Source organism: Pseudorasbora parva, chromosome 8 (assembly GCF_024679245.1).
Source record: "Pseudorasbora parva isolate DD20220531a chromosome 8, ASM2467924v1, whole genome shotgun sequence".
In the NCBI taxonomy this organism is placed as follows: Eukaryota; Metazoa; Chordata; class Actinopteri; order Cypriniformes; family Gobionidae; genus Pseudorasbora; species Pseudorasbora parva.
In genome coordinates this window covers 26,297,276-26,369,364 of record NC_090179.1, presented here as the reverse complement: position 1 = coordinate 26,369,364, position 72,089 = coordinate 26,297,276, and the positions used below count along the sequence as shown (strand labels likewise).

Genomic DNA, 72,089 nt, shown 5'->3' with positions numbered 1-72,089 from the left:
AAAAAAAAAAGTGCTCAAACAAGTATATGGTATATTAAACAACTATATCAAAGAAAACAAAAAAAACTGGCAGTTATTTGGTATGACTGTTTTAAGTCAAACCAGGTACAATACATACAGAACACTTAATTTGTGTACATGTAATTAATATGGACGGTGCGTAAATTAAACAAATAAATAAAATAGAAAGTTTATATTATTTTAAAAAATACACATTTAACACTAATTAGAGGCACAATTTTAAGATTTTTGGATTAAAATATCCAACAACCACTAGAACGATGTTATACATTGTTGACTTCTGTACTTACATTCTCCCAAATGTTTCCAAGAATGTTCAAATCCAGAGAAATTAGCAATTTTAAACGGAACATGTCAGTGTCGCCTGTCAATGACATCATACTAAGGCCGTAACCATGTCTTGAATATTGGGGGACCATTTTATTTATTTTTTATAAATCATAAAGAAACATGAACAGTGATTGAAATTCTAGATCTAATTCTGGTTGGGAAATAATCCATTTGGGACTATTTGCAAACAATAATTGAGTCAAATATATAATTAGTCCCGAGATTCTTCGAATTAATTAATAAATGCGTAGATCTGCTGTTGATATGTTCATCAAGGATTGTATATGAGGAGCAGGGACACATTTGTGGGCATTTTGTTTAGTGAGTTCAACCGGAAAGAATAGAGTCTCTCTCCGCAGCGGCATTGAGCGATAGATTGACATGCTCGTCTGTGTGTGAAAACTGTGCAGGAGCCGAAAGAGAAGGTAAACCCCGCCTACTTTGATTTGATTGGCCGTCTCAATTATTTTGCCATTGACAAGCACCGTTACACCCGAGGCAGAACAGACTAAAAATGTTACTTTTAAACCTTTTTGTCATCCTAACATACAGTGCACTGCATAATGAAGTACAGTAGAGCGCTGCAAAAATGTCAAATATTGAGGGGGGGATTTGGCCATTTATAATTATTGGGGGAGACTTTGTCCCCCTCAATGTCTATGGTGGTTACGACCCTGCATCATACCTTCAATTTCCGGTAAAAAGCATGCAAACACCAAAGGCGCTTTAATATATTACGCATTTTATTAGAAAGGTGAGTAACTACACATTCATCGACAGAAAACGAATCATTGTTATACAGCTCAACACAGTTAATCTTATTGTTTAAATATTGGTTAACATGAGTAGCAGGTTAGCCTAATATCAATCTAGCTTACAGCAATGTCTCATAGTTGCTGGCGAACGAACACACAGAGTAGCATTATAACATAACACACTTAAATAATGTATCTAATATGATAAAACAGCGCTGATAAAAACAGCTTTGCAAAGTCAAGTGGTCATCAAGTTACATCTTTGTTTTGAATAAGCGCCCTCCAGCGGCAAAAAATTACATATTGTGGCTTTAATATAATTTATGTAAAATTGATAAAATAATAATATAATTAATACTATTAAAGTAATACATAACTAGTATAATAAATACTAATGATACATTTTCTATATGAAAATTAATTTAAAAAAAATATTTCTGGAATACTGTATAGGTCTATAGGAATATATTCATTCCAGTGGGCATTTGGGGTTATGGCACTAGAATATATTTTTAAACTGTTAATATATTGTGGAATTGTATAGTATTTTAATACTATCTTTGACAAGAGCAGAATTGTCCTATCGTCTGAGAGGTCAGACTACTGTTTGACAATTCACGACCCTGCTTCTAGAAATGTCCACTGGCAGCTAAAAGCTCAGAGACTTCATCAACGTGTACCGAAACGCTGAGGCTGTCGATTATGTTTGTCTGAGCAGGGGGGGTGGGGGGGGGGGGGGACCACGAGGATGAACCACGGCATCTGCTCAATATCAGCAAGTTCCACCACTGTTGCTAAAAGACATGCCAATGTGTGTGGATGTATGTAAGCTGGTGTGAAATACAATATGTGCCATGCTCACAGGCTACACATGTTATGGCAAGAGCAGCCATGAAATAGAGTCGCTCAGAGGGGATCTGCTACAAAGTGGCATATGCAAAAAAACATCACACAAGCCACAACACAAACTGGATAAATGGATTACAGAGTGTGTTCATGGACTTGTTGAGGAGCAGGAAACTTGTAACATGATCAGAAATGCAAAGAGCTCTTGGAGGCAGATACGATACGTGGCACCAGAGCGAACATGAAACATTCTGAAACCAGACTAACTAACATCTTTCTTTCCAACCAGAAGGAGTTTACCTGAGTAGGGGAAAAAAGACACTAAATGATGATACGCCTCTAAGGGGGGTAGTATCATCTGAAAAGATCCAGTCATTGTACTTGCTCATCCCCTCTGCGCTGAAAATGAAATTGTCTGATGTGCAAGATTTACCTTTGCCGCATTTGGCCCCGCTCAGGCGAGAGGGTCGCGGCTCCACGTGTCATCTGGTGGCACCATCGCGGTGGCTCCAATTTACACACAGAGCCGTTCTGCATTTCAAAGAAGCCCAGCGCGAGCCCTCCTGTTAGCGATCGCTATCAGAGCCCCGCGGACGCGAGATTAGGCCAGCTGGAGAAACCGCTCGCTGCTTCCCCCGCATTTACATTTTCATTTTCATATTAGATTTTTCCTACTTCCCCCTCCTGGGCTTTAACTAGCCTGTCCACACACCTACCCTTCCCAAATCTCCCCAGAGCAGGGCCATGCAGGCTAAAGCCCGCCAACTCCATCACTCTCTAGCCCCTTTACATGGCTATGATTAATGGAATAACTAATGAAACTTTTGATGTAAAAACAAATAATGGAGCTCGTCTGCGGAGCGGCTTTCAAGTATTTCATCTAGAGAGAAAAAAAGGCGACTGTTTTAGACTGACTGAAATAGATCAAAGAGTTACTAATAAATCCATGCGAGAAATACGAGAAGCATTCAAACAATATCGTAGGAAAAATTAAACGACTGCTAGATAAAAGGAGGTTCGCGCTCGCTCCTCGAGTGTTCTTGTTCTTCTGTGGTTTTGGGCTGTGAATCAGAGATACCGTTCAGAGCAGGCTAGACACGATTAGATGTTCTCACCCTTGAAAATCAAACTCAGAAACGCTGACGCTCTAAAAAGAACAAGAAAGTATTGAAGCAGAAACCATGTTTCTCATGAAAAGCACCAACGTGTGAGTTAGGAGAACCCCGGCGAGGCAGACCAACAGAGAACATCTGAGGTGACCCCACTTTAAAATTGACTGGGATTTAATGCAGAAGGGATAGTTGTATTATTCCATCGCAGCTTTAAAAGCTTCTGTCTCTCAGGCAGCTCTTGTTTATTGTGCGAGTGCAGGGGCCTCATTCAAAGTGGCACTCAATGGACTTAAAGGGCCGCAGTGGTACAGTGATGCATTGCGCACATAAACACCAATGACTCGGCCTGCATATTAAAGGCAGGGAGCTGCACACCTATGCATTCTCATCACTTTCCTCGGCCTTCGACAAGCAGACAGAAAAACTAAACCAATCTACCAACAGAAAGGAGTCACCGCCGTGCCACAGGCTGACAGCGGCCAAACAGGTCAGCCGTCAGTGTAACTAACGCACATGATGAACTAGCTGTTGAGAGACTAATAAAAGTGCATTGATAAAAAGCTAAAGTTTTACCCATATTTTAGAATAAGTGTACAATTTTCATCAAGGAATAGGTCACTCAAAAATGAACACATAATTTACTCATCATTCATAACATACTTTCTTCAATGGCGCAAAAAAAACAATAAAGACTAATGTGGTATATTTAAAATCATTGATGATCTTTATTGTTGGACAGCTATTTATTTGAAATAACATATTTACTACCAATACTACTAATATTAATAATAATATTTTCATTCAAATAATTGTTTGTGAATGCTTTTTAGCATCATGACTGGACTTTTTTTGTTCCATTTCTTACACAAAGCTATTATATAGCTTTCTTGTTGTTACATGAACAAGCTACATTCTTTAAAATGTGTTATTTGGCATTTTTAAATGCAAAAGGTGCCTCTAAACAATAATGTAACAATTGTTTTGCATAACATATCCAGTAGCGTACAATTACTTGAACTATTCCTCAGTAAAACCCACATTTTTGTGGCTTATACAAAAATAATCTGAATGGCATGGCTTTTCCATCATTAAGAGAAGCAGATGTATTCTAATCAATGGTGACTTATGGCTGTACAGTTTTATTTGTACGAGTGAGGACAACAGGAGGAAGAGGAGAAGAGAGAAAGACTCATTTTAAATTTTCTGCATGCTCCTGGTGGCAGACAGCTGACCTTCACTGCAGACATGCTTGGGCGGGTAACGGCGTTCAAATTACGTCCATTCCAAAGGACTACATGAAACGGCCACGGCGCTTTAAAGTCCTTCAATTAGATTATCCTTTTCATTTCTTCCTTCTTGTGCGCATTCAAGGCGCAGACGTACAGCGACAAAAATGTACACACAGCCTTAATACACACGTGAAGGAACGCACAAACATTTGCAACAGAGTTGGAAAGGGAAGAGATGGGGTGAAAGAGTAAAAGAGTGTGAGAAAGAAATAAGAATGACAAGTAAGCACAGCGAACGTGATCTGCAGCCTTGATTCTGTGACTTAATTCAATGCTGGAATGAGAGACTTGCTTCACACAGTTAACTTTTTTCCCTTTCCTACCACGTGTTGTCTTATTTACATGATACATACTCTAAAACAAATGTTTGTCTTCATTTTTCTTAAAATATATATATATATATATATATATATATATATATATATATATATATATATATATATATATATATATATATATATATATATATATATATGCTGTCACTGGGGCGGTACCCTAAGGTACAAAACTGCAAAGGTACTAATATGTACCTTAAAGGTACTACTATGTACCTTTAAGGTACTAATACGCACTCTTAGATTACTGATATGTACCTTTTAAGGTACTAATATGTACCATTTAGGGCTACGTAAGGTACAAAGATGTACCTTTTTACTTTTGTACCTTAGGGTACCGCCCCAGTGACAGCACCTTTTTTTCTGAGAGTGAATATATTACATAACATCAGGTTCTGTTCTTTTTCTCAATAAATGTCTCACATAGAAATATTTCATTGCGGAAGCTAGTTGCAAACACTTCATCATAGTGCCTCTTAAAAAAAAAAAAGGTTATGTGGTATTACCTTGTTTGGACATAGTACTAATATAATACCACGTTTTGTCTTTGGACCATAATATGGATACCTTGAAGTACCCTGGTACAACCCAGTACATTTTGGATAGATGGGGAGAAGTCCCTACTCTGCCAAGCTTGCTCTTTGATTCCCCCCACCCACACAGCCCATCTCTCCTAGCTCTCCCACTTTTTCTCTCTCTCCTCTGCACTTATTTTCTGCCCCTGCTGTGGTTTTGAATCCCTCCAGCTTGTCAAGAGGACTGGCTGTGCGGACAGCACCGCATCAAGCATTACAATTCTGTGCAGCTTTGTGTGTATGTGTGTATGTGTGTGTGTGTGTGTGTGTGTGTGTCTGTGTGTGTGTGTGTGTGTGTGTGTGTGTGTGTGTGTGTGTGTGTGTGTGTGTGTGTGTAAGAGAGAGAGAGAGAGAGAGAGAGAGAGAGAGAGAGAAAGAGGAGGTGTTGCGAGGGGGGTTGTATTTTCAGGGGAGTTACCATAATTATATGACAAAATGCTGCAAATCTCACAGGGTGCCGAACACAGGAGCAGGGGTCAGGGGACAGAGCACTTTCGGCGGGGTAATTTGTAAATGTCATTCAGGTGGGCTCCTCTGTCAAAGCCTGGTATCCGCAGCAGGCTTTCTCATGCAGATTTTTTAGAACCAGTGCTGCCAATGCTGGTTAATTCTGCTGACCTCCTTGGCAGTATTATCTAGTGTTGCCTGTATAATCAGCAAAAATGCGTTTAAAAAAACACTCATTGCGTAATGAAAAATATTCTGCTAACCTTGTTACAATTTTTGATAGTATTTTTTGTCTCAAAATTGTCCATATCTCATTATTTGATATAGGGGAAAAGATTTATTGTGCTTGAAAAAAATAAATATATAAAAATAAATATAAATATAAATATATATACTATTAGAACCCTTAAATATGTCATGACATGGATTTATTTTATTATTTTAATATGTTCCTTGACATTCATTTATAACGTTAATAAAGTTTTTGGCAAAAAAATAAATAATATATACTGTGTATATACATATATATATAAATTATATATACTGTGTATATACAGTCTTGTTTAAAATAATAGCAGTACAATGTGACTAACCAGAATAATCAAGGTTTTTAGTATATTTTTTATTGCTACGTGGCAAACAAGTTACCAGTAGGTTCAGTAGATTGTCAGAAAACAAACAAGACCCAGCATTCATGATATGCACGCTCTTAAGGCTGTGCAATTGATATTCATTTTCCTAAGGGGCGGTGAACAGCCTTACAAAAGTGTAAGCTTTCAAAAGCTAGCCTAGTATACAATATATCAACATATGATGTTTAGCAGGCGAGCACAGGCAAACAGCTTTACCCTTTGTTTACATCATAGCAACAAAATAAAATGTATAATTGGAACTGTTAATAGAAAATGTAACTACAAATAATAAACATACTTACAGGTTGTGTTCCACAAACAACAGCTCGTTCCGACAAAGTGGGAACTGCTCCATTTTTGGGAGAAGCTTTTGTGCGTAGGCTTCTCTCATAGTTTCTAAAAGCTTTTCTATGTAAAATGGGGTGCACACATATAAACGTTGGGATTATAATGCTTATAATGATGATATAATGATTAAAAAAATGAACCACTCAAAGTTCATCAGCCTAAGGAAGGTCAAACAAATTCTGGAAACAGGGTAGAAAAAACTGTCCTTGACATGGCAACAACACTGTCTTCTCTAATGCAGCTCAACCAGGCCACTCCATCTTTATTGCTTATTCCGTAGGCGGGATTATTTAAATGAGTAACATTGTGACTTCATAAATCCCAGAAAATGACCATATGACATTGTAAATTTGATTTCTCATGACCCCTTAACACATTTGCATGTGAAATTATTTTCAGGACAATCATTTTACCCTCGATTGGTAAATCCAGCATTGCTGTAATACAAAGTCTCATATTGTAACATAAAAGCAAGATTAATATAAAAATGTTAAACTATTTTCTATAAACTATAAGTCAGAGGAACATGTTAAAAGAATTTTAAAGAATTTAAATAAAAAAAGAATGTAGAATTTTCATAAAGTTATTTATTCATCGATATTTAAACCAAATGGAACTGTTGTTTGGAGAACAAAATAGTGCCCATTGCATGGACAGAGACAAAAAAAATGCATTGCTATGGTAAAACATTCAGTGCTGTGCAATCGTTCTTTGAGTGTTTGGCCTCGGTACCCAGTTGATAGAAACGACATGAGGTCAGACACTGGCTATATGATTAGGTGCCTCTGAGATGACCAGAGACCAGCTGCAGAATGTGTTACTCCAATCTGAATAATCACAAGAGAGCATTCCAGACCCAATCGATGCACTATCACTATTATCCTTTAAAAGAGCCGCCTCATTTTCCCTCAAGTGGGCTATCAATGTTGCCTCTACCCATTCAAGGCCTGGCCGAAGTTTCCATCTCATCCCTCCGCTGTCTGAATTAATTTCAAGGCCATAGCTTGTTGTAGCCTTGCTTGCGAGAGCTTGTAGGTATCTCCGGCACACTACGTAGCTGAGAAAGACACTTACCACCTAGATACAGAGGTTTTGAGGATAGAGTCAAAGCCTCAAGGACTGAGACATTGCACAGAGTGGACGGTTACACAAGGGATGAGAAAGTGCAAGGATTTCAGAAGCGCTTCCCAAAAGGTTTTACTGAGGAAAAGGCCATGAAGTGCTGTTTGGTGACGTGCTTCATTAGGATCCTTGAGAAACAGACCCTATAAACTCCTATGATTCATGGCCTCCACAACAGAATAGGAAGTACCGGTACAGTTGTATCAGCTAATCTGAATCACTGTTTACTGAACATATATTAAACTCAAGCATATTCAATGTGACTCATTAATGTGAGTCAATATATGAAATCAAAATCCAGTCCAGGTAGAAGCAAATCTGCATTCAAGAAAACAAACAGTACACTTGGGATCAGGGGAAAACCCAGATCTTAGAAGCTTGTCTAGATTTTATATGAAAAACAATGTGTTGCTGAAAATCAAGAAAAATTTTATAGACTGAATGTTAAAGCTGCACTATGTCATTTTTTCGTCCACTACATGGCGCCTATTCAAAACAAAGGCGTAGTTTGATGATGCCAAGTTTGAGCTCAGAATCTTGGGACGTGGTTTTCACCTCACAGCCGGTGGAAAAGAATCGGGATAGGACTCGGGCAGAAATCATGTTCATGGATGTGATTATTAACGTTACTGTAGTATGAAGGAGAGTAGGAGCGAGTGTTGAGGAGCTGAGCAAGGCCGCTTCAGCGACTGTTGAGCAACACACGGCTTGCAAGCAGCGGGGCTTTAATTATGATGGGGCACAGTTGCCAGCGCCATTTCCGCTTTTCCGGTCAAGAGTATGAGGTAACGGAGCTCTTTTTATCATATTAGATACATTTAAGTGTGTTGAAAATGATGTTCTGACGTTACTCTGTGTGTTCGCTCAGCGGCTGCTGTGACACTTGTTCACACTGCTAAGAGTAAAGCGTTTCTGCAGAATAAATCCGCAAACCGAGGGTAACGCAGATATAACGCAATTGACAGGCGACTCCCTCAGACGTCCCGGCTCCCTGGTTAAAATAGCAATTTTCTCACAATTTACAAATAGTTGGAAACATTTGGGATATTGTAAGAACTCAACTGAACAAAATATAACACTGGCCTGGTGGTTTTTGGATAATTTACTGCAGAAATCCTACATACAAATCCTTGTGAGTGCAAAAATCCAAAAGTGCAACACCCGCTTCCACTCAAAATCCAATGGGTAAAACTAAGTCCCCATCCTACATGTTTTCTTTTTAAATAAACCATTACACTTGGATGTACGTTACAATACGAAACCAAATATTTGTCACTTGCATTTTATCTCGACTTTAAAGTTGCATTCACACTACCAGGGAATTTGTTGCTGCATGTCGCCAGTGGCTGGCGGTGAGGTCGCTATAGTGGGTGTTCCCACCACGCGCCATTTTGTTGCTGCCTGTCGCTGGTAGCGCGAATGCACCTTAATAAAGACTCGCTTGCTGTCGCAATGACCAGTTATACAAAAATGGAATGTTAGAAATGCATTTAATTCATGCAATGAGACTGTAATAAAGTTCGTAGAAATGGGAAGGAAGGAGACGGGAACCGGCGAACGTTCAACAAATTTAATTAAATAAATAAACAAAACGAAAGTAAACCGTGAGGGGCTTTGTTACACACATAACAAAACACAAACAAAGCTCAACATAAAGTCCAGGCGTCCTTGACTGGTGTCGCTCATCCTTAAATGCCTCCGAGCTCCCTCATGAGAGGACTCCAGACCGGTGTGGCTCGCAGGTGACGCTCCTTCGCAAGCACGCCCCCGGGCTCACTCGCTTCTCCAATGTCTCTCGCTCGTTCACCTCGCCACAGAGACAACATGTCTCAAACAGCAAACACTTTGGTCAAAGCATGTTAAAATATATACTTACAATTGAGTTTGAAGTACTTAAAGGGTTTTGTTCACCCAAAAATGAAAATTCTGTCAGTAATTACACAGTAACCTCATTTCTTTCCAAAACCGTAACATCTTCGGAACACAAATAAAGATATTTTTAATGAAATCCAAAAATTTTATGAACCATCCATGGACAGCAACGCCATTGCAACTTTCAAGCCTCAGAAAGGTAGTAAAGACATTGTTAAAATTGTCCATGTGACACCAGTGGTACAACCTTAAATGTTATGGAGCGACAAGAATACTTTGTGCGTCAATACAAAAATAACGACTTTATTTAACAATTTCTTCTCATCTGTGTCATATGTCATAGTAAATAGAGTGCAGAGCTTCCGGGTTCTACAACAGAACGCCGTAGAGGTTGAACCATTGTAGCCACATGGACTAATTTAACAATGTTTCATCAAAAATATCTTAATTTGTGTTCCGAAGATGAACAAAGGTCTTACAGGTTTGGAATGACATGAGAGTGAGCAATTAATGACAGAATTTGCATTTTTGGGTGAACTAACCCAAAATAATATAAAGCACTCTCATATTCAGGACAAATCCCATAGGTTCGTGCACTTTTCCCTCAGCAGCTCACATTAATTCCATCTATTTTTCAGAAGCATTTTGTCCATAGAAATGCGATATTCAAAATTGTAAAGCGCTCTTACTGTGTCAATTGTTTTCTTTAACGATTAGTTGTTGCAGCCCGACATGAGACATTCCTTTTCATGGTTTTGGCATTCATTGGTGACTTTAAAGTGGGCAAGACAGCCATCATTACACTGTTTTCTTCAGCACAGTTGCTACAATAGGGCCGCGGGTTTTATACTTATTCAGAGTACAGCGCACTGCATCTTCCCATCCAAGCACCAATCATTATATCTAAAGCAGCTGTGATATTCATTATAAGGAGGCACCTCGCCTTGACCATTCTACTCGCAGCCAATGGCACAAAAGACTCCCCTCAATGCCTCGCCAACACTCTCATCTTGTGACAGCAATGCAACAAGTATGTATGCTAACCTGTTTAATTCCATTTTACTCGACTGTTAATATCTCCTTTCACTCTCCAACCGCTCCACCTCCTGATCCCTTCCAATAATTATGGCGCACTAAAGGGAGGACAGAGATGTCAAAACCTCATTCTGAAAGTGAAAACCTTAATCTAATGAATTGCAAATGTTTTTAAATAAAACTTGATGAATTAAACTTAATGAGATTATTTTACAAAACACATCCGCATACAAGTGCCGCCAAGAAGCGCTATTCACGTGGAATTGAAATGAACCGAAAGGCCTTTCTTGAGCTATGTAGGCTGAGAGGTCTGGGGTGAGAGGGTTTTCTCTTTTTTTCCACTGCAGGTCTGTCTATGGCCCAATACTGTAAGAACTTAATGCCATCAGGGACCCTGCTATTTGAATGCAGGGGCTTTTTTATCAGGAGCACAAGTGGTGCAGAAAAAATTGCTTGGGATTAATTTGGGTGGCGGCGAACACACAGCTGGGATCAGCGCGTGCAGCTTTCTCCGCCCGTGCTTGCGATATGCTGGGGTTGCATGGTCTGTTTATTAACGGTGACTCGACTCTCATTGAGGGGCTGAGACTGGGGGGCTGGAGTCAGTGGTGCAACTTTAAAAGGCATTTAGCCAATAATAACATACATGTACAATACGATAAGAAAATTAAACCTTTTTGGCCCCTCTCATCTTTGCAGCCACACCTAAGAACAGCCAGTTTTCCTCTCCTCTTTATCCATATCCAATGCAGAGCTCGGCTGTATCATCTCAAAACATGCAGGATCATGTCTTCATGTGTGTAAATAAGCAGAAAGCATATTACCGCTGTGTGTGAAGAATCAAAGCATGCGGCCTATGATACAACCCTATTGGAGATGTGAATGTAAATGCATGCTATGTTGTGACTGTTTTATTTCTCGATCATACCAAACTGTTTCTGTGGGGTGCAGATGGGTACTGTAGTTAATGGAGCAGCACTCTGAGGCATGGCTGCATTTCATTCGGCCAGACCATAGCGCTTTTCCAGCAGGAGTGGACGGTAGGCTTTGAGCAATGTTTGCAGTTGGGCATTCGTCCATTTAACACAGTATCTCTGAGCTGATGATAGTGGACCCACTGTGGAGGAAACGGCTTCAAGGGTACAGCTGCAGCTTCTCATAATGTGCTGTCCCTTTAGCACAACCATAATGTAAGTGAAGACGATGACTATGGCTGGTGATAAATAAAATAGAATTATAAAAACATACTGTTTGGCAAAAAATACAAATGATACATTTATTGTTTGTTTGTTTGTTTTGCACAGTATCTCAGAGATAAAAATATCTATTATTTTCAATTCCCCACAGCGTTCTGTATACATAATGCCGCATTCGACCACTCCAGACACGTCGGCGTGCCCGCCATCTCGCAACGGTCAGCGTGTCTTACTCATAACACTGTGCAGCTTCGTGTTGTGAAACTGCCAAGATTTAAATTCCACAAGAAATGGGATAACCTTTCAACGGTAAGAATGTGGTTTTTCATGTATTATCTGCAGTAGCGTACCGTGGGGTTTCAGTCAGGGCCTTCACTAACGATCAACACGCCCTACGCCATAAAAACACACACACACACACACACGATCAACAAGCCCCACGCCGTCGACATAACACACACACACACACACACGTTTGTTTTTGTGACATATGGGGACATTACATAGGCGCAATGGTTTTTATACCGTACAAACCGTATTTTCTATCCCCCTACACTGCCACTGCCCCTAAACCTACCCATCACAGGAAACATTCTGCATTTTTACTTTCTAAAAAAAACTCATCCTGTATGATTTATAAGCATTTTGAAAAGTGGGGACATGGCCAATGTCCTTATATTTTACCCTCTCCTTGTAATACCTGTGTCATAATACACATTTGTGTCCACACACACACACACACACACACACACACACACAACTGTAACTGCCGTTCTATCACTACACATCAAATTTTGATTGGCTAATGACCCACGTCAGTCAAAGCGATGGTCCAATGGAAAATAGCAGCTTCAATGGAAGGCAAGCTATCCTACTAGTGCTGGTCCTCGGGGCTGTGATGCGTTTAGATGATGACATGGAAAATACACCAAAAATAAATACATTCTATCTGGAAATATAATCAGTGGTGGGCTGTCATATATATATAGTTACGATTATATGTTTTTTTTACTATGGTAGTCTACATTTAATGTTCTTCCTTTTACTGTGGCAATTTTCGTTGTATTAGCTGACGCCTTCTTGTATTGTGTTAGTTTAGTAAAATCATCTGCTAAAGTATTATTTTATATATAGATATTAATATATGCGCCTAACTATGCTTGCAGACACAACTTGCGCTCCAATGTTAAACGACCAGCTTTGACTACTCCAATATGGCGGATAAATTACATATAGCAGCCCATTGAAACGGTCGCTAATGAAGCATCTATTTGCGTGTGTGTATGTGTATGTGTATGTATATATATATATATATATATATATATATATATATATATATATATATATATATATATATATATATATATATATATGGGGTACAGCATTCACGGTTCAATAAGGGCTGGTGAATTTCGTTTTTTTTTTCTTCGGTTTTGCATTTAATTAATTATTTCCATTCCTCTCCGTTTTAAATATTTCTCTCAGTTTATTATGGCTCTTTTTAAGTGTGCCTGTGAGTCTACGTGCTGATTTGAGCAAATATACAATCATATGCACTAAAGTTTAAGGGTGTTTACCTGCGTTTTAAAGCCTTGCCGGTTAAACATTTCATTCGCATGCTTATGCACTGTTTTGCATTGAGCGCGCACTAAATGTCTGTCAAACGCACGTGATTACTTTGCTAATACTGTCAGATACAAACACAGTCGGTTATGTCTAAAGTGAAAGTAAAATCGCATGCATCTGTATTTGAGACCAGGTCTTCAATTGACAGCAGCGCAGCCTAGAGTGAACTGCTTGTCCTTAAAAGGACAGTTCACCTCTAAAATGTTAATAAAAAAAAACTAAAGAACTTTAATACAATAGCTTTTAATCAATGTTGTATATTGAAGACTATGCAGTTTTAATTTTAGCCTACATTTATTCATTCAATTTTATTCATCTCTGAGCTGCCACTGTAAATCTTTAGGCCTATATATATTTATTTTATATTATACAATACACTGGGAATGTGTACAAGGTTTTAAGTACAAGTTTAAGTTTAAGTAAGGGTTTTCAAATATTTTAAGTAAAAGAATGAAAGAGTATTGCAATAAAAACATTTTCTCCTTAACCTTTTTCTGTTCCTGTCGCCTAAGAATAGAATAGCAAAAATATGAACCGAACTAAAAACATGTGGTTAAAAACCGAGGTGTGTGTATATATATATATATATATATATATATATATATATATATATATATATATATATATATATATATATATATATATATATATATATATATATATATATATATATATATATATATATATATATATATATATATTAGGCATGTGCCGATATCAGTTTTTCATGTTGCGATTCATTGCTGAAGCTTTTATCACGGTATTGAAATTAGTTGTAAAAAAAAGTGTTGTCATAGCATAACAGCTTTAAGAACTATTTTTGTAATAACAAAAATACCTGAATGTTTAAATACAATAATACAATGCACCAAAAATATATACAGCTCTGGAAAAAATTAAGAGACCACTTAACATCAAAAAATCCCAACAATTTTCAAACAGGTTAAAGTGCAAAAGAATTAGCCTATAAAAGAACAGCAGGTAACAAATTACAATAAGGTCTTATTATTTAATGCATTAACTAAGATTGAGCAACAGCTTCATTTGTTACAGAAAGTATAATGTTTTTGGTAATGTTAGTTAAGAAATACTGATCATTGTTAGTTTTATCTTTGGTCCATTAAAAAAGTTATTTTGATTTTAATGTTATTAAACTGTAACTAAGAAATTAAAATTAGAATAATTCATTCTTTATAAGTATTTTTCATTGTCAGTTTGGTAATAATGAATTAACATGTTAACTAATGAAGTTTTAGTGAACACTAACAAATAATGATGTTGTAGTCCAGATTAAAACATAAAAATGTTTAAGTTTGAAAATAAATAGCCTATTAAGTCTTTAAGTATTAAGTATTTGGTGCTGTGATGAACAACATTGAGATTACAAAACGAATGGCTGTTTTAAAAACTTCACTAGCGTGGTTGCTTTTGTTTGCGGGTTTCCAGGGTAATAACTGCATTCTGCAGTTCATCAGCGCCCTCTGCCGTCACTGAGCGGCACTTCATTAGCGCGTCTCCTTCACTCGTTCATGTGCTTCTCATTTACATCGGAGCGCGGTGTTGAGCATTTATAAGGTTGATGGGCAAAGTATTCTTGAGTGCATTATAAAAAATTTAATAATTGTTAATAAATTATTATTTACGATATTTAGAAGTGCCCACAATAACAATATTGTGCAAATTGATTATCGTGATATATCGCATTACCGAAAATCAGCACATGTCTAATATATATATATAAATATTCTCTCTATATGAATATGAATATACACACACCGGTCAGCCATAATATTATCCTGTTGAGGCATGGACTCCACTAGACCACTGAAGCTGTGCTGACCAAGATGTTAGCAGCAGATCATTTAAGTCCTGTAAGTTGCGAGGTGGGTCCCTAACAGGTCAGACTTGTTTGTTCAGCACTTTCAACAGATGCTCGATTGGGTTGAGATCTGGGGAATTTGGAGGCCAAGTCAAAAGTTCAAACTCGTTGTTGTGCTCCATAAACCATTCCTGAACCATTTTTGCTTTGTGGCAGGGCGCATCATCCTGCTGAAAGAGCCACAGCCACCGGGGAATACTGTTTCCATGAAAGGGTGTACAGGGTCTGCAACGATGCTTAAGTAGGTGGGATGGCAGGTCCCAGCAGAACATTGCCTAAAGTATCACACTGCCTCCACCGGCTTGCCTTCTTCCCATAGTGCATCCTGGTGCCATGTGTTCCTTAGGTAAGCAATCCAGACACACTCGGCCATCCACATGATGTAAAATAAAATATGATTCATCATATCAGGCCACCTTCTTCCATTGCTCTGTGGTCCAGTTCTGATGCTTACGCCACTGGTGGCGCTTTCGGCGGTGCTATTCACTTCACCTGCCATAATGTTATGCCTGATTGGTGCATATAGCCTATATATACTTGAATATCGAATATATATCAGGAAAGTCTCATCAGGAGAGACTTCAGTGAACATTTAAGATTCATGTGTGAAGGAATTGCTGAACTGAAGAGTTTTGAATCATTTAATCAACATAAAAAGAATTAATTCATATAAATGAACTAAAATATAAATCTGGTACACTATTAAAACATCTATCTTAATTTTATGATCAAAAAAAGTAAACTAACAACACAAAATATAGTCAATTAATATATTCAACTAATCATATAATGTGTATTTTCAATATATCAGCCAGCTATAATGATATACAAGAACAGAACTCCTACAAGTAAATGAAATTTGTGACTTAGGGAGAGAAAGAAAGGAAAAAAAGCAATTTTCCCAATAAATGCTAATCTAGCACCATTTTCAACCTGACTTCCATGTATGCTGTAATAAGACACTTAAGCACTCAACGACTAGTTCTCCCTTAGGGAACCATGGTGTCACTGCAACCGTCACTACAATAACGTGAAAGCACACTGCATTACACCCATTTGTAGAGGTCACGTTCAAATGAGCTTTTCATCAGGCATGCAGCCACACACATATATGCACATATCCTGTAGATGAGAACTTAGCAAATAAGCAGCGTCTGGCCAAAGGCAGTGTTATTTCACAGCATAACTATCTGAATTATTGCTCTAGCAAGAAAAGGATGGACAGAGAGAGATAAAAAAAAAGACACCACATGTCATTTCTGGTTGTAAAACCTAGTCCAAATCACACATATATATACACATATACAGTGAGGAAAATAAGTGTTTGTACACCCTGCTATTTTGCAAGTTCTCCCACTTAGAAATCATGGAGGGGTCTGAAATTGTCATCGTAGGTGCATGTCCACTATGAGAGACGTAATCTTTAAAAAAAAATCCAGAAATCACAATGTGATTTTAACTATTTATTTGTATGATACAGCTGCAAACAAGTATTTGAACACCTGAGAAAATCAATATTAATATTTTTTACATTAGCCTTTGTTTGCAATTACAGAGGTCAAACGTTTTCTGTAGTTTTTCAGCAGGTTTGCACTCACTGCAGGAGGGATTTTGGCCAACTCCTCCACAGAGATCTTCTCTAGATCGGTCAGGTTTCTGGCCTGTAGCTGAGAAACACAGAGTCTGAGCTTCCTCCAAAGATTCTCTATTCTCTATTCTCTATTAGGGTTGGGTCTGTAGACTGGCTAGGCCACGCCAGTACCTTGATATGCTTCTTATAGAGTCACTCCTTGATTATCCTGGCTGTGTGCTTCGGCTCATTGTCATGTTTGAAGACCCAGCCTCGACCCATCTTCAATGCTCTAACTGAGGAAAGGAGGTTGTTCCCCAAAATCTTGCAATATTTGACCCCGGTCATCCTCTCCTTAACACAGTGGAGTCGCTCTGTCCCATGTGCAGAAAAACACCCCCAAAGCATGATGCTACCACCCCCATGCTTCACAGTAGGGATGGTGTTCTTGGGATGGTACTCATCATTCTTCTTCCTCCAAACACGTTTAAAGGGGGGGTGAAACAATCAGTTTCAGTCAATCTCATGTCAATCTTGAGTACCTATAGAGTAGTATTGCATCCTTCACATCTCTGAAAAGTCTTTAGTTTTATTATATTTAAAAAAGAAATACAGGCTGTACAGAGTCTTTCCGGAAAAAAACGAGCGCCTGGAGGCGTATCGTGTGAGCGGAGCTAAAGAATGACAAGCGCGCAAAGCGATGACGTCCTCAAGCGTGGAGAAACCCTTGCTATCGATCTCAGCTAATACAGATATGATCCAGAGTCAGATCCGGAGGCTGAAATAAATTGAACAGGAGAAAAGCAGGACGTCCGTCTCTGTGGTATGGACTGTATTTAGTGGCCTGTCAACATTTTTGTGTCTTTACTCGCAGTTTATGAGGACATGATTTGGTTTATGGACTATTGTATGCGATTGTAGCAAAACGGTTTTGCACGTCAGACTAGTGTAACGTTATATATAGAACAACAATAGAGTCCGTTAGCGCATTTGAATGACGAAGCACGCGATCGTGTCGTTTACTTATGTTTACTCACGTGACGATAAGCAACAGCACAGACATTTGAAGCAGTTTTACTCACCGGCTGCTTCCAAAGCAGGACTGAACCTTTATCACTGGGACTGCTCTGTCAAAAACACACTTCTTGGAGTGTGGAGATCCACTTTGCGATGCGACTGAAGCAATGTTGTGAAGCTTCCCGTCATTTCTGCGTTGAAATCGGTTCAAATGCAGCGCTGCCTTCCCGGAATGCTGTGCTGAAGCATTGAAGTCGCTTGATGTCAAAGTGGAGGAATGAAGTGGAGCGCGGCACGGACTATAACCGACATAAGTGTTCACGGACGACTGGATCTGCACCTGAGAGAGTGTTTTTGGACGTACATTTCCTCTCTGACTCGAATCACGTGCGCGCGCACCCTACCGGGAGAAGAGCCCGTACGGCCCATACAAGGACCTTCCGCTCTTATTAACGTCAAGTCGAGCCATACTCGAAAAAAAATCTCCGAAACTTGTGAGAAACCGGAAGGAGTATTTTTGACACAGAAATACTCTATCAAACGTCCAACATTCGTTTTAGAAACTTTGTCTATGTTTAGGATGGGAAGTCTTTAACAGTGTAAAAAGCTCAGTATGCATGAAACAGCATTTCCCCCCCCCCCCCCCCCCCCTTTAATGGAATTATGACCAAAAGTTCTATTTTGGTCTCATCTGACCACATGACTTTCAACCCATGACTCCTCTGGATCATCCAAATGGTCATTGGCAAACTTAAGACGGGCCTGAACATGTGCTGGTTTAACCAGGGGAACCTTCCGTGCCATGCATGATTTCAAACCATGACTTCTTAGTGTATTACCAATAGGAACCTTGAAAATGGTGGTCTCAGCTCTCACAAAGTGTCTCTTACAGTGGACATGCACCTACGATGACAATTTCAGACCCCTCCATTATTTTCAAGTGGGAGAACTTGCAAAATAGAAGGGTGTTCAAATACTTAATTTCCTCACTGTATATATTATACATATACACATAGTCTGACAAATTAAACATAATTTGTAAATTGTGTTACAGTCGAGCTACAAAGTGTTTGCATTGTCAAGCTACAATCTCCATTTATCCATCCAAGTATACATGACAATAAATAATCAAATATTTGATTATCTGTCGGAACAACTAAACAACACCAAGGTCAATTATAGTGTAGAGTTTACATGTAGTAAGAGTTAACATAACATTAAAAAGGCAAAGTAAAGAAATAAACAAATATTAAAATGATTAAAATGACTAAAATATTAAAGTGAAATCTAAATAATTTTATGATAATTTAGTATACAATATTTTTTAATAATTATTTAAATGGTCTTACCATTTTGGTGGCAACTGAACATTTAAAATAAATGTAAACGTACTTGGTGCATCTCTATCCAGTTTTATTGAACAACCATTTCTAGAAGCTGGCATGACTTCTTCTTTCCAGAATAAAATAAAAAAATAAATCTCTCACTTCACACTTAGACATTAATGCATAAATACACTGTCAGTTAACAGAATGTAAAGCAAAGTGAAATCTTAATGACCCAGAAACCGACAACGTGTATGGTTTAAATCGCAGGAAACTTCCTCATATAAATAAATCAGAACGACAGATCTGGAAAGGAAAAACGTGCAAACCGGAGAAGAGAGAAGCAAATGGTAAAAGAGGCGGGGTGAAAGTTAAACAATCCAAGCAGTTTGTGAGCACGGCAGTGCATGAAGAAACAGGAAACATTGTGTGTGTTGGATTTAGTAAATGTGTCTGAAAGCAATCAAACAATGTCCGGACCAATACCAGCCTCATCATGATAAGAGGCAGCCGTGAGGCTGAGTGGCTAGCAGGCAGCTCTCTAATCAGAGGCCGGACCGCCGTAATTGCCTGCTACAATCTATCTCTGCCACTGCCGGCTCCATACTTTCCGTAGTATTAGAAGGCTGCCCAGTTCATTTCAATACGCAGCGCGCCGTCAAGTGAAATTGGCAGGGTAAATAGGAAACCGCTGTTTATTTCCTGCTTCCTTCTGTCGTACTGGGGCCAAACACAGAGTAAAAGAAAGTGCTATTAGCCTGGGCAGAATCCACACAAACCGCAGAAATTACTGTCAGCGGGCAACCCTCCTCAAGCCACAAACAATAGACGGCATCCAAATTAAAGCACAATAAATCACAATGCGTTTAGCTGCGCCGAGCCCACCGGAGTCTCATCGTTCTATGTGCGCGCATGTGTGCGTTTTGCGTATCAAGGAGCCGAGGGCCTCAAGCTCAGCAGAAAAACAGGTCTGGTGAAATCTTAGGTCATTATCAGGAGGTACATTCGACAATTCACCTCACACTGCTTTTAAACGCTGTCTTGAAAATAAAGCAGCCAAACAAGTGTAATGGCTTACAGAGAAAATAAGATAATAATAGTGAATGGTTCTGGGGAAACAATGAGGTTTTGTTACTTGTATTGTTGTCGAGGCAAATTCAACTCATTGTGTGCGCCGCCAAGCCAAAGAATGGATTTTTCCGTCTGGATATTCGTTTTCCTCCTTGTCAAGTAATATAAAAACATGCTGAAACGTTAACTAAGAAACATACCTTAAAAATACACATTCCGCATCTCAAATCTGATGGAAGTGCTGGGTTTAGATAACTCCTCCCTAAACCGATCTATAAGGACAACGAAACGAATGATACAGTTCATACTGCAGAGAGGCGAAAGGTCAATGCAATCACTTTATTATTGTGTGCACCATCACAACATTTACTCACCGCATACATCCCAGTCACTGATCTTCAAAAGATCTGTAATTAAACAGAGTAATTACATAGCTATACTTGCATGCAGACACCTTCAGAGGTCTGACATAATTAGTTATCATGACCACCACATAGTAAGCAGGAAAGAACGAATCAATATCCCATTCTAACCGACACGTTACAAACGGACAATAACAGGATCCCTGGAAGCATCCACATAGCCCTGTAAGAACTCAAGGCAGACCGGATATGTAAAGGAAAACTGCCATTACCTAAATAAATCACATGCTTGTGCCAATAAAATCTTTTGCCTTTTCTGTACATTAAGTCTTTGTGTTGAAAGTCGAATGGCAAACATGTTGCGATATTTTTGACAAGACAGACAGGGGAGTATTTTATATCATTTTTTTCTAGGGTACTTCAGTGCTTTTATGAGGGCGCTTGTGCTTTTTCAATCAGCAATAACAACAGTATTTGGCACCAACTATTCAGCAAGAGCCACAAAAAATAATGTTCGAACTATGGGTTCAAAAGGCCTGGATAAAAACATCATTCAGCCTCACTTTTTCACTTCTGGATGAATTCAACAATCGAGACTGAATGGTTGCTTCTTCAAAATAGGCTGCGGAGCTATTCCTTAAAATGACCTCTAATTACATTAAATATATTTTGAGTCTTTTCAAATTATGTGTTCGCCATTGGCCTGCACTTTTTTAAAGAAAATGGGTGAACAATTTCTGTTCTCTTTAGTTTTCCTGAAATGGCTTTTCCAAGTTGCTCTAGAGGGTCTGCAATTGGGAGGTACCAGGCATTGCCCCGTTAATTCTAATGTCCGCCGTTTGGGATTAACATGCTGAGAACACTGTTATATCTTTCCGAGATAGGTTACCATCTTTATTTTCATTTTCAACCAAATTTGACCTGATGTGGTGAAAATGTGGCACTATACCCCCTTCTAAATAATGTCACAGTCGTTTCATGTTCACACTGCGATATTAAGATGCAAGGCTGTAGATCTTCTCCGATTAATTACCACCAAAGTCTAAGAAGAGGCTCCGGCACCTAAAGCCTAAGGAACATTACGGACAAGAGCCTTGACTAAATCAGATTCTAACTGCTAAATCAATGCCAATTATTGTGAGACAATTGACAGCAATGCATCTGAAATGAGCCTCTACATTATTTCTGCCACTCTTTAACAAGGACTAGAGGAAAGTATAAGACTGTGAAATGTTGGTTTGGGTGAATTGTATTGGCAACCATGACAGGATTATACTGATTTACAGGAACAGGCTGCTTTTTGTGTATCAATGTGTTCATACTTATTTTCACTGGAGTGTACACAGAACACCATTCGCCAATCAAACACAACACGTATGTAAACGCAATCAATCACTTCAACGCCACTGAGGTCATCCAGTGATATTAATGCCGCATTATAAAAACAACAAGAGTATGCGGTCAAGAAATCAAATATATGAGATTTTGACCACTACTATGGTATAGTATCTATCAAAATGTATGAACAATTTGAGTTTAAACACCTTTGGGGGCTGCGCCAACTAATTAAAAACTCGGAAGTTTACAAATAATTTAAATTCATTTCTTTTTTTAAATTGGGGGGGGGGGTACTTTTGCATTGGGGTCTCCAATGCATTGCAGCGAGTCTCGGTTTGGACACACCACAAATCACAGTCATACATTAATACTACAAGAGTAATCGATTAATTCTGAATGTTGGGTCTTTCACAGTACGCTCTATTATTTCTAATTACCCAATGGGTCACGGAAGTATGCCTCTGCAATTGCACAGCGCCTACCAGGTATATAAAAAAGAAGGAGAGCCATTCTGGCCCTCCTGTCCACTCTTTCTCAAACATGCGTCTCAGCAGCCCTCTACCAAAAGATCACAGCTCCACCTAGTGCAATGCACAAGAAACGATTGTTAGTGAATGGAACTGACACAATGATCTTAGCAACACGCTTTACGTCATATTTGATTTTTTTTTTTTTTATTCAAGCTTCAAAAGTGTATAAAGATTGATTATAATTTTCAAAAAGGCACTTTTCAAATAGCTAAATGAGCAATTTAGATGAAATGATCCTTTCTATGCACAACTTTTCCTTTAGGACATAAATAATAAAACCAACCAAACATCCACTGCAAGAAAGTGAAAACACACAATGATAAATTATACGGCCTCAACAGAGTTATTGAGACCTAGTTTCCTAATAATATATAGTTCTCTGTCTATGAAATGGACACTAAAAAAAAAAATGACACCAATGCACTAATCTAATGTAAATCAGTCTATTATGTGAAATAACATTCAAAACCTTCTCATTTGATATACAAAATTTAAGGGGAAAAAGCATTATATATATACATATATACATATATATATATACACATAAATATATATATATATATATATATATATATATATATATATATATATATATATATATATATATATATATATATATATATATATATATATATATATATATATATATATATATATATATATATATATATATATATATATATATATTAGACACACACACACATACACACACACAGAAACAACCTTAACATGAGTGTAAAGTGCTTCGGGTGTACAGTAGTATATATGAAAGTGCTATATAAATGGCTCGTTCATACACGATATAGCATACAAATGTATTTAACATGATAATGTCTTATTTTATTATGTGCTTCATATTAATTTAGGTTTTCAGTGCAGCGGCTTAATTTAGGCAACGGGTTTGTTTTCTTGCTATCTTTTTATTTTTCACATATACAGCGACGCTATGCCCAGTAGTTAATTTAATTTAACTTTAATGAAAAAGTATGTGAACAGTATTTATGCATTTATGAACAGAAAACGAACATCTATTTTTGTACTGTCACATCTTGCCAATCCAGAGAGCAGACCAGGCTGGAAAATAGGCTCACCACACACACACACACATACACACACACACACTTTGTCTCTTCACACACACACACCCTCTTCACCCGCTGAGTTCCACAGTCTGGGCCTGCTGCACCGAGAGGGAATTTACATTTTAATAGGCAGAGCTGCTCGCGCCGACTTCGAATGAGGGTATATGCTCAGCTGAACAGCGGGAAATGCACCCCACAGCAGAAGTTTAGAATGAACCTCAAGACAATTCCTGGTGCACAAAGACAGAAAATGATATATTTTAGCCCATCTCTGTCGCGTATAGTGAAATATGCATACATATAGAAATCATTTTCTACCAGACCTCGTCCGAACGTCTCCAGGTTTATGCAACATTTCGGCATTTAAGCAGCAGCTTTCAATGCATCTTGTTGCGAACGGGACTGGGATCTAATGCACTGTGCGGAAAAAGAAAAGAAACCTGCATGGACTTCCAGTACCAGAGTGACAATATCTTGATTAGCTACATAGCAACCTCAAACTGGACTCTATGGAATCATTTTTTGGCAATATAGGTTCAGAAAGGATTTTGTTTTATTATTATTAAGTTCTATGCAAATGTTTTCATTATGCCAAATTCATTAACTTAATCATTTTTACTATAATAATAATAATAATTATTATTATTATTATTATTATTATTATTATTATTATTATTATTACTACTACTACTACTACAAATAATCACCTTTAGGGTGTTTTCCATCTGTCACTGACCTAATTACTAATGTGACCACAAATGCTCCTGTATAAAATATCAGAGCTCAAATTTATGTTCATCCGTTTCTACATTCTTATCAAAAAACATTCTGTGTTCTCATCTTTCTCTCTTTTTTGCGGTCCCTCATTTCACCGCCATGTCATGACTGAGTGTGAAACAGCACAAGATGTCACTGCTCCGGGCATGCAATCAAGTGGCAGGCCCCTCCCAGCTCTAATTAATAACTATTGAACATGCTAACAACAATCAACACTAATTAAATACGAGCTTGTTGACAAGAGTGCAAACCTTATCAAAAACACCCCCCTTTAAAAAAAAAAAAAAAAAAAAGGGAGAAGGGAGAAGGGGGGATGAGGGAGGGCACTCCTGTTTTCCGTAATTAGTTAACGAAGAGCCCCGAGCCGCTCTTTCGATTGAGGGCCCCGCAAGCTAGTTAGGAGTTTGGTCTGACACCCTGAACAGAAGAAGCAGTCAGCCTAAACAGCAGGTCACATGACCATGCAGAATCTCCGCTCCGGTTATAGGGCAAACAGAGCACAGAATGAACTGCTTTCAGCTTTTGAGGTGTTTCGCTGCTTATACAAGAGAGAATGGGATTTTATGTTGTAATATATGCAGGAGTGCGAATGAACACTCACCAAAAGCAAAATGAGATGAAAAATGGCTTTATCATGTAAATAAAACCAGTTGGCTGAAAAATTGCAATACAATGAAAGCTATATGAGAGGGTCTACAAACCAGATAGTGAAGAAAACAACAACTTTACCTCTATGGAATATGTACTATCCCAAGTTTATCAAGGAATTTTCCTTCAGAACTACATATAGTGACACAAACATCCCTAAAAGTCTTTATGTTTTTGACAAGGTTCACTGAGAGACACAGTTCATTTTGCATATGGTGAGTGACAAATGCCTGTGCTGCTTGTAATTTGTATTTTACATTCTATTTTAGAAATACATATTTAACTTTTCTATAAAAAATGTTATCTTACTACAATAAAAAAAAGTCATAAATATGCGTAATCTGGTTGCCTTAAAATGTTGAGTTTATTGAAATTAAAATTTCGAGTTTATACAATGAAGGAAATTGGTTAAATAAATAGAAACAAAAAATATTATTGTATCTGAACCACATGAAAAATGTGATAAATCATGAAAACAGCACAATTTGGCATGTTTCACTGTTATCACAAATATTTTAAAACACACACACACACACACACAATTACCCGATATGCTTACAAAATCTTTCAATAATATTTGACTAAAGGTTGTTGATTCTCAAATGTTCATTGTATTTTAATTTTTAATTTCAATGAACTCAAAATGTTAAGGCAACTAGGTAACTTTTTACAGTGTAGTAATTATAAGGATTGCCTATTACTTTGAAACCATTTAAAATAATAATAGAATAAATATTTATGGTAGGTAATGTCTCAGTTTACCCACAATTATATAATTATTATAATTAAAGTGTTGAACATAATTGCACGAACGTCCGTCAACCAATCAGAGTCAAGCATTCAACAGCACCGTAGTATAAGTAATAATTTTGTTGTTGCTTAAATAAACAAATGACAATACAACATAAAAATCACATTCAAGGAAAGACAACAAACTGACAAGAAAGTAAAAAAATCAACATCAGCGTACTCTAGAAAGCTAAATTGCTGGTCACTGTGGGCAATCTATGAATGACATTATCTGTCAATAGTGGTAGCCAACGTGAACACACTCAGCAAATGTCACAAAAGGGCAGGTTTGTGGTTTTAGGGAGCTGTTCATGGCAATACAGATTTAATTTCGACTATGAACAGGACAGCAGTATAGTGTAGAGGATTTGAGAGTTTGCTGGCAACAAACAGAACACAGTGGGCAGTCAGGGGCAAGACATTGCCCTCCAGTGCCCCAGTAACCTAACTGACATTTGTATGTGCGCAAACAACCCCTCACGCTCTCCCAAACCGGGAGTAATGCTGAGTGACAGCTACCACGGGGTACAGCCTTTGCATCGACAGCAGCCGTTTGTTTCCATGATCGCTCCCTGATAGGCAATTGAATTTGTCAGTGACCCTAAACAATTGCTCCGATGAGATCCAGCAGGCCCTTCCTTCCCCTGGCCCCACTGCCCATCCTGATCAATACAGCCAATCAATGGCCAGCGGCCGATATTGATGACTCTGTCCCGTCTGTTGCCTGCTGCACAGAAGCTTGCCAAGAGGGCAGCGGGCCTCGGTTTCCCTACACTTGTTGATCACTGTCGTCCATTGTTGGAACTGATGTCTAAATAATGCTGTGCTCCAATCTAAATCAGAGGTGGGAATAGTTAAGCTGAAATTTTCAACTGCCAACCTCAAAGTATTTCAGTCAATCATACATAATAGTAGTCAAATGCCAATGTCATAATGCCAATAATTACATATATAAAATCTGTGATGACAGAATGCTTGCTTTTGCTATTGGCAGCAAAAATAATTATGTATGATTTAAAAATGTTAATACATTTTAAAAATAGACGTAACGACTACCTTGGCAAATCATGTTGATAAAAGTTTGCAATTAGGTTCAATTTCGTAACCATATAGTAATAAATATTTTTACATTTTTAAACATATTTATAATACTTTAAATTACTTGAATAAATTTATATAAATTATCAAAATAAAAATTATATATATATATACACACATACATATATATTACATATATATATATATATATATATATATATATGTATATATATATATATATATATATATATATATATATATATATATATATATACACACACATAAATACATATATATATATATATATATATATATATATATATATACACACACATAAATACACATATATATATATATATATATATATATATATATATATATATATACATAAATATATATATATATATATATATATATATATATATATATATATATACATACTAATTATAATACTAAAATAATAATAATATAACAATACAGTAAATATAATACAGTTCAGTTTGTAAAAATTAGTAAACATTAATATTTTATGCAACTTTTAAATGTAAAAGTAATTAAAATAAATGCACAACTTGAATGTGCAAATTAACATTAACTTAATAAATGTTAAAAAATAAATACAACTATTTTTTCTAAAAAGTTTCTATGGGCTGGGCATGTTAGTCTCCACCATCTTGAACATGACATCAAACGGCCCATTTCACAGAAACTCAGGGTTTATTTCTCTGCTCACTTTTTAAGTAGGAAGTTTTCAGAGTTCCAAGTCATCTGGACGCTGCATTAGTATCCGTGTTTACATTGCTGCTCTTGCGATCAATCGCTCCTCTTACCATAAAGACTGCAAAAGTGCATGTGCATCAACCAGTGGAGATCAATGAGACCTCATGAATCCAATCAACATACCCCACCTGATCGCCATTGAGCTTTGAAAAGTAAAATGACAAGACTGCAGTTGTCTGCACAAGAGCACCTCTCTGGTTCAATGGCATCAGGTAGGGCTTTGGAGACCGAGAGAGTCCCAACTGTGAGGCCTGTGTGTCTGAAGAGTCTGGGGAAGTAGGGAACCATAATTAAAACCCTACCTGAGCTGCACTCTTGATTCAGAACAGGGATCACAAGCTCCCCATGCGGCACAGCTACGCCGCCCCCTCTACGCCACATGCCCCAAACTCTCGGCCTCATGTGGTTAAGGATTTTCCACCTTATTAGATAAATTGCTAGTGATCAAAAGTAGTGCTCCGGTTCAATATTTCAACCCATAAATAAAAAGCCCTCGTGGCTATATGTGGGCCTGCCAAGACACACTGACCCTGAGACTGAGACCACAGCTGAGGCAGCAATTAGACATCAATAACAGAACATTTAAAATAAGACGTAGAGAAGTATGCGTGACGCAACTTTGCAAGATGATGTGGATTTTGTTTTCCATCCCATTGCCTTGCACATCTGTTTGTGTTTGTTGCCTTGGCATGTTTCCGCCATTTCCAGAGCCAAGAGGACTTAGTTCCCCATGCTCATTAATTAACAGATTTAGTCCCCCTGAGTAAATGGCTCAAAGGCACCGCTGTCAAAGCACCAGTCCCCTTGTGAACGAGCCGTCAAAATATTCGGCCATTTAGATCTTGCGTGCTAGCAGAGCATTCAGACAAGGGATAAGTACGTACGAAAAAGACGTGTCATAGGCTGACCTTATTTACCGTTTTCTATTTTAACAGATTTTAAATGGTAGTTTATTCTTGTAATGGCAAAGAATTTCATGAATATTTGCAATGAACTTTCAAGCATTACTCCAGCCTTCAGTCGCTAAAGCATAGTCTAGTTTCAGTTTTATGGACTTTTAGTTTGTTTCTCATTAGCATGGTTTTCATTACAGATTTGTGAAAACCTTGCTCAATATTTTCTAAATGACTATTGTGAAATGACGACATTTCCATTAACCGTTGTTATGAAACTAAAACGTAATTTGTGTCTCTCGCAATAAGCCATTCCTAAAAATCACGGCGACTGATGTTGGTAGGTTTACGAATAATCACATGCACCACCCTAGCCATTATTTTATTGAAGGAGATTTGGCGTGTTATCCAGGCATCAATAGAGACAAGAGACATCACTTTGTAGGTCAAAATGCCGATTAGCATTTTAGCACATCCGGTTCCATCGTCCCGATGTAAGTTGTAGTTAAAGGTGCACTATGTAGGATTTTTGCAGCGATTTTTGAGCAAATGCACAGTCATTTTCAGAACATCATTTTAAACACACTTAAATGTATCGAATAGGATAAACAGAGCTACGTTACCTCATACTCATGACCAGCATAGCAGAAATGGCGCCGACAACTGTGTCCCATCATAATAAAAGTCCCACTGCTCGGAAGCCGTGTGTTTGCATAACAATCACTCCGGCGGCCTTGCTCAGCTCCTCAACACTCGGTCCTACTCTCCTTCATACTACAGTAACGTTAATAATCGTATTCATGAACATGATTTCTGCCCGAGTCCTATCCCGATTCTTTTCCACCGGCTGTGAGGTGAAAACCACATGTCCCAAGATTCTGAGCTCAAATCAGCTGGCATCATCAAACTACACTTTTGTTTTGAATAGGCGCTCTCTAGCAGAAGGAAAATTTACATAGTGCATCTTTAAATGGCCTAAATAAGGTCTGTTATTTTTTTTTCTACGACATAAAACACATAAAAAAAAAGGTCTTGAAAAAAGCTGCTAACAAATGGCTCAGAAAGGTATGCTCAGTCCGCTTGACACTGACATTATCAAGATCTTCCTTTACATCCTGGTCATCGTAGGTCACACCAGGGACTCTTTTTTAAAAAAATCACTTCCCCTTCCCTCATTTCTTAATTTTTTCATTATGCTCATAAATTGTGCTCTTATAAACTATTCTATCTCAAACATCCTGGGAAAATGTTTTTAGATAAAAACAGAGTTGTCAGAAGCGCTAAATGCCGTCACTGAATTAATGGGGCCGTGCCACGTACAAGGTGTTTCTGGAAAGGGTATAGTATGCGATTTCACAGAGAAACTGTGGATTCAGAATTTCTGGGTGAGCAGATAAACCTTTTTTGAGTTGTGCAATGCAAAATAAATAAAGAACAAAGAATTTTGTCTCATCTTTTGTCCAAACATACCACGTGAAATAAGCCATTTAACCACAACCCCATTCAAGAAACCCACTGACTTTGGGACAATGGAACTGCTAAAATGCTAACTCACTTCCACATTTTAGCCTGCAAAGTGATGTCATACCTCTCTATGTCTATACTAATGCTTGCATAACACATACAGGTTCTTCTCAAAAAAATAGCATATTGTGATAAAATTCATTATTTTCCATAATGTAATGATAAAAATTTAACTTTCATATATTTTAGATTTATTGTACACCAACTGGAATATTTCAGGTCTTCTATTGTTTTAATACTGATGATTTTGGCATACAGCTCATGAAAACCCAAAATTGCATATTTTATCATATTTTGACCAATAAAAGAAAAGTGTTTTTAATTTAAAAAAAAGTCAACCTTCAAATAATTATGTTCAGTTATGCACTCAATACTTGGTCGAGAATCCTTTTGCAGAAATGACTGCTTCAATGCGGCGTGGCGTGGAGGCGATCAGCCTGTGGCACTGCTGAGGTGTTATGGAGGCCCAGGATGCTTCGATAGCGGCCTTAAGCTCATCCAGAGTGTTGGGTCTTGTGTCTCTCAACTTTCTCTTCACAATATCCCACAGATTCTGTATCGGGTTCAGGTCAGGAGAGTTGGCAGGCCAATTGAGCACAGTAATACCATGGTCAGTAAACCATTTACCAGTGGTTTTGGCACTGTGAGCAGGTGCCAGGTCGTGCTGAAAAACCAAATCTTCATAAAGCTTTTCAGCAGCTGGAAGCATGAAGTGCTCCACAATCTCCTGATAGCTAGCTGCATTGACCCTGCCATTGAGCAGCTGACATGGCACCCCAGACCATCACTGACTGTGGGTACTTGACACTGGACTTCAGGCATTTTGGCATTTCCTTCTCCCCAGTCTTCCTCCAGACTCTGGCACCTTGATTTCCGAATGACATGCAAAATTTGCTTTCATCCGAAAAAAGTACTTTGGACCACTGAGCAACAGTCCAGTGCTGCTTCTCTGTAGCCCAAATAGGGTTGACCTGGGGAATACGGCACCTGTAGCCCATTTCCTGCACACGCCTGTGCACGGTGGCTCTGGATGTTTCTACTCCAGACTCAGTCCACTGCTTCCGCAGGTCCCCCAAGGTCTGGAATCAGTCCTTCTCCACAAGCTTCCTCAAGGTCCGGTCACCTCTTCTCGTTGTGCAGCGTTTTTTGCCACACTTTTTCCTTCCCACAGACTTCCCACTGAGGTGCCTTGATACAGCACTCTGGGAACAGCCTATTCGTTCAGAAATGTCTTTCTGTGTCTTACCCTCTCGCTTGAGGGTGTCAATGATAGCCTTCTAGACCTGAAATATTTCAGTTGGTGTGCAATGAATCTAAAATATATGAAAGTTTAATTTTTATCATTTCATTATGGAAAATAATGAACTTGATCACAATATTCAATTTTTTTGAGAAGGACCTGTACATCTCCTTTAATAAAATAATCAGCATCAGTCGGCATGATTTTATGAATTACTTATATTGCAAGGGGAAAAAAAATATGTTTTAGTCATATAACAATGGAAAGTCATCATTTCGCAATAGCTTTTTAAATCGCTTTTGCAAAGCGTGTGCAAATATATATATATATATATATTATATATATATATATATATATATATAGGGGCACTTGTAAGGGGGACTTAAAGGGTTAGTTCACTAAAAATAAAAGTTAAAAAAAACTGTCATCATTTATTCACCGTCATGTCCTTCCAAAGCTGTATGACTGCTGTGGAACACAAAAGATGACATTTCGAAAATGTTTTTGTCCATACAATGAAAGTTGATGGGGTCCAAAAGATTGGGACATTTTTCATTTGTTCTTTTCTGTTTCACAGAAGAGAGAAAGTCATACAGGTATTGTCAAGCAAACAACCACAATTTTCATTTTTGGGAGGCACTTTCCCTCCAAAACACTCTACAGTAAGTCCTAAACATTACTCTTTTACACAGAGACTGAGGTGCTAATAGTGCATCTGATGAGCATGTTTGATCTGCTCGGGCCTGCAAAAGGAGCCTGTTTATTTTTTTTCAGGAGTGCAATTAGTAGCCGATCAATAATCACGCTTCCTCTGAATTTCTCTTTCAATTTTCAGTGGATTTCAGACAAAGAGGAAGCCTTGAACTGTCAATAAGAGCCTTGTTTACCTTCGCAAAAACGTTAACGTTTTCACTGAGCTCTCCAACCGAAGTAGTTTGCACATAATTGGAATTCTTTCATTGTCTTTGAGTAACCGGGCGATTCGCATTTGACTGGGCGTTTGACAAGAAAAATGTAACGGTGGTTCATGGGATGCATCACAACAAAAACAGCCCCAGAGAAGCTGTTATCCATTCAGTCTCACCTCTCCACTGTAAAACACACTTCCAAAAACACAGAGCATGACTGTTGAGCCAGCTGTGCTTTTTATAAGACATGTCTTAATGAATGACTGTCGCAATTTGACTGAAACCCACCATTACATATCTAGAGTATCTCCTTCTCTTTGTTTAACCAAAGACGGCCTGACTAATTATTAACCAGCCTGCTGTTTGGCAATTCATTATGTATTCTCAGGAGTACAATAGATTAAAAATGAGACTGAATACTGCACGTCATGTGTGTTTCAACCAAGTAAATTGTGATTAACAGTGATTTTTGTCCTTTCTCCTCCTCCATACAAACAGAAATGGATTGATGCGGCATGTCTTTTAACACGTGTTGAAAACACCACAAGATATCACCTTCCTTCCTTTGGGACAGCATTAATGTTTTTCCAAATATCCTGTTCTAGTTTAAAAATGAGCGATTGCTCAGTAAATCTCTAAAATAAAATAAAAATGGTGCTTTATTTCAAAGGTAGCTAATTGGCAATTAGTAAAACAATTGTGGAGCATTGTAGCATCAGCCTAATTGATAGCGTTTATAAAGCTGGCTTACCCAGCAGCATGCTTTCAGAACTGTGCACAGCAAGCTACATTTCTTCATTAGATTACAGCAAATTGCTAAAACAAGGAAATGGGCTCATTTACCTAAATGGTGTGAATTAATGTATGTTTATGAAGCTTTTACAAAACTAGCAATAACTTGCTTGTCTATTTTTTAATGCACTACTGTCTCCAGGCACAGTCAAAGAGCAACGGGCTCATTTAAACCAGCACATCTCTGGGAACGTTTTCAACACTATATGACAGGTACAGAACCTTACAGTGATATATTCAAAACTACATTCCCATTTCTTGAAGGAAATGGCAGTGCTTATAAGACAGCAAAAGAATAGTGTTAAAGTTTTAGGAAAAATAAGGTTCTGCAAAAATACAAAGGGTTAGTTCACTCAAAAATGAAAATTCTGTCATTAATTACTCACCCTCAAATCTGGTAATCAACCTCAGTCCTGATCAAAACTATTACATGTTTAAAGGTGCCTAGAATGAAAAATTGAATTAACCTTGCCATAGTTAAATAACAAGAGTTCAGTACACGGACGTCACATAAAGTGAGTCTCAAACCATTGCTTCCTCCTCCATATGTAAATCTTGTTTGTGAGAAGATAAAAAAAGTTGTGGCCAAATTAAGACTCAACAGCACCCCTATATTAGCTGAAAACGCCACTAACATAACATAAGGGCTACAATATTTTTTATTATTACACGGCTCTGTAAAATACTTGATTCTGATTGGTCAATCGCGCATTCCAGCGGTATGTTATTCCAAAATAACACCTGCTCATCCGGGTACTACGAGTTATCTTGACCGGTATTACTTCTATGCTTAACGCTGGCGCCATCTTGTGGCTTAAACAGCCGTGGGTTACAATGGAAGACTTCCAAGCAGGGGCGGAGCGGGGGGGTGGCTAATGGGGCTTAAGCCCCGAATGTTTTGTCAAAAGCCCCGAATCTTTTAGTAAATAATAATAATAATAATAATTTTGTTTAATTTCCTCTCAGTCTTTCAGACTGGAGCGGCAAAAAATGAAACAAAAGCTCCTTTACCGTGTGTGTGTCTCTGTGTGTGTGGCAGTCGGCAATGGGTCGCACATCACTCAGCTTGTTTGCCAATACCAACTGCCAATAAAAACTAACGAAGAAGAATATACATCTTCTTCTTCGTCGTTGTCATCAGGGATTGGCGGGCTTTTGTATTTCACCGGCTTCGTAGTTAACTATAGTTAACATGGACACTACAATTTTTTTTTAAAAGGAACACTAAACCTCACCGGCCAGAGAGAGATTATGCATCAGACGAAAGTGTTGCAGGTTTGTGAATCCGCTGTTTTAACACTTGAGTTACATGACTGTATTGCTGGCTAGCTAGAGTTAACGTTAGGTGTTACTTATTAAGGCGAGACACGACAGGTGAAAACAGTCAATTTTGAGATTTTGGGCCAGTTTACTCCCTTAACATGTAAGCTTTCATGTCACAATAAAAAAAAAAGGCAACATTACACATTTAAGGTGGTAATTTTATTATATTTTGTCACCGTGCGCCTTTAGATTTCTACCTAAAATCATCCAAAGTTATTCTAACGTGAGCTCCCGTGCCGTCTCCATTCACAGAAACATGTCATGCCTGGTATCATTATAAAGCTCTCAGTCTCACACGCAGCACTGTCTAATCCAAATATGGGCATTTCCTTTGTAGAACTAACCAACCGTGAAAGTTTGCAGCCGAAAACAACATCTGATTGGTCATGGATTCTGATGTAGCAAATTTGTCAGCTAAGCACAAAGTAAACCAAACTGAACTCTAAAGATTAATAATGATGTTTACACCAAATTCCAATTTTACCTATGCAGGCTAACTTAAAAATAGCGAGATAATGGTTGCCTTTTTTATTTGCCAGGGGTTAAAATGAGTCATCCTTAACATTTTTGGTGTTTTGGATTCACTACAGCTGGAGAACAGTTAAATACCATACAGGTTGTAGGCTCTACTGGGTGAATTTTTTTTTTACTGAGTAACTTATTTTCCCAGATAATATATAGATTTTTAAGCATTCTATTATCTCAAACAGCCTGAAAAATAGTGCATTTAGCTGATGTAAATGGAAAAAATCTCCCCGGGGGAGTATGCCCCCGGACCCCCCTAGGTTTGGGCTAAGCCCCGAATGTTTACATCGTCTGGCTCCGCCCCTGCTTCCAAGGCAGGTTTCCTTTATAACGTTTTTAATATAGATATTTTTCTTACACAAACGCATCGATTCGAATCAAAAGGCTCTAATAACCCATCGGAGTCGTGTGGAGGTGTACAACCGGCTGGGTGTATCCCTTACGTAAATCTGAGAGATGTCTGACCCCACATAAACAGCAGCACAATAATCACTTTCAAGGCCCAGGAAAGTTAAAGTGGTCCATGTGACTACAGTAGTTCAAATGTTATGAAGCGACGAGAATACTTTTTGTGCGCTAAAAACAAACAAAAATACCAACAATCTCTTCTCTTTTGTGTCCCTCTCCTACACCATTCACGCAAGAACCACAATGCATGCATGTAGAACCCGGAAGCACTGCACTCTGTGAATAGCCCAACCAGTGTTGCCAAGTCCGCGGTTTTCCCGCGGTTTACTTTTGGGCTATTTTTGATTGGCCATTGGGCTGGTTTTGTTGCGAAAACCTGGCAACCCTGAGCCCAACAATGTGAATTAGCATAAGAGAGTGACAGGGTAGAGAAGCCACTGTTGAATAAAGTCGCTATTTTTGGCGAAGAAAAAGTTATCGCCACTTCATAACATTAAAGGTGTACTTCAGCGCTGGGAAGATGAATCTGTATTTAAACTGGGTCATCAATGTAGTAGAAATGTGAAATTATTTTTGAATTTGGTGTCTTCTAGACTGAGAAAAGACAGAAAATGTATTTTTGTCCCATGGGGATGAAAGACTACAATTCCCAGAATGCTTTGCTGCCCTGTGCCATTCCCCATCACCACCAACTTGATTACAGTGACTGAGTTAGAGAAGACACTACAATTAAAAACTGAACGTGTCTGTTCAATATAATGAGTGAGTCACCGCGCGAGTATCACAGCACTGAGCACTAACTGCAGGAGTGATGAGAGCTGAGGTAATCGCGACTACACACGCGGCATACATTCACAACGCAAGTTCAGTCTGGCGCTTTTCAGTTCATGCCTTTACAAGCTTAACTTTCATAGAAATTAATTTGAGAAGTTAAAACACTTACATTGCACACCATAGCTCCGTTTAAATGAGTGCCTGCAGCTGCCTGCTGAGCTCTCGCTGCAAGCTGAGTGTTATCTCCCATCCCCCATGCGCGGGTGTCAAACATGCGGAAATGGCTCCCTCTGCTGGCTGTAGTCTTTAGCCTTTGGGCAAACATTCCTCCTATGATGCAAAAATCGTCAATTTGCATCATAGGATGATTTTTTCCAGAAATAAAATGCATAAATCTCTTGTCTCAGGGAGATATGAGGGGGGAAAGCACAATAATTTGAATATACTCCAGGGTTTCTACTGATACAAAGCCAAATGCTAATCGCTGAAGTAACCGTTTAAGGTTGAACCACATGGACTATTTATCAACCTTTTTAACCCTTGAAAGGTTGTTGTGTTGCTGTCTATGAGGGGTCAGAAAGCTCTTTGGAATTCATCAAAAATATCTTAATGTGTGTTCCAAATATGAACAAAAGTCTGATGGGTTTGGAACGTCATGAGGGGGGGAGAAAATAATGACTGAAATTTTATTTTTTCATAAATAAATTGTAACCGAATTTATAATATTTGCAGATTCTGAAATTGGTTGTTTGTCATGTGTTTTAATGCACTATACTTTCTAAAAGTATAGAGAAGTAATAAAATGTATTATAACTTTAGTTACACTTATTCATGAGACCATACAATGCATTATAAGGTGCATTATAATTAATGCATTAAAATTACTTTTATAATGCATTATACATAAAGGCTTTAAGGTAAAGTGTGTTACCCAATGATCTGTCACACAAGGACACAAATACATAAATGAGGACTGACTACACTCCAATAATGCATCGAAAATATAACTAGCAGTAAAAGCATTCAAGGTATTTATAAAAAAACATGTAATGAGGTCAAAACACACCCAGGGATTTTGTATTTAAATGTAATTTATATCATTAAACATATTATTAAATAGTATTAAAATATTATTTAAGACAGATTAACATTAATTATATAAACAATATATTTATAAGTATATTTTATTATACACTGTAAAATAAATTGTTGGTTTAACTTAAAAAAGTAAGTAACCTGGTTGCCTTAAAATTTTGAGTTTATTGAAATTAAAAATCTGAGTTGATACAATGAAAGAAATGTGTTTAATAAATAGAAACTCAAAATATTTTTGTATCTGAACAACATAAAAAAAATTATAAATCATGAAAATACCACTATTTGGCAAGTTTCACTGCGTCAACAGAAATAAAACACACACAATTACCCAATATGCTTACAAAATCTTTTAATAATATTCTAATAAAGGTTGTCGAATCTCAAAAAATATTCATTGCATTAACTCAAAAATTTTATTTCAATGAACTCAAAATTAAGGCAACCAGGTAACTTTTTTTCTAAATAATTTTTTTTAGTGTAGAGGCCTACAAATAAAAAAAAAAGGATCAAAATCATAAAAATTATCAATTCTTACACATGCAATTCGAGTGCTGCTGTCCTTACAGCAAAAAAGGAGGTAAAACAAATATGAAAAGTCTTAAATTCATGTACATTTTTTCATTACCATTTTTACTAAAATTCACTGTGTGTGTGTGTGTGTGTGTGTGTGTGTGTGTGTGTGTGTGTGTGTGTGTGTGTACGCATATAATTTATTCTAATGAACAGAAAAGATATCAATGATACACCCATTTTATTATTATTATTATTATTATTATTATTATTATTATTATTATTATTATTATGTAAGGTAAATTTGCCCTGTTTAGATCCTACTGCTTTACGGATCTGGTTTACTTCTGCCACCTCCAACCCCTAATTACTAATCCAGGAACACAATAGCAGGGAAGAAGACAAGAGAGGAAAGAGTAAGAAGAAGGTGTGAGCTGCTATTCTGACACTCTCCGGCATGTGCAGCATATTTGTAAACATCGTTAATCACAGATTAGCAGATGGGGGTGTTAATTGCACCTGTGGAAATAACATGACCCAAAGGATGCTTCTATTTACCGCCTTCAGATGGCATTTCTGCACTGGGAGGGAGAGAAGGAAAAACAGGAAGGCTTTGCTTGTGACACAAGCAGCCTGTATTTGAATGACTCTCCAAAATGTTGTCACCCAGTTTCACAATCAAACCCCCCTTCCCAACTCACACCTCACATGTTACTCTAAAGTGAGACCCAGCATCACTTTGCCTTTCTCCCTCCTCTCAGACTGAGATCGAAGTGTGCTGCTCGCCTGACCACCTGCTACCTTCTGCAGTGAAAACCAGTCACTGTATGCACTGAGCCAATTAAATAATCTTGCTTCCCTCAGCCAATTAAGTTTTAGATATACAACTTAAAAACCCAATGAAACAGCTTGACTAGTTTCCTATTTTAATTTTTTTTTGGGTGTATAATATGGAAATTGTGTGCCTTTTTATAATAGCCAATAGGATTTACTTACTTCACAGTCCTCTTAGATGCAAAAATGGATACTTGCCATCAATTGCAATGGTAATAGGGATGGGACATCATACTGAGAGCATCTGATTGGACAAGAGTAAAGTTAGTCATCAATATTTTGTTCTGTATTCCTGAAATTTGTACGTTTTAAGATACCTGCCAAAATGACATTTTGCCAACATTTAGGAGTACATTAGCATTTAAATCAAACAGACGTGAACTAAAAGCCGCATAACTCCTTTGATTTCATGGGGGCTATAAGTTATTGTAAAATACAAAATAAAATTAAAGGTGCATTGTATCATCCTGCACCAAGAGCAGTACCAAAAAAAAAAAAAAAAACGTATTATAGCAACCCAAATTTACCCTGGATTGGGCTACATAAACATAAAAACTGTATTATATCATCTCATAATTCATCAAAAAAATTGTCTCAATGTTATTATATTATGTGGCATTGCAATATACAGTACTATAGGCTAATCCAATTTGAATAAAAACATTTATATAATAATTGTTCTCAGATATATACTTGATCACGTTTTATTGTATTATGAGACAAAAATATAATTTAATACATTTGCATAATTATTTTGTTTATTATATATTAAAATTTGTATTGTTACAACAACATAAACAAATATGAAAAAACTTCTATAATATAATAATGGTCTCATTGTAATTAAAATGCTTAATAATATTTATAACAATATATATTTTTAAATCTTGTAATATTATTAAGACAAATATTAATATATTATAGTGGTATCCAACTTGTAGTATCATTTAAAAAAAAAGTAAAATAAATATATAAAAAATATCTTTAGCCAATCAGAATCATGTGACAGTTCCAGGTATGCATGTTGATATGATATCCTTACAAGGTCAACAAGGGCCGTATGGTTTTATTCTGCCATCATGCAGTGAAATTAATCCTTTGAACTAATTCTCGAGCAGCTGGACACTACACAGTCACATACACTACACACACAGCTGCTTCCCACACTCACATGCCCCAGCATGCCCCACGCCCAGCCTTAGCAGCAGCAGCAGTCTCGATCAATCAGGCTCCTCCCATGCAGTGATAGCTAATTGATGCACTAATCCAGTCGTTAAGTACTGTGCCAAAGAGCTTGGGAGTGCGTCCAAAGTAAACACCTGCCGTCACTCATCAATGTGTTTTGCTTCTACAAAACGAAATCGAAGGGGACGGTGTAGTTACAGACTTACCGCGCATGAGAACAAAACACACGGAGATATGCCTGGCATGATCGGTGACATGAGCACAGAACGGATTATATAAATGAGCCATGAGTGACAGTCAATGGATCTGATACTTTCAAGCTAGAAAACAATAAGTGCACATTAGAAGAAACTGGGTAAAATTGACCAGATGCATCCGCCTGGACAGTATACAGTAAGTCAGAGAATGACGAGTAAAAATATCAGCAGGATGCTAAGATGATGTCTAAAAAAAATAGACAAAATGTGAGGTAAAGGATCTATTAGCAACGGGGGTTCTGTTGAAGATGCATGGATATGGGTAAGGGTCTATAACAAGTCCTCTTTTTGGTTATCCCATCACACTGAATGGTTGTAGCCCCAGACGCCCACTTTCATTCAGTGGAAAAGCAACTCTAATATGACATGAAATTACTTCTGCAATTCTCAGTGTAATCTAACCTACTTTATTCTAATGATTGTCATCTTGACAGAGGTCTCTGTAGACTCTTAAGGTTGTGTCACCCTGAGTTGAAGGCTGCCAAATGTGACACGCTACTGCCCCCCAGTGAACCAAAATAGTTAAAACATCACATCAGGCAAGGTAAACAGGCTTTAAATACATAAAGTATATTTTGTACACTTCATATACTTTTGATTTTCAAATACATGAGGTATTTGAATTTGTCATGAGTTTAAAAATACACATATATATTAGAAAGAGAGAGATAGAGAGAGAGAGAGAGAGAGAGAGAGAGAGAGAGAGAGAGAGAGAGAGAGAGAGAGAGAGAGAGAGAGAGAGAGAGAGAGAGAGAGAGAGAGAGAGAGAGAGAATAATTGTTCATTGTAAAAGATTCAACCATGGTATCTTTCTCTGATCTTTAATATTTTAATAAGTTCACCCCACAACCAAAAGCATGAGAAATGATACTTAAAATATTCATACAAAACCCCACTACAAAAATATAAAAGGTCACAACTCTACTTCACCTCTACATATTTGCTATAAAAATTGTTATCATTACAAATCATAGGGAGATTACTATGGTTACTGTTCCCCAAGCTATGCATAATTGTTACTTAATTTAAAGTAGGGTTTGCACAATACATTGGTACAACTACAACATTAGTTATTAACCAATTTCTTTTGTAAATTGTATTCAATTTCATTATAATTCATTTTTATGCTCCTTTGTCTTATTTTTACATGTATAATACTTTTACCATGATCTAACATGATCTAAGTCAATCAAAAAATAATAATATTATTAATGTTAGATATAATCTTTACAAATCTGAAAATGGATATGCATTTTTCATTCCGTAGATTATAATGTTGTGATGCCCAAATCAGTTTAGGTTTTATTTAATATTTTTATTCCATTAAGAAAATTTTAATATGGTCAATATATCAGTAAACCCCTAAATTAAATATAATTTTAATGAATCAATTTAAAGCAACAACATATTATAAAGCAATATATACTAAGTGCAAAAACCAGCCACCTCAGCTATGAGTACACCTGTGACAGGAGGAGAGAATTAAATGAAGAACCTCAGCAGCAGACACTCATAATGCTGTTACTGGGCTTTTGTGTGTGGAGTTCTATTGTTCCACAAACCTGTGTGAGCTCACTTAGGCTAGGCCACACAGCCTCTCGCTCACTTCCCAAAGCTTCCTGGCCAGGGCATCATCACGTCCGTCAGCACTAACATTCTGCAGAGCGCAGGAGGAGAAGTACCGTCCACTCAGAGGCTCAAGTCCCTCCTGCAAAGCACAGTAAAGCGTGGTCTGTGCACCTCCCTCCGGATCCAGGAAAAACAGCTTGGACATGATCGGGAAAATCAGCTTGTGCGCCATATTCATATTCCGACCAATCTCAGTGGCTATGACACCTATATGGATGAGAGTGAGACAGTGAAGAAAATGTGGATGAATAATAATACATGTTGGCGCACACAAAAAATACATAGGACCACTGACCTGGATGCAGGCAATAGCAGGTGACACTCGTCCCTTCTAAGCGGTTTGCGAGCTCACGAGTAAAGAGCACATTGCAGAGTTTGCTGTGGCAGTAGGCTCTGAACGCGTGCCAGGACGAATGATCTGTGACCAGATCCTTGTTCGTGTTGAGGAGGTTGAAGTCTATAGAACCCAGCCGATGCAGCAGGGCAGACACGTTGACGATGCGGCTGTGCTCCACCTGCTTTAGACGATCCAACAGCAACAGCGTCAGCAAAAAGTGACCCAGATAGTTGACGCCAAACGCCATGCCAAAACCATCCTCAGTTCTGCCTGAAGCGATAAGACCTAAAGAGAAAACCTTAGACATTAAACTGTAAGTTCACCCAAAATGAAAATTCTATCATTAATTAGTCTTATGTGGTTTCAAAACTGTAAGACCTTCGTTCATCTTTGGAACACAAATTGTGATGAAATCCGAAAGCTTTCTGACCCCTACTAGACTGGAAAGGTTGTAAAGTCATTGTTAAAATAGTCCATGTGACTACAGTGGTTCAACCTTAATTGTATTAAGCAACTAGAATACTCTTTGCACACACACATAAAAAACTACTTTATTTAACAATTTCTTCTCGTCTGTGTCAGTCTCCAATACAGTTTACATTGGCTAGCTCCTGTGTCAGCATCACATGTCGTGGTGGTGGACACGTGAAACCTCCACCACCACGAAATAACTCTGCATTGTATTTCTATTTACTATGTCAACAGCATAAGAAACTGACACAGACATGAAGAAATTGTTGAATAAAGTCGTTATTTTTGTTTGTTTTTTGCGCACAAAAAGTACTCTTATCGCTTCATAAAATTAAGGTTGAACCATTGTAGTCACATGGTCTATTTTAACATTGTTTTTAATACCTTTCCAGGCCTTGAAAGTGTCCATTAAATTGCTGTACATGGAAGGGTCAGAGAGCGAACTCTCCGATTTCATCAAAAATATCTTAATTTGTGTCCCAAAGATAACCAAAGGTCTTACAGGTTTTCAATAACATGAGCGTGATGAATTAACAGACAGATTTTTCATTTTAGAGTGAAACTAACCCTTTAAAATCATATTATCTTGCATGCTTAACACCAGATTAACTCTCAAGTCACCTGCATTGTTGATGAGCAAGTCGAGCCTCGGTTCATTTTTCAGGAAATTCTCAGCAAAATCGCGCACGGACTTTAAACTAGCAAGGTCCAGATGCATGTACAGTACCTCAGAGTTCCCACTTTCCTAAGGGATACACGGCAAGTTCCTTTTTTTTAGACTTATTTCAGTGTAGTAAGAACTGGGAGGAATTGAGGTTAATGGATGAGTTCACCTTTCTTATGTCATAAACTGCAGCTTCAGCTTTCTGTTGGTTTCTGCAGGCGAGGATCACTCGGGCCCCTCTCTTGGCCAGATCCAAGGCTGTGGATTTGCCGATGCCTGTATTACTGCCTGCATACAGATTATTGATTACTCAACTCTGAGGTCTCAAAGTTACATGTACTCCGACGGACAGCAATTACATGTATTGCAACTTACATGTGTCGTATTAAAAGGTTTAAAAGTTACTAACCTGTAACAATTGCTGTTTTCCCCTTTAACGTGACGCTGCTCTTAAACCTGGCTCCTTTAAACACGCTGTAATAAATCAGTATATATACAGCCAGCACACCTGCCAGCACTGACAACAGGACAGACATGTCCTTAGAGAGTCCTTAGAGATGTTACAAATTTTCAAAGTTTAGGAGAGTACGTGTGTTTGCTCCGTTGCTTTCTCCCAAATGTTTGTGTTTTTAGGTTTTCCTAACTAACTGCCAGCCCAGGGCCAGCGCCAGCTTCCGGGTTTAACTTCTGACAAACGCTGGATGGCGCAATTTCTCTACGTCAGAAGACGTCTCACTTTAAATTGTAGAAAAGTCTGCACATTTGATATCCAACAGGGTTAAGGAAATTCATTATTAAATCCATCCTGTCAGTTAATCTCGTTTTGTGGACTTGTTGAAGAAAAATCTGCCCAGTTTTTTGTGATTGTATAACCAATACATTTTGGGCTGATTAAGCTCCTCTAACCCTACTAATTTTACCAACAGTTTTCTTCTTAAATATATATATTTTTCTATAATGAAATCCCACAATTTTCATCTCTCAAATATGTTGTTAAACATTTTTCATCCGCAAGCTAGGCTTAAATCTCCTTTTTCCTCTTTTTCTTGTCGACTTTAAATAGCCTATCTTGTTTCATCCCTCAGGCCTCCTATAGTGAATAACACAAAAAAGCAAAATCTTTTATGCATTATGATTATTTATTCAATGATATTTAAAAAAAGAAAAAGATATTTACACTGTCATTGTGCTTTTCTTTTTCTTCTTTTTTCTGTGTATATCTCATATTATGATGTACGCAAAATCCACGTGTGTGTGTGTGTGTAAATGATACTTAAAAAAATACATATTTAATTTTATTTATTCCTCATCAATATTATATCATCATCACACACTGCCCCTAAAACACCTTTCCTCAGACCATACCTCTCAACACTAATTTAATTTTTTTTAGATAATTTTATATTTTAACTTATTTGTAGCAACTGCTCTGTGATATGAAAAATATAATTGTTTTGTCAAAAATCTAAGATTTTTTTTCTGATTATGATAATTCAGTCGAAGGAGCTGAAAATCATTTCAATCAAACATTTAGTTTACATTCATTCCTTCCTTAAAGTGAATAGATTTGTCAAAATGAATCATAAATAAATAAATAAAAATGCATGTAATCATAATGGGTGACAAAGAAAATCAACATCGCACCCAAACCTTGGTGAAAACAACAATAAGCTTTTATTTATTCATATCTTCAGCTTTGCACCCTATTTTGTCACTGTACTCATTGAAAATCAACTCTTTAACAATAGTATATTTTGGTGCTAATAATGGTTACATTTTGAATTTTGGCCATTTTACAAAGTTTCAAACTACACTACATGCATCAAACAAACTCTCACAATGGTTGGTTTTCATGTGTGTACCCTTTATTGATCTCTTTTGCACAGACTGCATCACTGTGATGAGAAGCAAAGCTTAAATCCCACCACTGTGCCGCTCACAGAATCAGTCCGCTCAAGTTCTTCCTCTGACTCTTTTCTTTCTAATCGATGGCATCCAGAAAGAAGGAAGCGCTGTAAACATTTGCCGAATGCACCAGACGTTCAGCCTGTGCTGGGCTTTCCGGTATCGGAATGAAGGGGTGGAGGTGAGGAAGAGATGGGGGAAGAGGAAGAAGAGGAAGAGTTGGGGGAGGGAGGAAGAGAGCTGGGCAAGCTGCCCTCACTGCTGAACCCGGCGGAGGGACTGCACCTGAAAGCTCTGAGCGTGGGAGCCCCACACCCTGTAGTGTTTGTACTCGCCCCCATGGTGGTCACACTCCATGATGTACTGGAAACCACGGTAGCCGGGGTACTGGTAACAAACCCAGCTACATGCAGCGAGAAAACACAGGACAAATGCAAACTTGACATCTCAAATGTAATATTTCAAGTATTTCAAATATTCCAAGGTTACAGCCTCTTTTTTTTTCTTGCTGAGCAAAACCTCTTTTTATAAGATGGACAATTCAGCCACCTGAGCATAAACATCCCTTATACCAGACCTGTACACACTACATCATGCTAGAACTTTAAAGGGATAGTTCACCCAAAAATGATAATTCTGCCATAATTTATTCACCCTCAAGTTGTTCCAAAACTGTATGAATTTATTTCTTCTGCCGAACACAAATTAAGATATTTTGAAGAATGTGAGTAACTAAACAGTTTATGGACCCCAGAAGAAATAAATTCATACAGGTTTGGAACAACTTGAGGGTGAGTAATGATGACAGAAATATAATTTTTGGGTGAACTGTCCCTTTAAAGTCTTCATGACAGAAGTTGCAATAGTCTTTTCTTCCTTATCGTGAAGAGTCTCCCATGAAACAACTTCTCGAACAAGAAAAAATGGAGGGACTTTATTTTGTCAATGGGGAATTGAATGGATTGTTGGATGGTTTGTGTTTGCTATTGCTGTGATGTGATGTCATGTCATGTGAGTGACAGGTTGTCCCGCCCTCGTGCCAGTAAACTCATCATCAGAGAAAAGAAGAGATGTCGATGTAAGAGGGTGAGGACGTCATTTTAATTATGGATTATGAATGGTCAATTTTTATTTCGTGGTGACTTTAAAGTGCTATTTTCATTTTATTTTACCCCTGATGTAACCTAGTGAAAATGTATATTTTTGAAAACAGAATTTTTTTCAGAATTTCAGAAAGCCATTCATTTAGAAAATATGAAGCACATTTTAAGGTTATCTGAGAAAACTTTTTTTTACAGTGCTGTGTTAACTGTGCCATTAAAATAAATTAAAAAAAAGCTTTAAACAAAAAAAGAAGAAAACGAAATGCCATGTATATGTATATATATATATATATATATATATATATATATATATATATATATATATATATATATATATATATACATATAGAGAGAGAGAGAGAGAGAGAGAGAGAGAGAGGGAGAGAGAGAGAGAGAGAGAGAGAGAGAGAGAGAGAGAGAGAGAGAGAGAGAGAGAGAGAGAGAGAGAGAGAGAGAGAGAGAAGGAGAGAGTATGGTACTCACGCCCCACTTTGCACCTGCATTGATCCGACCTCATTGGAGGACCAGCCCATGGCCTGGAGAGAGGGGTAGTCATCAGTTATCTCCCCATGATGTCCGATAAAGTTCTCCCGCTCAAAGATGTTAATCTTTGACTCCTTGTGGTTCTGCGTAGATCATAACAGTGGAAGAGATTGTATTTTTTTTGGAGAGATGGTTAAACCATTTTGCCACTGATTAGCTTATACGGTTTCAGACTCACAGCAGAGCAGATTGGCCGGAAGGACATTAGCCTCTCGATGTGGTAGGCATTGCTGCCGCTCCAAGACTCCCAGCGAGGGTAGTCGCCTCTCTCCAAGATGAACTGCTGCCCACAGAAGCTGGAGTGTTCGTAGCCCACCCAGCTGTTCAATAGATGCATGCACACAGAAAATTACAAGACCAGCTGATAAAGGGGTTACATAGGTATAGTTTGCAGTAAATCTGTCTGCAGAAGTGAACCAATTTTTTATTTTATTTTTAACTAGAGACCTTGAAAAAACAATCTATAAGATAAATAAAATGTGTAGAATCTATATTTTTATTTAATAAATATATATGAGTACACTACAGTTCAAAAGTTTGGGGTCAGTATGATTTTTTAAAAGAAATTCATAATTTTATTCGGCAAGGATGCATTAAATTGAAAGCAAGGACTTGATGAATGTTGTTCTTTTGATCATTCTATTCATCAGAACCCTGAAAAAAATGCATCACGGTGCATTTTCCACAAAAATATTAAGCGGCGCAACTGTTTTCAGCATTGATAATAAGAAGAAATGTTTCTTAAGCAACAATCATATCATCATATTAGAATGATTTCTTAAGGATCATGTGAGTAATGATGCTGAAAATTCATTCAAATGATGGGGTGTGTACAAATATTCTATATCCAAAAATACATACAATTTTACACATTGTTTTAATATTATTTAAAATGTAAAGTTTTTAAAATGCGTTAGGCTAGTTAGGTTGTAATACCTCTAATTAGCATGATATAATAATAATAATAATAATAATAATAATAATAATAATAATAATAATAATAATAATAATAATACATTTTATTTATAATGCACTTTATATTAAACAAAATCTCAAAGTGCTAAAACACTATATATACAATATAACAACAACTGAAGTGTGGCATGGTCTCTTTTAGTTAGTATGCATTACTCACGCGCCACACTCCACTTTCAAAGAGCGGACAGTGTCTGTGCCGCATTCCATTATGTTTTGACAGGCTGAGGTGAACTCCATGCGCTTGCCTTGGAAGTTCTCTTGGTCATAGACTGTGAGCTACACATATTCACAGAAATAAAATTGATGTGATTCAATTATTATTTTGTATTTAAACTGTCATTATTTCATAGGCATCAAGTGTTTACTTGCCTTCCATGGCCCCAATGGCATGGGATTAGTCAGAGCCATCCTTGAAGATATCTCAATGCTGATAGACCTGAACAATACAGATATGAAGAAAAAAAAACATGCATGGGTTGTATATAATTTATCAACTGTACAAATAGCCTAGGGATAAGGAACAAGAAAGATATCGCAGCTAAATGTCTTTGTTGCTCCAACAAGTTTACAAAATACATCACACTGATTTTCTTTGCTGATTTAGAAGATATCATCGAAACATAACCGAATAAAACCACAGCTACTGAAATAGACTGATTTATAGCTAAACCGTGTGGCCTTAATTAAAAAAATTATGCACAAAAACTATAGATTATATCAGCAATTTCTAAAATATCAGATGTAACCTACACTGTAAAAAATTATTTAGAAAAAAAGTTACCTGGTTGCCTTAAAATTTTGAGTTCATTGAAATTGAAATTTTGAGTTAATACAATGAACATTTTTTGAGATTCGACAACCTTTATTAAAATAGTATTAAAAGATTTTTTAAGCATATTGGGTAATTGTGTGTGTTTTATTTCTGATGATGCAGTGAAACAAATTTCCTTCATTGTATCAACTCAAATTTTTAATTTCATTTTAAGGTTGCCTTAAAATTTTGAGTTTATTGAAAATTAAAATTTGAGTTGATACAATGAAGGAAATTTGTTTTAATAAATAGAAACTCAAAATATTATTGTATCTGAACCACATAAAAAATTTGATAAATCATGAAAATAGCACTATTTGGAATGTTTCACTGCGTCATCAGAAATAAAACACACACAGTTACCCAATTTGCTTACAAAATATTTTAATAATATTTTAATAAAGGTTGTCGAATCTCAAAAAATATTCATTGTATTAACTCAAAATTTTAATTTCAATGAACTCAAAATTTTAAGGCAACCAGGTAACTTTTTTTCTAAATAATTTTTTACAGTGTAGAAGCATTTAAAAAAATGTCAATGACTCAATGTCAAGATTGTTTTACATTATGCAAAGCATTTTAATTTAAAAATATTTATTTTATTGTATAATTTATTTATTGTCCATGCATATATTATAAAAGATACCCATATGCTTTGTTTTGGGTTTTCAATTGTGCGCACCTCCAATAGAGTTCTGCAAATCAGCAAAGCACACTAAAAGATGACAGCAGCGGCTGAAAGGACTAACATGAAGGGCTTACCTGACCTACCAAACAAATAGCTGCAAGCGCTCAGGACTTCCACACAACGGTCTCCAGACCTCCAACTAAGGGCTCTATTTATATGTAGCATGACAGAAAGGGAAGATTGGCCACAGGGCAGGCAGGAGTCAGCACTTTGCCTCAGGCCTCATTGTTTTGGACTGAGCCTTTGGCTTTACCCAGCTCACAATGCCATCTGCCGTAGCCAGGGAGGCATCATGCCTACTGGCATCTGTCACCGGAGTGGATGCCAGGCACAGTGATTCCATGCATGCTTTTACATATGACCGGAGTGTACGGCAAAGCACACATGCTTGCAGAAACACAAGCAAGCTGTTTCGACTTGAGATCATTCCAGCAAAGACACAGAGATTCACTGAGGTATACATTCAAGTTTCTTTCAAGCCAAAAATGCTTGGTACAAATTTTGAAAGCAACAACAAAAATAATTGTAGGTATCCTTAAATATTATCTATCATTTAAATTCTGTTTACATGCTGCATTGAGACCTTTCTGCTCTCCTCTCAGCACAGTGAAAGCTACAGAATGTTTCAACGACCCACTTCCACCTGCCTTTACATACTCGCCCACATACAGACGCTCTCCCTCACATATGCATACACACGCAACAGGCCCTTACAAGCACATCCATTCAACATCCATGTCCTGCCCACTCCTTTGACTTTATGCAAAGCAGGCTGCATGGATGGGGCCCGGTGCCGCTCTACGAGGTGCATGACTAAGTAAAATGAAATGTGTGAATTATGGTATTCAAGTAATTAAAATGGATTTATAATTCTGCAAATTTTTGGGTAAGTTTCAGTATAGTTCTACGAAGAGAAGCATTTTGGATTTGTTGATGGTCGAATGTGCGAATAATTAAATGCATCACTATTTGTGTCTTGTTTAATATTTAATAGTCAGGAAAAGTAGAAGACATGTGGGAACTTTTACTTCAAACATAAGCTCCAAAATCCATGACAACATAAAATATAACTGTAACCACCCAGAAAACTACTGAAGCTTCACACAACGGCAACAAGTCCTCTTTCTCTCAATGGAGAGGTCTGTGGCCAGTCTACTGAGGTCAGCACATTGCTAACCATGCTGTAGAGAGTGAATGAGCGTGTGTGTGAGAGAGAGTGTTAAAGAGATGGGGCCATGGAGTGCCACGCTTTTTGCTGATGGAGGTAGACATCAGACATCCAGCCGTAGCCTGGAACAAAGCAATGAGCAGAGTCAGCAGGGTCACATAGATAAGCCTACACTCCAAAACCCTACAAACGGCCATCACTTTCATCCAATAGCCTGGTCTCATTCTGCTCTAGAAGTACTGCTGGCATAGTATATATATATATGTATATAGAACCCATCCGAAGCCTGAAGCCCTTGTACATTCAGGCCTTGCATCTTTTCCTCCGCCAGCACTCCTTTTACATTCCATTCCTCTGACTGCAAAAGTTTTGGTGAGGTCTGATTGGTCATTTCAATCATTTCAGAGTGGCCACCCTTTAAATAAGCTTTTTAATGTATGTGTGTGTGTGTGTGTGTGTGTGTGTGTGTGTGTGTGTGTGTGTGTGTGTGTGTGTGTGTGTGTGTGTGTGTGTGTGTGTTTGTTACATATGAGGACACAAATGTGTATAATGACATGGGTATGACAGGTATTACAAGGAGAGGGTGAAATATGAGGACATTGGCCATGTCCCCACTTTTCAAAATGCTTATAAATCATACAGGATGAGTTTTTTTAGAAAGTAAAAAAGCAGATAGAATGTAGTTTGTACAGTAAAAAAAAACATTACGCCTATGGAATGTCCCCATATGTCACAAAAACAAACATGTGTGTGTGTTTGTGTGTTTGTGTTTGTGTTTGTGTTGTGTGTGTGTGTGTGTGTGTGTGTGTGTGTGTGTGTGTGTGTGTGTGTGTGTGTGTGTGTGTGTGTGTGTGTGTGTGTGTGTGTGTGTGTGTGTGTGTGTGTGTGTGATTTGGGTATAGAAGATTAGATAAAATGATTTCTGAAAGATTATGTGACACTGAAGACAGGAGTATCGGAGGCTGAAAAGTGCTATCACAGAAATAAATTACATTTTAAAATAAAAAGAATATTTTAAACAGTAATAACAGTTATTATAATTATAGTATTTTTGTATCAAAATCCATTTATTCATTTCAGAGAGGCTGCCCTTTAAATACGCTTGTTGTGATTTGGGGAATGTAAAGATAAATATACAGATTTAGGTGTTTTTTTCTGATTTGAGTAAAGAAGATTCTACTACGCTTATTGATTTATATAACAGACCATTAAATGTAACATGACTGATTTTCATGGTTTCTCTACAAATGTGTTCTTGTAAATAGCCAGGAGGAATTGACTGGAACATTTCGTCTTAATTTCTCTCTGTTCTGTCGTTTGCAGCTTCAACCATGTCACACACTGCTGTACAAGGAAGTATGGGGAGTCGCTCTGCCCCGGGAATGAGCTCCCACAGGGTATGTCAAGCCTGTCCCATCATGCTCTTATCAGATTCTCACTTTTTCTTCTAATATTGCCATTACACGTGTTTTGTACAAGAAGCACTCACTGAATGATTTGCCTTTACTGTATGATCTCTCTGATCAGATATATCTGTTTGAGTACGAGAACTTCCAAGGGCGCATGATGGAGCTGAGTGGAGAGTGCCGTAACATTTGTGACAAGGGACTAAACCGTGTGGGCTCCATCAGAGTGGAGTGTGGGCCGTAAGTACTCATCTCACAAATCATATGCATTATATGATGTGTGCACATGGGCCAGTAAAGTTGTGTCCATTTTTTTAAAGAACCTATACTTTAATTGAGTGAGGACTCAATTAAAGTATTGTGTGTGTGTGTGTGTGTGTGTGTGTGTGTGTGTGTGTGTGTGTGTGTGTGTGTGTGTGTGTGTGTGTGTGTGTGTGCGTGTGTGTGTATGTGTGTGTGTGTGTGTGTGTGTAAATATATATAAAATCATGAATATTTTAATTCTGGTGTCACCATTGTCCAGTGCATTGGGTAACCAGCATGTATCACAATCATAATATTGTATTGTGAGTTCAGCATCGCGACAATCAAATCTAATAAATATTTCATGTTAGTTAATACATTAACGAATGTTAACAAATGAGACTTTATTGTAGTGTTCCCCTATTTTTACTGTATTTTTCATCAAATAAATGTAGCCTTAGAGAGCATAGTCTCAGCCTCAAGCTTTGGTACATAAGCCACAAGAACAACAACATTTTTTAGTTTTCTCGAGGTGGCAAGAACATGATATCCGTTTCTCCGCATTAACCCCACCCACTTAAAATTTCTGACCAATCACATAATAGTTCTTGGACACCCACAAGAAAAAAAAATCTGCTCAGATTATGTGTCAATAGTAAAAGAACAAGCTGCGAGAACTCCCAAACCAGGGCTTGGAGTGAGACATTTTGCAGAGTATGTAACGGCCTTCAGACGTCAAGCCCATCGACCATTGCCTGAACATCTGACGCATATGGCACACTTATCTGGAAACACTTTAGGAGTTTCAAAATCCTTATCTGATTCTACAGGATGTCCACGAGACTTGTGTGTTGCGTTCTTTAAAGGGTTACTTCAGCGATTTAGCATATGGCTTTGTATCAGTAGTAACCTGGGAGTATATTCAAATGACCCCCCCCCCCCACACACACACACACACACACACTGAAAATTATTTAAAAATGTACAATGTACAATCCTTTTCAAATGGAACAATGTACAATCCTTTTCAAATTGTTAACTCTTGTCAATAGAATAAAAGAAAATCAAGGGAAACATTTGAACTGTTTAAATATATATTTCATAATGTGCAAGAGGTTGATGTAAACAGATCCTTTAAAGTATGTTTGCCCTCTACTGTCTTGTAGATGGGTAGGTTTTGAGCAACAGAATATGACCGGTGAGATGTTTATGCTGGAGAGGGGAGAATACCCTCGATGGGACACTTGGTCCAACAGCTACCGATGTGATCGCCTCATGTCTGTCCGGCCTGTCAGAATGGTGGGTGAACATTATATCATTCCATTTCCCACTTTATCACTAACAATAACCAATTAATAATAGAAGGCCAGTAGAAACAAACAGTCAACTGTTTCTTTCTCCATGTAGGACCCACAGGACCATAATATCTGTCTTTATGAGTGCATGAACTTTGATGGCCGTAAGATAGAGGTTTCTGATGAGGACATCCCAAGTTTGTGGTGTTACAGCTTCCAGGACAGAGTCGCCAGCATTCAAGTAAATGGTGGAACGTAAGTGATTCACCATTTCTTATATTTACTATTACAAGAGATGAATATTATTTAGGCGTTTGATGTCAGCTCATGAATTACCATATGCTCATTCCTACTGTAGGTGGGTTGGATATCAGTACCCTGGCTACCGTGGCTATCAGTACCTGTTTGAATTTGGGTCCTATAAACACTGGAACGAATGGGGTGCCAATCATCCCCAGATCCAATCTGTGCGCAGAGTGAGGGACATGCAGACGCATCACAGAGGCTGCTTCGAGATGGCATAAGACATGACACGTGGCATGGACAGGTGAATACAACAAGGCCTTGGGTCCTTCATAATCAAAATAGCAGCTCAGTATACACCTTACCTACAAGAATTAACAATCATGTGTTACGACTAGTTGCAGAACCACTTCTTAGAACGGCAAAGCCATTCTATGTCTAACCCTTATAGTTTTAAAAAGTAAAGAAACTAGATGAAACTATTTTATGCCCCAATTTTAGTGCTTCATCCGTTTTGTTTAGCTGTTTTGCTAAATTATGACGTGTGTGTGTGTGTGTGTGTGTGTGTGTGTGTGTGTGTGTGTGTGTGTGTGTGTGTGTGTGTGTGTGTGTGTGTGTGTGTGTGTGTGTGTGTGTGTGTGTGTGTGTGTGTTTGTTTGTGTGTGTGTGTGTGTGTGTTTGTGTTTGTTTTTAGCTAAACTCTCTATCTCTATCTACCATATGAACATCCACAAATGACCTACAGTAAAGCTAATCTGAATCAATTTCTCATTTAGCTGCTTAACCCTGCTGGGAATATTCATCGAAACAGAATGAGGTGCAATTCAGCACCCAAGCATACTCAACCTTCTCCTGCTTCATCACACCACATCTTCTAGAATCTAGATGCTCAGCTGGTATTGTGACGAACGGAGTTTTCAACATGGCAGGCCGGATGCGAGAAGAGAACAGAATGAATTTTCCTCTTCAGATTTCAGACTCCCTTTATTTATGAAATAGAGGAGATCCTACCACATTTTATCTTTCTCAGGGATGCTGGCATCTAAAAACACATTTCCTAAAAAAAAGTTATAAACAAAAATAAAAGATTTTTAAGCACGATTATTGTTTTTTTACAAGTAGAAAATACTAATACACACACACACACACACACACACACACACACACACACACACACACACACACACATATATATACACATATATATGGGAAAAAAATTATATATATATATATATATATATATATATATATATATATATATATATATATACATATACACACACACATATATATATATATATATATATATATATATATATATATATATATATATATATATATATACACACATACATATACACACACACATATATATTTATATAGCCTATATATATATATATATATATAGACACACACACACACACACATATACATATATATATATATATATATATATATATATATATATATATATATATATATATATATATATATATATATATATATATATGCAAGTTGTGTGTCCATATTATAGAGCATAACAAGTCTGACCAATATGAGACAGCAGACATTTACTTTTAAAACGAAGCGAGTGAACCATCTGCCCACTTCCTTCCGCGCTAAGTTATCTCTCTCGGGGTTTGCTCGATTACATGAAGTGGTTGCTCTAATACCTTCAGCAGCAGACAGACAGACATGCAGATTACAGAGCGAGAGTCCCTCGACTTAGGAAAGGAGTAAAATAACACAACATCTTTAGAAGACTGACTGGCTGGGGGAGGTGAATGCGCTATTCTTGTATCAGTAAAGAGCCTGCGTTAAATAACCAGGACGCATAACACAGCAACAGAGGTGAGGAAAACCAACAACGGCCCTTGCCAGAAAGGTTGGGTGCGAAGACTGCAACTCGTGCACGGATAGCAGCATCTTATCGCATTTAGACATGAAAGTGAAGCAAGGCTGCGACGCGGGTGTCCTGTGTACGACTGAAGAGGATTTGTTAAAAAACACAGAAATAACGCCGGATGATGTACTCGGGCTGCAGAAGATCACAGACAGTAAGTTCAGTCATATCAATGGCACTCTCAAACAGGAAGCTTCCGAAAACAATCGCACGCTGACGAGCTGCTCTGCTAGCTCACACACTGTTGCATATTTGACCAGTGCGAAAATGGCATGTTTAGTCATGCGTTCGTTTTTTTGTGCAATCTCGCGCCGTGACATTCTTGTACGAAACTTAATTTAGGATGGAGCGTCTTCGTTTAAAATGTGACGTCGATGTAACGTTTTCATTTAGCGCTTACGTCTTAGTACGGTCCTCATTTTGTGGTCGAACGAAGCCAGTGATCCGTATAGTATCAATCGGCTCGTCTTTGGTATATAAACAATATGGATATTCCCATGTAGCCTACTCATGACAATGGCGACTTAAGTTTACTGATGAACGGGCGGAGAATCGAGAATATAATATTTTAAACAAATACCGAAACGGAATAATTCTAATTTGTTTGATAGAATTAGCATTATAGGGTGCATCCATAGGCTTCACTGCTGCTAATGAAGGTGTAAGATTAAGCAAGTTATGATTATACTTGCTGAAAACGGACTTTGCCTCTATATTTTAATGACTGTATGATGTATGTCCCTATGTGTGTATATTGTGCCACACACATATAATGCACATAACACAATACTGTTGGCAGAATAATTCTTTCTGAAGAAGCATACAATAATATATTTTTTTAGTTAATTAAAACCATTTTTAAAAAAAATTGGCTACACTACATTTGAACAGAAATAAAATAAAATATCAAAAAACTTATTTATAGTTTCAAAGTCACATTTAGTTCAGCTAAATGTATTAAAATGACCAAAACTACATTTTAGAGATTTAAAAACAAATTACAAAAAAGTTTGACTAAAATTAAAAGGAAAACAGAAAAACTTAAAAAAAAAATAATAATAAACTAATTTCAAATATCAATAAAACCTACAATAGTTTTTCAATAATAAAATAACACTGACAGACATGTGGTTAAGGATCTATATAATAATCTAGATTTCAATGAAATGAAGAAGAACCTAATTTCTTACGTTGAAGAGTAAACATAATCAGATCAATCTGATGATTGTTGAGGATCAATCATACTGCATGGTGTTAACATTTGATATGACTACTAATTCTCTGAACTAATGCAGTTCAAAAGAGGACCTTTCTGGGTTTGTATATTATGATCTTTGACCAATCCGCATTCGTCACCTCATGCAAAGGAACTTGGGTGCTAAACTTTAGTATGACTGGATGACTCAATATTACTTGTGAGTTGGTGTTTTGACAAATTGTTGAAGATGTTTTACTTGTTGATCCTGCATGCAAGACATCATATCTGGAACTAAAATAAACATACTTGATCAAAGATCAGATCTGTGGAATGCAAATGCACAGTTTCTACTGATACAACCGTTTTACAGCACAGCCCCGAAAGACATTTGCATTAATGTTACTCTTCTCACATGACTTCTCACAGTCCATAAAGAATATTTCACTAGGAAATAATAGCTACGCTGTCTCATGTTTGCCACCACTTTTTGTTGCGAGTCATTAGCTCTGAAATGCAAGTGGTTTATGGTTGATAAATCAATAGTGTATTCTATTCTCATCTTCTGAGTTGTGATTTAAAACATCTCTTAAATAAATATATTTACAAATGCACAAAAGAAATGCCTAAGAGATGTGCTACGACATCACATTTAGATGCCACTCTTCTTCTAAATGGAAGAAAATCTGGTGTCTGGCTAATCACTTGGATTAGTGCTCTAAAAATAGAATCTGCTCTTGTTTAAGGATACAGGCTGCTATTCTAAGGAAGGTGGACATGTATGTGTTTGCTTGCTTCAGGTTGTTTACTATTTATACATTGCATTTGTCTTCTTTGTCTCATGTTACTGTTGAATAAGAGCACAGAGTATATTTATGCATGAAGTGATAAATAGTATAAATATAAGTTATGTTAATAAGTGTTGTTACACTTTCATTAGGGAAGTGGATTGGCTTTTTAGCAAATGGTTACATGGCATCATCCCATAATCTTTTGATTAACTGCTCAATTTGACGCTTTACTTCAAGTGTTTGGAAACATTACGTAATAAAGAATGAATTATGGTGTTTAGATATGCACATTATGCCTCATAAATCTAAATGAACCAGTCTCTTCTTGTAAATGGATGCTGTTTTATTCATAATCTGTGATTGTTACACAGAGCAGTTCCTTTTGTTTACCTTAAAATAACAGGTGGTAGTTATTCTGGATTGGTATCAGAAGATATGTTGCTAGGTGACAGCGTTAAAAGCAGTGGAGCGCGGCGCCTTTGTGGTTTAGAAAGCTACATTGACACTGACACTTGATTTTTTTTTTTCTGTCTTGATAATGAATTGCACATTTCACTTTTTGTCAGATAATCACAGAAATGAAATATAGCTTAATATGAATGATCAAACTGGCTTCAATTGGTTACACAAGAAAAGGCCATCTTTAACCATCAGAGAGAAATAATTCCTTAATTGCACATTTTCACTTTTTTACAGTTCACAAATGTTATATTATTAAAATGTTATATTCTCAATATAAAAAGCAAAGCAACATATATATTTAAATTACTGAGATTTACACTTCTAAAAATACACATTATGTCTCTTGTAGTCTCCCTCCCTTCACCTTTCAATTATCCTGACTATTTTTATTTTTGCACTCACTCTCACACACAGTAGTGTTACCTCAGATCGGTCCCACTGTGTGCCAAAATTACGAGGTGAAGTAAACACTAACAGAGCAAAACATTTCCATGAACAAGTTCACTGAGGGCTATAAAAATGTTGATATATCAAGCATGATTTGTGGTATTGGCAAGCGCATTAATACGCAGGGAAATATGCGATGTGTCTCTTTCTTGTCTGTTCAAGTTCCAGTGTTCTACTTAGAATTGGCTCTCGTGCTCAGTTAATGTGTCAATATCCGCAGGACATGATAGAAAACTACCAATTCCTTAAGAAGGTTTATTGTGAATGACCTATGCTTGATTATCAGTTATTATTTTCATCACCAAATATGTGATTTGTGACCGTTTTGAGGAACGCTGTCATTTTTAAAACTTGTGAAATCCGCATAATTGTTTTTATTCCTTATATTGAGTGGTTAATTATTTCATTAATAAACCACAAAGCTGTTTTAAAGCCCCAGAGCAGATGTTTGCATTTTGCTTTTCCTGTCCCAACCTGGCACACTTTTTAAGCAGAGGAGCTATAAATACCTCAAGTGATGGGCTAAATCCAGTGTTGCCCATCTGTTAACTAACAGGATGCTTGGGTGGAAGATAGGTGGGGCGTTTGCACTACAGAGCAACACTGTTATGATTCATTGTCCCATGGGAAGAAAATAATACATTCATCTCAATGTCATTCTAGCAGAGATGGACCTCTCAAAAGTTAGAGTTGTCCTAAATCCACTTAGTATCTCCCAATCTGCACCATGTGATGGGGAACACTGTAAGCTTCTTAGGTATAATCCATCCCGGGGAGAAGAGGGCTGACACAGCTGCTCCTCGCACCTCATATGCCTCCTTCGGGAGTTTGGCATGAGGAAAAAGGGATGGACGTTAAAGGGCACGATAAGAGTGGAATGGGCCAAACTTTTCACCAAATCCGGACTGCAAATAAATCCCCACAATAGCAGACACCAAAATGATTTGGACAGTTACACTTTAAAGTCACACTTTAAAAAATGACTGTATAGCATTACATTAGATTTTCAAACTGGGACCCAAGGATACCAAAGGGGATGGTGCCTATTACAGTTAACTTAAAATATTAATAAAGAAAATATATATACACGCACTAAAGCATATTATAATATTACATGGAAAATCGTATTATAAAATATCCAACCAACTGCAGCTCATTTTAAACTAAATGTTTGAAAACGAAAGCCCAGTGTGTTTAATAATGTCTAATAATTGAATAATGCCTGACGGTATACTTTTTTCCCTAATGTTCTGACAGCATTTCTAAACAGCATCAGTCTCTGCAGGCAAGTAATGAAATGAGGAGGTGTATGGTCATCATCAATGTCATTTCCATACAACATCAGCGAGAACAGAAATAGCTCTTTTTGTCCCTGCAGTCTATCACACAAGGTTACAGCTCTCAGCGTTTGCTCAGCCCCGAGGCATGTCTTTGATAGCTCACTTGATGCACGTGACCTATGTCACGCACACATACCAAGTGTTAAAATTTGGTTAGCTATATATTTTGAAATGTTGTGACAAGTCCGGAGAGAATCACATCTATGTTAATGTTCCATTCATATTTCATTATCTTACAAATGTTGATGTAATGAGAGTCATATCTGAGGCACATCTTGAACCGCTGCGGTTGGCTTTTGTTTCCATAGATTACCTCTGCGGTCCAGAGCAGAACATACACAAGATCGACTTCACCAGGTTCAAAATCCGAGACATGGAGACTGGCACAGTTCTGTTTGAGATCACCAAACCCCCTACAACAGGTAAGGCAAGGACCAGACCTCTCAAATTCACTTCCTCACTTCCTGCGCATTTAAATGCAAGGCTCGCCTAGATTTTTTTTCTCCCATGAAGCCCTGATTTACATTTAGATGCAGTGCGCTGCACAAGAGCCCTTCAAAGGCTCATTCGATAATGCAGACCCCTTTCTGATTCACAGAGAGTGGGGAGGACAGAACAGACTTTGACCAGAACGCCGGACGTTTTGTGCGTTACCAGTTCACCCCCGCCTTCCTCCGACTACGCCAGGTTGGCGCCACGTAAGTGCAATCAGTCACAGGATTACACTTGATCCTAAATTGCAACCTAAAATTAGCCTGAAATCACACTTGAGTCTGTCTGACTTAATCTTTAAAAGAGTCATATCAAAAGGAATACAATTTTGAGATAAATGGGTTAACTGTACTATGAAAACATGTTGTTTCACAACTTAAAACTTCCTTCCAAGTGAAAAAGACCATGATGAATACTTGAACACATGACCCGCTGTGTCACACGGGAGAAATTAGGATAGTTCCCATCTGTCAGTCACGTTCAACAATTACGTCGACTGACATTAGGGATCTATTTCCCTAAAAGAACAAGCATGGGCGGAGAGCGCATTTTTAAAGATGCTGTTTCTGGATTTCCTGGCCCGTCCGATGGCCACGATTGCTCTCTCATATGTGGGCCGTGAGCATGCTGAGAGGGTTTTCGAGGATGGTTCATCGGCTCACTGTGAGAATATGACTATTGTGACATTGCAATTATGACTCTCCTTCTTTGTGAAGGATGGAGATCCCTCTGCTGTTACCAGCCTGGTTCCTCTGCCCAGCACAGGACATTGTTTAAAAGGGTATATAGTGGGAGCTCTTCCGCTGGGCCAGTCCCCAAGGACCTCCCACTCCTTCTGTATGTCGCGAGCCATTGAGCTCCCGGATAATGCCGTTGGTCCCTCTTAATGTCCCTCCACCTTGCCCTGAGTGCTTGCGGTTGGTTCCTGGGTGCGGGGCACGGTTCACAGTCCTGCCCCAGTGCCACTCTTCTCTGACTTTAAGCACTTGTTTGCATTTTGGGTGGATGAATGCTGCCGTCTTATATACCGGAGAGTAGCTAGGCATGCAAATTCCACTCCTTAATTTCATTGTCCGTTTTTCTAAAACTCAGAGGTGATTGGGGCTCCCAAGTAAGACCCCTAAAACAAAACATCTCCATTCCCTACACATGTGTACACTGTAAAAAAATTTGGTTGGTTTTTGTTGGTTTAACTTAAAAAGTAAGTAACCTGGTTGCCTTCAAATTTTGAGTTTATTGAAATTAAAAATTTGAGTTGATACAATGAAGGAAATTTGTTTAATAAATAGAAACTCAAAATATTTTTGTATCTGAACCACATAAAAAATGTATAAATCATGAAAATAGCATTTGGCATGTTTCACTGCGTCATCAGAAATAAAACACACACAATTACCCAATATGCGTACAAAATCTTTTAATAATATTTTAATAAAGGTAGGGGTGACCCCGAAAAGTCGAAGATTCGATGCATCGATATGCGGAGCCTAATTCGACCACCGATCTCACGGTCGAATCTTCACGGGAGTTATGAAACAAGGATCATAGCATTTTGGCAATATGGGGGTGCTCGAAATTAGTGTTATAAAGACGTGTCGCAGCGCTGAGCTGAGCTGAGCATCGGTGTGCGACACCTTTAAGGGCGCTGAGCTTTGCACCGCACCTTTAAAATTAGAACACGTTCAATGAGTGTAGCCTACACACACCGGTGACCGGCGGCAGCATTCAGCGCCTGTCCGCAGCCACTCAGGAAGTTGTTTAAAATCCTGCCGCACCACAGAGCGCTTTCGTGCAGCTCATCTGTCAGTCAATTCAAAATTGAGCTCGCGTGTATGTGCGCGTCAGGTGGCGGTGTGAGATCCTGAGGCGCGCGGGGCTGAGCTTCGCGTCCTTCACCCGCTTTATGCACAAGCGGCTTTAGAACGTGCATGTAAATGCACTCATAGTGTTCTTTTCCTCTCTATGAAGTTTTTTTTTTTTAGGTTTATTTATCAAAATGTTCTTTTTTATATTTGTGTGATGTTCTGTGTTTCGATCGCGGCTTTAACATGTTATGGGAAAACGGTTTATGAATGTTTATCTACCACATTACCTTTTAGGTTATTTAATCCTAAATAAGAAAGCCATTGTCAGTTCGTCTGTCAGTTGGCAGGCAGTTTTGGTCGCTTTATTAAAAGTGTTTCCTGTGTGCAGTGTGTAAAGGAAAATAAAAATAGTTTTACCCTTCTGCTGACAAGTGTCGTGCCTCTCCCAACCCATTCACACACACAGATGATTCGACTATCAGTCGACCATAGAGATATTCGACAATTCTGATTCGAATGTCTAAATCCTTAGTCGAGGACAGCCCTAAATAAAGGTTGTTGAATCTCAAAAATTTTAAGGCAACCAGGTAACTTTTTGTCTAAATAATTTTTTACAGTGTAGGTGCCAATTTCATTGCGTAGGCATACCCTTAAATGTGTCCTTTCCCCACCTCCACAGGGTGGAGTTCACTGTAGGCGATGTTCCAATCAACAACTTTCGTATGATTGAGCGGCACTATTTCCGTGGGCAGCTGCTAAAGAGCTTTGACTTTGAGTTTGGCTTCTGCATCCCGAGCAGTAAGAACACCTGCGAACACATCTATGAATTCCCACCTCTCTCTGAAGACATAAGTAAGTCAGAAATGTATTATGAACTCAGAGTGTGACTTTATAACTATCAATTGGGTTGTGATCTTGTGGCAGGACATAATACAAGTGACATTGTGTTTCTTGCATCCCTCAACAGTGCGTGAAATGATCCTTCACCCTTATGAGACACAATCCGACAGCTTTTACTTTGTGGACAACAAGCTAGTAATGCACAATAAGGCAGATTATTCCTACAACGGTGGACCGTAGGACCATCTTTTTCACCATTTGCAGAAATCTGCATCCAGTTGCAGTGGACTGGCATAGGAACATCTACTGAAAGTGGGATCTAGGCATCTAAACTTGTATGTGATGGAGCATTGGTTTAAAAAAATCTCAGGATTTGTGAGTAAGCATATGTGCGAGTGTGTGTGTGCGAGAGAGAGAATGTTACGCTCGGAATGGGCCTAAACTACTTTTTTTTTCTCTTCATAGAATATTTTAAAGTGTGTGATAATTGTGTCTCTCTTTGAGTACATGAGTGTGCCTGTGCACATGTGCATTAATTGCATGCTCTGTTTTTATGTATTTTTCAAAGCCCAAAGCCAAATGATTCGAAACGACTTTGCTTGATTTGTGACTAAATGTTCATGCAGTGACATCACTCGAGGCTTCTAATTCATAAAAAGAGGCTCATGTAGAATGAGGTGCAGTGTGTTTGGACTTTTAAAGGAAAGAATATTTTCAGGAACTGTGCAAGGAACTGTATATTTTGCCCTGACATTGCACCCACTTCCTTTTAAATTCACTGAAAGGCCCTGATTCTCCTTAACCTTTCTCATTTTCATTTTTGGATACTCATAATCTGGTCAATGATGATGTAAATCTGTGTTATTTATATTAATATACTCTTATTTATATTGATAAACATTGTCAAACATATTTTAATAGCATTTTTTGTTATAATCGAATAGTTATATAATAGAGTATAGTTATACCGTTATGTGTAATTGTTTCATGCAATTTAACAAAAAAGAGAAAAATAAAAATGTAAAAAATTGAAATTATTGTTTGTTTAAATTCATTCGTTTTTATTTATAAAACTTTTGTGCAGTGTTTTAATCTAGATAAAACAATGCTTAATTTGTACATACTGTTTCAAGTCACTAAGTCTCAAGTCTCTTGTTTGAAGATATATCAGAAACACAGTAAAAAATAGCAATTATAACAAAAAAGTTTAAAAACAATTTAAAATAACTGTTTTCTATCTTAATACATTTTAAAATGTATTTTATTTGTGATGGCAAAGCTACATTTTCAGCATTGATACTCCAGTCTTCAGTGTCACATGATCCTTCAGAAATCATTGTAATATGGTGATTGATGCTAAAGAAACATTTATTATTTATAACGAGCAGTGGTGGGGAAAGTTACTTTTATGCATTACAATATTACGCTACTCTCTAAAAAGTAACTTTGTTACTTAAAAATTGGTAATTTTAACTGGAAAGTAATGTGGTACCTTACTTTTGCATTACTTTTTCTCACCTGGGCTGGGCTTTATATATATATATATATATATATATATATATATATATATATATATATATATATATATATATATATATATATATATATATATATAATACATTTTATTTTATTTTTTATTTTTTTGGGGCAGATGTAAAGGGCCTTTAACACCAAAAGCCTCAGGCTGATGGAAATGCAAATTCATGCCTCTACAGCAGAGAGCACAGCTCAAACAAACCTTTCATCTGTGCTGCCATTCTGGATTGCAGAAGAATAGAACAGAAGTTCAACGCTCTTACTCCAACAATAAAAACTCAAAAATGAAACAAATGTGACGTTTATCTAAAAAATTATTTTAGCTTATTATGGTTTGGATCATCGAAGGTCAGCAGCAAAGGCACTGGTTATCAAAGTGAGATTAAATACATAAAGTATATTTGTGTAATTTAACATGCTATTAATTATTGCAGGTTTTCATAGTTTTGTGTTTCTTTGTTTTTATTCATTTTCAGGAACAGTGAATCTGCTCACATTTAGTCTACAACTACAATAAGCATCATGTGTACACAGCCACACAACACTTCTGCACCTCATTCCTGATTTTTCTCTCAACATGGACAAAAGAACTGTCAGTCAATAATTTGGAAAAACAAAGTAACAGTGTAGATATTTAGAAAAGAATAATATAAGATACAACCAAGGCCTAGAATAATAATTTTCACTAATAAACATTTGCTATATTTTCTAATCAGATTAATTACAGCAAAATGCATAGATCTGTCGTATACAATGTATAATAACTCAACTGCCTTGAATGCTGTGATCATATGCATCATATGACTCAGTTCTGGCTCAGTTTTGATGGACTCGAGCATAAGGCTCTAATTTTTGCTTAATCAAAAAATATAAATTATTTTAAGAATTTTTTCAAACAAAAAATAACTTCTAGAGACACAGTAAAAATCATGCAATTCAGGAGATGTGTTTTAACTTGCTAAGTGCTTTTAATGTATAGTACAGTATAAAAAAGAGGCAATCACACCCCCCAGTGGTTGCTAGGGCAGATGCAACAACAATAATTACTGACTAACATGTCCAGATCATCTTACCAACTGAAACATTTTTATAGATTAAAAAAAAAACGTGCACAAAAACAAACAATACTATTATGTTGATTTTCAGCAAACTTCAAAAAAAACAAAACGATATTGTTAAATTTTCAACTACATTAAAGGGATCTTAAATACTTGCATAAGTTTCTGGTCATGTGAATGAATAAAATCGTATACCTGCATGGACCGTTTTATACTCCTTATAAATATTCATTTTTATGTTCATATTCACTAGTTATGGCTCTAGTATTATCAGGTAGAAATTGTGTGTACAAAAAATATTTGTATTTATTATCCAGTAAATCAGAAATGCCTCTAAAAATCATTGGGTCTTTGAATATTTTTGTAAACAATGGGAGCCATGGCATCCAAAAGGTTGATGGTGGTATTGGACATTAAAACATTAAAGCTAATGTTGTTTTTATAACTCAAGCACACCGTTCAGCATAGAAGTCACACTTTTTAGACATTCAAAAATATAAACTTTTCTACTTTGGAAAATATAGAGAGGGCTTGATGCTAAACAGAGGTTAGTTTCTCATAGAAGAGGAATAGGAGTGTTTCCTGAGGAAGAAAGGAGGCCTGACATGTCTGCACCGGGGAAAACGGTTGTGCAGAGCCCGCTGAGATACAGCCCAGAAACGCTGCCTTGCACCCCACCTTCAGTCTCCGCTAGACTCCCACAGACCCCCACGCTGTCCCGTAATTGAGTGGGACTGAGCTGGAGTAGGGAAGGGGTTGTGTCCATAACTACCAGTGAATCTGGAGCGAGGCTGTCATTCCTTAGCTGCTCCCAAAGATTCCCTTAAAACAAAAACAGAGAACATGCTGTGAGGGAGAGAATACAGTGTGTCCCTTGAGTTGTAGGGTGGCCTACTGTTGTTTAACAACAATCCTATTGTTCACCTAATGAAACATCTTCCCGAAAAAAGGGGGGAAAAAATCCATTAAACAGTTTTAAAAGTTGTGAGTTGTGAAAATGATGTGATCATCTAGGACTAGGACCTTTATGCAGTGCATGCCATAGGTCTATCCCTCATGGTTTTCATCTGCTTTAAATTTAATGTGGCATCTAGCCTAATTCCATAGGCTTGTCAGTCCAAATCAGATTTTTGTACATAGGGTACTTTATGAATATTGAAGTGAAGTGTGGATGAATGAACAAATAAATAAATAAATAATAAGCCTGTGATAGCCTATTAAGTGAATAATTGAACATCATTAATTTGTGTTATTTATAATTATAAATATTTGGACATTTATCACTTAATTTAACTGGTAATTACATTAAAGATTGAGAATATAAGTTCTGATGTGTGCATAAACAAAGCTATCAGTCTAATCGCCTATTTGTATGCTATGCTGGTACATGAGCCAAATAACATAAATGGGCATTATAACATAGTTGAAACAGCATTTATCATAATGATTTTGTAGGAATTGTAATAAGGCGCTAAAGAGAGTACTCATTTCACAAGTTCACACTAACAAATGAGTCGGATAGAAAAAAATGGCAAGCGTATGCGTGCTGTCTCAGGAGAGGGCTCTGAGCTCTGTATTTGGCCCAAGCTTGGAGTACTCCCCCCGTATCGCTGGTAAGTAAAGTAGTGAGGTGAGTATCAGGTGAGTGTGAGGAAGACTGAAAAGCTGTCGATGAACATATATGATCTATATAATCCTCCCCTTGTGCGGATTAGTAGACATATTGATTACTGATTGCTGACAGCTGGTTGGAATGACGTGATGATTGGATAGATCGTTTAAAGGTGTCATGGTGTCAACAAAAAAATGTATACTGTTGTCTAAGGTCAACTAATGACGTTCGTGAAAAAAATATCATAATTCGTAAGTAATAGGCTATTTTCTACACTGGTTTTGAGGCTCTCGCCTGAACGTTGGGTTTTGATGGTCGTGCCAAACTGGAGACTTGGAAGTAAATGCTCACGGCTAGGATTGGAATGCAATATCTTGCTATCTTTGGCATGTTTATTGCTGCTGGCTAGCGCAATCCAATCAGGTCCACGAATCGGTGGGAGAGGTTACTGAATTACACATGCTTATTATTCTGTAGAGGCGGTGTTTCGTTGCGTGATGACGTATAGATGCGTACACGATCATTTTTTAGGCATGGTGTCTATAAAAGCTTTTCTTTGACTAACAAGGAAGTTTTCAGCTCTAAAAATTACAGGATATTTTTATATTACCATGACCTTTTATATATTAAAAGCTCAAGGGTAAGTTGATTTCCCAATTCATCGCCCCTTTAAACATGCTCCTCCTGAAATGTGTTAATGAAACATCATTAAAAGCTATTTGAACCAATGGGATCGCTACTAAAGGAGACCTGATTTCGGGGGTGTCACTACACCGGAACTCTTGCGCTCTATTACAAACCCCTCAGTGTTTCTGTTCGTGTTTTTTGGTGTACAGACATAGCAAGTTGACTGACTGCACACACACATCGGATCTAAACAGTTGCAATACAGAGTGTCAGACACTCAATCATTTAGATCAGATTTCAGTCAGGTACACAAATAATCCCTTCACTGACAGCGTGAACGCAGCTAAAAAAGCTCAAACACCGCAAACATGACTAATGTTTCAAACTCAATCTTACCATGTAATTGTAGATCTGTGAGGCTGGGATTTAATGCATCGACATCATTACTGATTTCTCCGTCCAGCAGAAGCTCCTGCATGCTCGCTGTAGCGCTGTGATCAGCCTGCAGGCCGGTGCTGTAGATTGGTGGGGTGTGTGCTGGTAAGGGGGAATCCAAGCTACCTGTCCTGGGACTGGAGGGGTGCCCAGCGCTGGGCTGATGGGTGACAGGAGAGTAGTATGGGAAAGCTAAAGAGTCTGGAGGTAAGTACGGGGGAGGCGGGACGACATTTTGAGAGGGTAAAGGATTGTAGAGAGACTTCTGATGCAGGACACTAGTCTCATGGACGGGCTGATGTCCGTAGACAGGATGCATGGTGACTCTTAAGGGCTGAGAATATGTATGGCTGCTTGGCAGACTGAAGTGAGCTCCAAGAGTCTTCAATTTTTCAGGTCTCTCACCAAGCAGACGTTCCAGCTCCTCTGAAACAATGAGCATAATGGGAACTATATTAATGATACTATATTAATGATAGTATTATAATATATATATATATATATATATATATATATATATATATATATATATACACACACTCTCAGAAAAAAAGGTACAGTGCTGTCACTGGGGCGGTACCCTATAGGTACAAAAGTGAAAAGGTACATCTTTGTACCTTACTCACCCCCCAATGGTACATATCAGTACTTTAAGAGTGCGAATTAGAATCTTAAAGGTACATAGTAGAACCTTAGATTTATTATACAATAAATATAAATTTATTTACAATATAAAAGAAAGTAATATAGTGTATTATCTATATATTAAATATATATTATTCAGAAAGTCATTAAATTAATCATAAGTGACAGAACATTTTATGAATTTTATATAAATCAAAGAATTTAGGGAAAAAATTATTGCAGTTTCGGCATATGACAGCTGTTTGATAATGAAAATAGATGTTTCTTGAGACATTTATAATCAAGACTGACATAATGAACTTTCATCTTTGCCCTCACAGGAATTAATTATATTTTAAAATATATTCACATACAAAAATGTTATTTTAAATTTAAGTAATATTTAAAAAAATAAACATTACTGTTTTTATTAGATTTTTTTTTATCAAATGAATGCAGCCTTGGTGAGTTTAAAGACCCCAAACAGTATAGATTTGTGTGGATTCATTAAATAAATAGATGCATGCATTTTATATATAAATATAAGATGGCTCATTCTCTCTTGAAACAGAAACGTTTATAAATACAATGTTCAATCATTTATTTTATCATGTTTGAGTTTTGAACAGGGGAGCATAAGCATAAAATGCATTCACAATAAACCTATAGCACACAATAGGTGAATTTTGGGTAATCTGGGACATTTATTTTGCACTTTTGACTTCCAGACCAACAAATGGGACATTCAGTGCTGACCCTAGACTTCTGGGGGCCCAAAGCAAAACTTTGGGAATTGGCATGATGTCCGAGCCCAAAACAGTCATTAAAGAAATATAAATAATTATGTATTAGAAAAAAGACCTTTCCACATGACTCCACTGAAGTTAAAGCCACATTAATATTTGCATGTTATAAAAAATATATAAAAATATATATAAATAAATGTTTACATTTATATAGTTATGCTACTTAAACAATCGGTGGTGGTTAGACGGCGGACCGGTTTTGTGCCAAATTCTGTCCCACTCCAGATTATTGGAGTAACCCCCTCACCAGTATGAATAGGATTAGGTGTTGGGATCTAATTAGGATTAGGGGGTGGGGTTAGGATTAAGCAATCAGGTAGAAGGTTTAGTGAGGGGGAGTAATGATTTGGTGATTTGGCACAACACCGGTACTAGGGACCTTGAACACTACAGTCTATTTAGCTTCCTTATATATTTTGAATTAGCAAATGAAGGCTCTCACGCACCTGGCCGGGCCATGCTCCTCCGTACAGTCAGTGGGTCTTTACGTCTCCACTTGTGAAGTTCCTCTTGCATCTTCTCTACCTTCGCTGGGTTCAGGGCCCACAGGCAGCCTTTTCGAGAAGAGTTCCCATTCTTGTTCTCTACTTTCTCAAAGCACTTGTTCAAAGAGAGGTTGTGTCGGACAGAATTCTTCCAGCCATCAGGTGCTGTCTAAGGAATCACAAATGAACTATAAGGTTGTGAAAAGGTCGTGATAAGGTGTTCTGAGTGATTGCCATGATGTTGTTAGAATATTTTACCAGTCAGTTCTCTAAATACATAAAGAGATATCTTTCTAAAACCCTTCCCTCAGTGAATTCAACACTGGGTCGGTACGAATCTGCATGTTGCACGAATCTAATGTCATATTGTAAATCCCTTTACCTGCACAGCCTCAAGAGGAGGGTGAATTAAATGATCATATGGCGATCATGCCATAACATGCATTTTCCATGAAGTTTGAGGCACAAATTGGTTTCCATTCTGTATTTGTTACATTACTTCTGCCTTTATCAGGATCCTCCACTATATCTGTTCACTGTAGATCAATGTATATTAGATGTAGACATTTTCTGAGAAGCGGTAGTGCAGTTTACCTTGAAGTAGGGGAAATGATCCGTCATGAAGCTGTAGATCTCACTTACTGGCAGACTGCCTGTTTTGCTATTCCTCAGAGCCAGAAAGATGAGAATACTGCAAAGAAATAATATTTAACCATGAAAAATCACCAGTCAAACACTATTGTGATGCATTGGTTTATTTTGATTTGTTTGGAAGTATTGTCCCTTGTGACCAAGTTTTTTATGATTTTGCATATGCATTTAGCAGGCACTTGCCAAAGTGATAGTGCATGCACATACCTTTTATTGGTATATGGTATACCAAATAAAGATGATATACATAAAGTAAAGATAGGAATATTTTTAATTTTATAACAGATGACGGCTTATATGGTTTAGCAGTTTAGTTATTTTTTATTTGTTAAAAATAGTATTATTGTATTATTTGATATATTAACATGCTGTAAATTGTTTTTTATGATTGTTTGGACAAAGCTGCACAAAATTATCAACACTTACAGCTGATATTTAGTCTAACAGCATGACTATAAGTGTGATATTGCGTTTAGCATTTTAAAATGAAACTGTTCATATACAAAGACGCATTGGCTTGCACACCATCTTTTTCACACATCCTCTGTTTGTAGTGCGTATATATGCATTTGTATGCATTGTAGAAGCAGCGAGGGCTCATCTTGCTTTCACATAATATGTGTTTACAGTGTGCAACGGATCCGCTGATTGTATACCACAATTACAACTGCTATTTCTCCATCTATCCATTATTTTGTTTTCAAAAAAGTCATTAAAGTTACTGAAAATGCTTTTGCCATTGGGAATCTCTTTGTACACAATACAGTAATGCAATCTTTCATAAACGCATTCACATTTAAACAATAAATATAAACTTGTTGTTCCATTTAGCACTTCTATATAGATTTATATCTGGCTATTATGTAGCTCAAGCAAGTGACAAACATTTAAACATGGTACTTCTTGTATAATATGCTGTGCCTTCTTTAGAACTATCAGGTTTCAGATAAAGTTTCAGAAAAGGATATATGAAAAAATGTGTCTTAGTTTTCCAGGATAATACAGGTATAGGTGCATATACATACCTGTAGGAGTAGACAGGTTTAGGGTAGAGTGTCTGGGCAGAATTGTCTTGAGACGTTTGTGATGAGAGGTTTTGGCTATAGTAGTGAGACACCGTGTCTATTCCTCTTGAAGAGTAAAACTAGAAACAATACAAACACACAAATAACTCTCTTCGAATTTAAAATGTGTTGAAGACAATACTGTAGAGGGATAAATGCCTATTTGTTTAATTATTGGTAATTTTAAAAAGTAGAATATTATTTGTAGTGCCGTCAAATCGATTAATTGCATGTAACAAACGTGTGTAAATATAATATATACAGTCAAAGTAAAAAATATTCAGACACTATATTTCATTTTTCACTAGTGGTGCAGGTAGTTAATTTATATAAGAGAGGATAGCAATATAAAGTAAACAGTGACATATTATACTCTAAAATTCCTCATACAGTGAAAATGTAGGGACCAAATGT

At 37.4% G+C, this 72,089-nt stretch overlaps 5 protein-coding genes across 6 annotated transcripts in view; 2 read left to right on the top strand and 3 right to left on the bottom strand.

The window, feature by feature from the left end:
* Positions 1–40,823: 40,823 nt before the first annotated feature.
* dhrs13a.3 (dehydrogenase/reductase (SDR family) member 13a, duplicate 3) lies at positions 40,824–43,810 on the bottom strand. The gene is made up of 5 exons (XM_067450567.1): positions 43,529–43,810; positions 43,289–43,407; positions 43,077–43,200; positions 41,943–42,269; positions 40,824–41,854 (listed from the first exon to the last, which is right to left on the bottom strand). The coding sequence occupies exons 1-5, from the start codon at positions 43,653–43,655 to the stop codon at positions 41,595–41,597; spliced, it is 957 nt and encodes a 318-aa protein (XP_067306668.1). The 5' UTR covers positions 43,656–43,810; the 3' UTR covers positions 40,824–41,594.
* A 630-nt stretch (positions 43,811–44,440) lies between these two features.
* On the bottom strand, positions 44,441–49,361 carry cryba1a (crystallin, beta A1a). Of its 2 annotated transcripts, none has more exons than XM_067451725.1 (6): positions 49,231–49,361; positions 48,018–48,084; positions 47,806–47,924; positions 46,849–46,990; positions 46,611–46,753; positions 44,441–45,427 (listed from the first exon to the last, which is right to left on the bottom strand). In XM_067451725.1, the coding sequence occupies exons 2-6, from the start codon at positions 48,054–48,056 to the stop codon at positions 45,280–45,282; spliced, it is 591 nt and encodes a 196-aa protein (XP_067307826.1). In that variant the 5' UTR covers positions 48,057–48,084; positions 49,231–49,361; the 3' UTR covers positions 44,441–45,279. The 2 variants fall into 2 exon arrangements, with proteins under 2 accessions (XP_067307826.1, XP_067307827.1); XM_067451726.1 differs by having other exon boundaries at positions 49,222–49,332.
* Positions 49,362–50,374: 1,013 nt separating this feature from the next.
* Positions 50,375–54,553, top strand: crybb1l3 (crystallin, beta B1, like 3). The gene is made up of 7 exons (XM_067450801.1): positions 50,375–50,468; positions 51,639–51,712; positions 51,843–51,961; positions 53,131–53,263; positions 53,372–53,514; positions 53,618–53,806; positions 54,279–54,553. Exons 1-6 carry the CDS (start codon positions 50,375–50,377, stop codon positions 53,781–53,783), a joined length of 729 nt encoding a protein of 242 aa, XP_067306902.1. The 3' UTR covers positions 53,784–53,806; positions 54,279–54,553.
* Positions 54,554–55,110: 557 nt separating this feature from the next.
* On the top strand, positions 55,111–63,774 carry unc119a1 (unc-119 lipid binding chaperone a1). Its single transcript, XM_067450566.1, has 5 exons — positions 55,111–55,559; positions 59,949–60,062; positions 60,239–60,338; positions 62,617–62,789; positions 62,905–63,774. The coding sequence occupies exons 1-5, from the start codon at positions 55,445–55,447 to the stop codon at positions 63,015–63,017; spliced, it is 615 nt and encodes a 204-aa protein (XP_067306667.1). The 5' UTR covers positions 55,111–55,444; the 3' UTR covers positions 63,018–63,774.
* A 1,755-nt stretch (positions 63,775–65,529) lies between these two features.
* foxn1 (forkhead box N1) overlaps positions 65,530–72,089 on the bottom strand; it is a 14,499-nt gene continuing 7,939 nt past the window's right edge. Inside the window, exons 5-9 of the mRNA XM_067451724.1 lie at positions 71,637–71,755; positions 70,555–70,651; positions 69,922–70,129; positions 68,007–68,471; positions 65,530–66,193 (exon numbers count right to left, since the gene is read on the bottom strand). Of these exons, the coding sequence (XP_067307825.1) occupies positions 65,928–66,193; positions 68,007–68,471; positions 69,922–70,129; positions 70,555–70,651; positions 71,637–71,755 (1,155 nt within the window). The 3' untranslated portion in view covers positions 65,530–65,927. The remainder of the gene's footprint in view (positions 66,194–68,006; positions 68,472–69,921; positions 70,130–70,554; positions 70,652–71,636; positions 71,756–72,089) is intronic.

Bases quoted from the DNA above. Each gene is read 5' to 3' on its own strand.
- crybb1l3 (XM_067450801.1), top strand. From the start codon at position 50,375: ATGGGGCCATGGAGTGCCACGCTTTTTGCTGATGGAGGTAGACATCAG. The intron at 51,713-51,842 runs GTATGTCAAGCC...CTCTCTGATCAG, and splicing joins CGGGAATGAGCTCCCACAGG to ATATATCTGTTTGAGTACGA. The intron at 53,264-53,371 runs GTGGGTGAACAT...TTCTCCATGTAG, and splicing joins CTGTCCGGCCTGTCAGAATG to GACCCACAGGACCATAATAT.
- cryba1a (XM_067451725.1), bottom strand. From the start codon at position 48,056: ATGGCTCTGACTAATCCCATGCCATTGGGGCCATGGAAG. The intron at 47,925-48,017 runs GCAAGTAAACAC...GAATATGTGTAG, and splicing joins TGCCATTGGGGCCATGGAAG to CTCACAGTCTATGACCAAGA. The intron at 46,754-46,848 runs GTGAGTCTGAAA...TGATCTACGCAG, and splicing joins TCCGGCCAATCTGCTCTGCT to AACCACAAGGAGTCAAAGAT.
- dhrs13a.3 (XM_067450567.1), bottom strand. From the start codon at position 43,655: ATGTCTGTCCTGTTGTCAGTGCTGGCAGGTGTGCTGGCTGTATATATA. The intron at 43,201-43,288 runs GTGAACTCATCC...TGTATCCCTTAG, and splicing joins CAGTTTATGACATAAGAAAG to GAAAGTGGGAACTCTGAGGT. The intron at 41,855-41,942 runs GTCAGTGGTCCT...TCATCCATATAG, and splicing joins CTGCTATTGCCTGCATCCAG to GTGTCATAGCCACTGAGATT.
- unc119a1 (XM_067450566.1), top strand. From the start codon at position 55,445: ATGAAAGTGAAGCAAGGCTGCGACGCGGGTGTCCTGTGTACGACTGAA. The intron at 55,560-59,948 runs GTAAGTTCAGTC...TTGTTTCCATAG, and splicing joins GCTGCAGAAGATCACAGACA to ATTACCTCTGCGGTCCAGAG. The intron at 62,790-62,904 runs GTAAGTCAGAAA...ATCCCTCAACAG, and splicing joins ACCTCTCTCTGAAGACATAA to TGCGTGAAATGATCCTTCAC.